The 72,089-nt window shown below is 40.3% G+C and overlaps 1 protein-coding gene across 1 annotated transcript; it reads right to left on the reverse strand.

Annotated features, from left to right (window-relative positions):
* Window positions 1-14,618: 14,618 nt before the first annotated feature.
* LOC145075971 (protein FAR1-RELATED SEQUENCE 5-like) lies at window positions 14,619-39,482 on the reverse strand. The gene is made up of 5 exons (XM_079022018.1): window positions 39,326-39,482; window positions 15,692-16,490; window positions 15,561-15,612; window positions 14,934-15,107; window positions 14,619-14,849 (listed from the first exon to the last, which is right to left on the reverse strand). The coding sequence occupies exons 1-5, from the start codon at window positions 39,480-39,482 to the stop codon at window positions 14,619-14,621; spliced, it is 1,413 nt and encodes a 470-aa protein (XP_078878144.1).
* Between the last annotated feature and the right edge of the window lie 32,607 nt (window positions 39,483-72,089).

Consider the following 72,089-nt stretch of genomic DNA (forward strand, 5'->3'; position numbering starts at 1 on the left):
CTCCTCAAAAATGGGGATTTAACACCTTAAATCATGTTAGAATGCCTTGAAACTCAACAAATAGCTTTGTGGTAAATCCTAAATCCATCTAAAAATAGTTTAAGGGTTTGTAACACATCAAAAATGCCACATATAGGAGTTTATGGCCTAGGAGCATACCCTTGGCCGTAAACTCATGAAACTTGGTCAAAGATGCATCAAATTCACTCTAATGGCTTGCATAAATTTCTAGAATCACATGTGATTGTTTTAAGTGTCAAAAACTAAATTTTCATGAGCAAAGGAGAGTTTACGGCCATAGAACATGCTTCTAGGCCGTAAACTCCTAAAAAGGTGTTAAATGGTGATCTAAATTCATAACAAGGCTTGGAAAATTAACTAGAATCACATGTGACTGTTCTTTGTACCTAAAATGAATTGTTTTTTTACCATAATAGAGTTTATGGCCATAAACTCCATGTTTAAGGCCGTAAACTCCCTTTTTAAATGTTATATAACCAAACAAATTAATCCAAGGCATTTTAGTAAGTCATTCCAACAATCCCCATGTCCATTCAAGCCATTAAACCCTCAAAATCACACCAACATGAGTTTACGGCCGTAAACTCATGTGTGTGTGTGTTTTGTGGCTGTAAACTCCCTTATATGTTTACTTTTGGAGAGTAAACTCAAGTCCCAAGTCCCTAGTGCCATATTACGTCCGAATATGTCACCCGGGTCGCTCCAAACGTTCGTATTGAGGTGTTTAACCTCGTTGGAGTGTAATGTTCCATATAATTAGTAATTGTAAATCTAATTAGTATTATATGGACATTATTACATTTTACATAGGGACATCGCGAGTAAAAAATCCCCGAACCAACGTCTAGTATCCAAAACCGACGCATTTCCGAGTCCGGTGAGTTCATACCCCTACCCTTTTTCACTGTTTTCAGGGGGGAACACAAGCAAAGTACAAGGGTTTTCTTGTACTCAAAACTTATTTTCGTGTGTGTATGTTTCACATTTCATATGTTTTTAATAGTGATATACACAACTGATAACCAGTAGAACATGCAGATCACATAAACATTTATTTGTGAAATGGGTTTTATAAACTGTTATGTTTTATATATTTCACAAATGGTTTTCCACATTTTTATCAATTAAAAGCATGACATTAGAACACATGAACAGTATAATTTGTACAATGTCTTGTCCTCGGTAACATTCCACATAGATACGCGAATGGAGGATTATCATATTATTACTAGTAAATTTGTTATTCATGTATGATTGGAGACACGTCCTCGGCGAACACTCCACAGAGATACGCGAGTGGAGGACTACACCCGTAACCAGAATCTCTGGGATTTAGAGAGTGTGACTTGAGTGTATAGATCTATACGGGGCTGACTACCCCACACCTGGCTGCTAGCTACAGCCGAACCGAAATGGTTCAAGGGTGACGAAAGTCATAAGGTTGTGGACTACTTATTGCCACAGGTTCAGTCTTTAGTATGGTTATGGAACTTGCAAATAGGATAACAGAGATTTAATTATAGTAATAATGAATAACTTTATACATCTTTCACATTGATAACCAACATTCAGGAAGGTATGGGACCTTCCTGGGAAATCTTGTACATAACCAGGTTTAACAGAATACAACTTTACATTAAAAACCAACATTCAGGAAAGCATGGGGCCTTCCTGGGGATCATATACTTAACTAGAAAAGTGTAACAAACTAGATAACATTACATCTTTTACAAATGATAACTCCCAATCAGGAGAGTATGGGACTTTCCTGGGGATACATTGGAACTCAAACAGAACAGTTAACAAACCGGATAATCAAACTATACATTTTTCACCTGAGTAACGTGTTTTCAGTGTACAAACCTACTATACTTTGTAATTGTGAAACAACAATCAACTTTTAAGAAAATGTGGGATTTTCTTGGCATGTGTTACATTTTCAGAAACAGAAAGGAAGCATGAACATTTTCACAAAACAAAACTACTTATGAACTCACCAGCGTTATGCTGATTTTCAAAACCGCTTGTGTTCTCAGGTCAACGTTAGAACAGGTACTTGAAGATCCTTTTGCCAGAAGACGGAGTTTTCAGAAGACCCGTTTCATTTCGTTCATATATATATATATATATATATATATATATATATATATATATATATATATATATATATATTATGTATCACAATTGTACAAACTTTACTTTTGAATCAACTGTAAAACTTTTCTTATGTAATGTAATGGTTGTTTTACTTTACTTACTATGTGCATTGGATTTGATACTCAACATGGAGTCAACCCCGGAAATGTTTCTGCCTTCGGTTTTCGGGGTGTGACAGATTGCATGAAAACGCATTCGGTAACTCGGTGCTATAAAACGTGTCTTTGTGTATGATTCAATAAGTAGTTGAACAAGCCATATGAGTCGAAGTTTATCCATTCCTTTTATCTTCGGGATAAAAGCGATATCTGTGGGCCCCTCGATGATTTGATGATGACAAATGGAAGTGCTCGGCCGGGCCAGGACTGATTTGATTTGTTCAATTAGTCAGTCGTCATAAATCGGAAATCAGGAAACAACAAATGGACAGAGAGAATGATTATAATCCATGTCTCAGTCCATATGATATCTAGAATAGAGGAATATGTGATCCCTTATCTAATGGACAAGTCATTGTCAAAGGTCAGAGTTCATCTACAAGGTCAGAGTTCGACAGAAGCTTTTGAGAGCTACGATTGCCAGTCGGTTCCTGTAGTCATACGCAATAATAGTTTTAGACTTATCCAAGTGGGAGACTGTTGGATTAATGTCTAAGTCCATAACTATAATTGGTAAGACTTGACCCGACCCGGCATGGTCCATTTGGGTTGCATGGCATCATGCACTTGGATAGACTATAATGAGAGAAATAAGACACTTATGGTTATTAACATATTATAAGTTCTAGTATATTAATAATAAGAATAATAAGATTATTTAATTAGTATTGATCAAGAATTAATCTAGGATTAATTAAGTGATCAAAAGAAGACTAATTAAATATATGGGTTGATTGTGTAAATCATCCATACTTGTATAGTGGGCTAATGCTCCATGGATAATCAAGTTGGGCTAAAACCCATAGGATGGTCCATGGATGCTCCATGGTGTATTTGAACCCATGGATCCAAGGAAATGGAAAGTCATGACAATTAGGGTTTACCCTAATTGTAACACTATATAAAGATCTTATTCTTGACAAAATTGGCCACTAGTATCATTCTAGAGAGGGCTAGCCGATTTTCATGAAGTGTAGATTTTTCTCAAGTTATTCCAAGTGTATTTGGTGTTGTGTGAACCATTTGAGGTGTCACACTTGGGGCACTAGGCACTCAAGCTTCATGAAGACTTTCTACATCAAAGAGGTATGTATTCTATCTTGTTACATTCATTGTTTTGTATGCTAGATTAGGGTAATACCTTGGATGTTCATATTTGCATGTATAATAGAGAAAACATAGATCCAAGGTATTTAGGGTTGCATGTACACTTAGGAGTGTTAGAATGCTCATAACCCAACAGAGGGTTCATCGGGGTTGTGTTGTATAGATGTTCAACAAGCAGTATCTGATTGATTTGGTTCCTATTCCTTTACGCAGGAACAAGGTTATTGTAGGGATGAACTGGTTGAGCCCCAATGGGATAGTGATTATTTTGAGCATCCGATGGTATGTATTCAGACCCCAAGTGAGGAGAGTTAGTGGTTCAAGGAGAGAGTGCTTAGTGTGGGCCGATGCTATGCTTATCAGATATGGCCAGACGTTATCTTCAGCACGGTTGTTCCAGATATGTTTCCTATGTTATGTATACCCAGGAAAAGTGTAAGGACACTGTGGATGATGTGCCTATTGTTTAGGAATACCCAAATGTGTTCCCGGAGGACTTTCCTGGAGTGCCTCTGGAGAGGCAGGTGGATTTTAGGATTGACTTAGTTAATAGTGTGGCTTCGATACCCAAAGCACCGTATTGGTTAGCTCCTCCAAAGATGTAGGAGTTGTCTACACAACTACAAGAGCTATTAAACAAGGGGATCATTCGACCGAGCAGTTCACCATGAGGAACATCGATCATGTTTGTGAAGAAGAAGGATGAGTCCATCTTATGTATATTAGCTACCGAGAGATGAATAAGCTAACAGTGAAGAACCATTATCTACTTCTGAGGATTGAAGATTTGTTTGACCAGCTTCACGGTGCATCTTAGTTTTCCAAGATTGATCTACATTCAGTTTTTCATCAGATGAGGGTTAGAGAGGACGATGTGAAGAAGATGGCCTTTCGGACTCGTTATGTTCATCACAAGTTCGTGGTGATGCTTTTTGGGCTCACTAATGCTCCAGACACGTTCATGAACCTCATGAACCGTGTATGCATGATGATGTTGGATTGGTCTGTTATTGTATTCATTAATGACATCCTAATCTATTCCAAGACCCAGGAGTATTTAAGGGAGGTATGTGACTCTGAGGAGGAGAGATTGTATGCGAAATTCTCCAAGTGTGAGTTCTGCTTGCACGGGATGCAGTTTTTGGGGCACCTTGTCAACCAGAATGGTATTCAGGTTGATCCGCCCGAGGTCGAGGCTATGATGAGATGGGATGTTCCAAGGTCTCCATCTGAGATTCAGAGTTTTCCTTGGGTTGGCAGGTTACTACCGGAGATTCATTTATAATTTCACCAAGATAGCGGTTCCTCTGATTCGATTAACAAAGAAGATTGTCACTTTTCTCTAGGGGGCGGAGCAGCAGGAAACTTTTGAGACCCTGAGACAGAGACTGTGTGAGGCGTCGATTCTGACCCTGAAGGAGGGTGTTGAGGATTTTGTAGTTTACTATGATGCGTCAAGCATGGTTTGGGTACAGTTCTGATGTAGAGGGGTCGCGTTATTGCTTATGCTCCGAGGCAGCTGAAGCCTAATGAGGCGAATTACCCTACATATGATTTGAAGCTAGGGGTTGTGGTATTTTCTCTCAAGATTTGGCGACATTACCTCTATGGGGCCCATTGTACTATTTATATGGATCACAAGAGCCTGAGGTATTTGATGGATCAGCCGAATCTAAACATGAGGTAGGTATGTGGTTGGATGTGGTAAAGGATTATGATTGTGAGATCCTTTACCATCAGGCGGTCGTAGATCCAATCATCGATATTTGTATGAGGATGACAGTGACTACTCCATTCTTGAAGCGGATTCGAGAGGCTCGTATTGAGGCTATGAAGGAAGAGCACCAGAAGAGTGAGCGCATAGTGGGTCGGGTGGCTTCCTTCATTTATGATAGCCGAGGGTTATTGACTCTCCATCGGAGGGTGTGTGTTCCATACTGGAGTGGTGTGCAGCAGGTTTTGATAGAGGAGGCACACAAGTTGAGATTCTCTATTCATCCTGGGGAGACAAAGATTTATAGGGATCTGCGTCCTAGTTATTTGTGGTCCTGTATGAAGCAAGATCTAGCTTGGTATGTGGAGAGGTGCGTAACTTGTGGGAAGGTCAAGTCCAAACATCAACGAACTCATGGCAAGAGGCAGCCATTAGACATTCCCGTTTGGAAATGGGAAGATATTACCATGGATTTCATTATGAAGTTTCCTCGGACAGAGTGCGGAGTGGATTCGATTTTGGTCATCATTGACCGATTGACTAAGAATGCGCATTACATTCCGATTCAGGGAGAGTATCTCTGTCGAGAAGTTGGCTGACATTTATACCAAGGAGGTTGTGGCACGGCATGGGGGTGCCGATTTCAATGGTTTCAGACAAGGATGTTTAGTTTACTTCCAGTTTTTGGTAGAGGTTCCATGAGGATTTGGGTACTCCTTTGCACTTCAGCATGACTTTCCACCCATAGAATGACATACAGAGTGAGCGGACTATCCAACCTTAGAGGATATGCTTTAGGCATGTGTATTGGATTTTGGTGGGAGTTGGGATACGTATCTCCCTTTGGCAGATTTTTCGTATAACAACAATTATCACACCAACATCGATCGACCTCCTTTTGAGATGCTCTATGGGAGGAAATGTTGGACCCTGATATGTTAAGGTGAGATCGTTCAGCGAGTCACAGGTGGTACCAAAGTCGTACTCAAGACTACTGAGTTGATTCAGTTGGTTCCGAGTAGACTTTAGACAGCACAAAGTCGGCAGAAGGGCTATGCCAACAAGCTCCGATCAGACCTAGAGTTCAAGGTTGGGGATATGGTTCTCCTGAGGCATCGCTTTGGAAATGTGTCATCTAATTCAAGAAGAGGGGCAAGTTGGGCACCGGGTACATCAGTCATTTTAGGGTTTTATCCTGGTTGGTTCAGGTTGCCTATTGCTTGGATCTTCCCGAGGAGCTTAGTCTGATCCATAGCACGTTTCATATCTCTAGGTTGCGGAAATGTTCGGTTGATGATTCTGCAGTGGTTCCACTGGAAGATAATCAGTTGGATGATCGCTTGAACTATATCGAGAGACCGGTGGTGATTCTTGATATAAAGACAAAAACCTTGAGGAACAAGGTTGTTGAGTTGGTGCATGTGCAGTAGTAGCACCATAAGGGTTCATAATGGACGTGGGAGCCCAAGGACGAGTTGAGGGAACATTACCCAAAGTTATTTGCAGCAGTGGACTTCGAAGACAAAGTTTGATTTGAGTGGGGGAGAATTGTAACACTGCATTTCAGGTTTTTCCCTTTAATCCCTTCGTTTTAGAAATCTTTGGAATTTGGTCCCTAGTCGAGTACGTTGGGCGTTCTCTTTGAGTACGTTGGGCGTACTGGCTCGAGGGTTTGATGCGGAGGCACCCACGTACTGTAGCACCCGAGTCGCCAGGTATGAGGTAATGATTCATTCTATTTAAATTCAAATAAAAAGGTGGTGGGGACTCGTGAGTATGTTGGCCATACATTTGGTATGCACAATGTACTCCTTGCATGCACTTCATCGGGTGATCCCCGTTGTACGTTGGGAGTACCCATATGTACATTGGGCGTAATCAAGTCGAGGGAAAACCCTAATTCTTATGGTTTGCACCCTATTTATAGACCTTAATTTCCTCAAGTCCTTTACCCTCTCAGCCTCCACTGCCCCTTTAGTGACAATCTCGAACCCTAGCCTTCTTGAGTGCATCTTTGAACTTACCTTGAGTGTTTTGGTGTTCTTTGGTGGTTTTGAAGAAGAAGGGGGTTTGGGAAGAAGCAAAGGAGAAGAATGAGCCTATAGATCCAAAACCATAAGTTTGCAACTTTATGGCTTGAGACAATATTTTGAGCTTGGATCTAAGTTTTGGACATAGAGGCTGAATGGCTTAAGACTTGGTAATGAAAATGGGTTGAATGGCAAGTATGTTGGGCATACTCTAGAATACGTCGTGGATTTTGGGTCCGTGTCCCATCTCCGAATTGTCATCAGTGCACGTTGGGCGTACGATCCATGTACTCCGCGCATACGCCATCTGCGGGCTTGCAAGGTTTTCGGGCTCTTATGTTAATTTGGCTTTGGACTTGTTTAACTTGGGCCTTAATCCCACCTACTATAGCAGGTCATTTTTGGGCTTAAGGCCATGTTGGGGGTTCTTGTGCAATATTAGGACTTATAGGCCTTGTAGTTGGGCTTGGACGCCTTTTTAGGTTTTTATGGATTTGGGCATTAGGGGAGGGAGGCCCATTAAGGCAAGGGTAAATGAGCCCTTTTTTTCCTTAAGTAAAGAATTAGGGTTTGGATCTTCGAGTTAGAATGTGGCATGATTTCTAATTAGGGTTTTGTGTTTGTGCGTTAGAAAGAGGATTTCGCGAGTCATCTGCCGAGTGCGATTTGATATCTTTGGTCTGAGGTGATTCTTACTTCGCAATATTCGTGGGCCGAAGGCACCAATGTCGGCCCACTAGTTGATGATGTAGTGTGATGATTGTCTTTGTGACAATTGTCAGTTATGCCTATATTTGCTTGATGACTCTGTGATTCCTGTTATGATATTATGTGGTAATAGTAGGGGTGAAATAGACCAGGTATCCAGTTGAAATAGACCGAAGGGGTTTGCAAGCACCCAGATATGCTTGATAGTATCCGATTGAAATAGGACGAAGGGGTAGGTAAGCACCCAGGATATGCTTGATAGTATTTGGTTCAAATAGACCGAATGGGTAGGGAAGCACCCATATATACTTGGCATTATGTTTGGTACGAGGTATTTTAGGGGAACTCACTAAGCTTTGTGCTTACAGTTTTCAGTTTATGTTTTAGATACTTCCACTTTGAAGGGGAAGGGCCCGACCTGATCGCACCCCATCACCCTATGATTTCCACATTTAGATATTTTGAAAATTTGTGCTCTGATAACACATTACTATGTGTTGGGTTTTTATTCAACAATCTGGTTTCACAACAGGTAAAAATGACAACAAAAGCTTTAAAAATGTTTAATAACACTAAACTACTTTACCAACCAAGGATCATTTTGCAAGAGTTAGAAAGATTAAAACAACCATAGAGGGAAAGCATAACAACCTTTGAAGACTTTGATCCACATGGGAGGCTGGAAATTGATGAAGTGTCGCATGAAACTCTAAAGAAAGAGTTCTCTAAAAAGCATGCTAGTATTTATTTGTAATTTTTTGTTCATAAGCTTTTGAAATATATACCAAATATATGTTCAAAGGTGAAGCAACAAAGGGACTTTGTCTAGCATCAAAATGCAAGACAATGGAGAAGAAGAAGAGCCTTCAAATTCCGAAATTTGGCAATCCTCTGGAGAGCATGAAGCTCTCTAATTTGGCTTGAAGAAGAGGAAGAAGATGACTTGCAAGATGTGTATCAAAAACCCTTCCATGCTCTCTCTCTCTCTCTCTCTCTCTCTCTTATATAATGGTCAAAAAGTGAAACGAGACCATAAAGTAAAAGGAAAGACACCTTTGTCCCAAGCATGGCAAAAGAATACCATGCTTGGTCTCCTCCGTTAATTTCGAGAAAATCATGTCCAAAACAAGACAAAAGTTGTCTCATGGCTAGTTGATATACACATACATGTTATATGTATAAAAATCAATCATTTTTATAAAGAATTCCCAACACACACACACACACACACACACACACACATATATATATATATATATATATATATATATATAGTCATATATAAACATCTTATTTTATATAAAACTATCTTTTATATAAATTGTAACTAGATTATTAAGATATGAATATATAAATACATTATTTTATATAAAACTACCTTTTATATAAATTGAACTAGTTTATTAAGATATATATATATATATATATATATACACACACACACACATATATATAACTTATAAATAATCATACTTTATGATATATTTCATAAGTTGTTATTTCTCCAATAAATATTATTTCCAAAAATAATAAATTCCCAACCAGTCAGATATTATTTCCATGAAATAATATTTTTCCAATTAAATAAAAGTGTTGATATATTTATTAATAATCAAATTATACTAATAAATAATCAATTGACGGTAACTTGTTATATGGTGTAACCCTATAGGATCATATAATATTAGCAATATCATTCTATAATGACTCTTATGCATACTAGATCTTTTAATCTCCCACTTGCACAAAACTCATCATACATTGATATAGACAGTGGTGAACGTCTAGCAACATGTCACTGCCCCCAATAACATATGACGAAGAATGTCATTCATCAACATCCAATTCCCAAAAGCTCTAAGCTTCAATTGATGTATTAAGGTAAGTTTATCAATTATCCCATCTTGACTACATAAGTCTCTTACATATTTCACACCATACCCGAATATGATTTTTATAACTACCCGATCAACGAACAACATTTGTTCATATCAAAGCACAACACTCCCTACACTTAAATCCCATAATGTATCTCAGGTGTTAAGGATACAAAGATAGTAACTTTTAATCAAGTGTTTGCCCGACTTTGGATGATATGATATTCACGGCGTGGGAGCTAGATATTGATATGGAGCAGATAGGGAGGAGGAAGGCAGTGCCTGGGCAGACAGTTGGGGTTTCAGCAAAGAAACCCAAGGGTCTCGACTCTAGGTCAAAGGGCTAGCAGGGTCGGAGCCGCTGTGGCAAATACGGCAGGTCGCATAATGGGTTTTGCAAATCGGGTGGTTCGGGATGCTACAAGGGCGACAAGACACGGTACTTTAGCAAGGATTGTATTGATACTATTACCACTAGATTTGATTTGCTTTTATTGCAATCAGAGGGGCCATAAGAAGTGATTTACTTTTAGGCTGAATTTCCTTACCCTCTTCGTTAATACATTTGTGGAATCAACTTTGAGTGGTACAAATCAAATAAATGTTGTTAATAAGTTGGTGTTGGTAAAAGACTTCTCGAAGATTGATTGGTGTACGTATATTCTAGATTGTTTGGTTAGCAGAAAACAGCTGTGGAGAAGGGATGATAAGACATGCTATTACAGTGGACTTATACTCGTTCTGACGGTAATCTTGTTGTCTTAAGTAGATTTATACTTTAATGTATATTGAATTATATATATTGAGTTAATAATTACACATTTTTTGTGATGTAGGAAGTGTATGTGTATAACATGATGTTCTCAACCGTGAAGTTAATGAAAAGGGTACTGTTTGTCCGACATATTATGGTTGATGTTATTGAAAAAATAGAGAAGTTGGAGATTATTATGGGAGGTTTTGGAAGGCAACTATAGGAGTACTTTGAAGATGTTTTTGTTGATGATGAAATGATAGATGAAGATGAAATGTTGGATGGTCTTAAGCGAGATTATGGAGATGAGGAGGTAAGACATAAAGTTATAATAAAAAAATATGTTACATTTATAAACATTAAAGTAGATGTGTACTTTTGAGGTAAAAGTTTAAAATAATGGGAACAATTATTATGTTGACAACTAATTCTATTAGAATTTTGGTATTCATAATTTGGTATTAAATTTTCAGGCTTACGTGGCTGTTATCGAGCATAGCTATGGAATAGATTTTTCCAAAAAGAAGACTATGGAAATGGCTTTGAAAGACAGACTGGAAAAATTCCCAGATAGCATGTTGTTTAAGTAGTGGTACGAAAAAACAATGAATTATTCAATGAAGTCAAGAATGAAGGAAGTGGAGGAATGAAAGATAAAGAACATGGTTTGGATGATGATGGTAACAAAGGAGCGGACGATGGTGGTAATGAAGGTGGAATCTCTCCGGTTAGAGGTTTGGTAGTTTATGGGGATAAAAAGGATGATAGTGGAAGTTTTAATACTCTTAATATGGAAAAGGTTGATAGTACAGGCCATCTAACTTGTTCACAATTCTTGGAGCACCGTGAAGTGTTGGCAAAAGCCATAGAAATGACAGATGAGGTTGTGTTGAACAGTTATGGAAGAGAAAAGAAAAAAGGAAACGAAATCTTGGAAACCATGGAAGTAGGTATGGAAGATGATGACAATGGAAAAGGGGGTAAAAGAGGACAAAAGTTATTTGTATATGGAAAGTCACTGTTTGTTGAAAGAATTGTTAGAATGGGTTACAAGGTGAAGAAGGATGAGATGACATTATACAATTCATTTTTTGCATCAAAAAGAGAATATGGGTAGTTGAGAAAATATATTATAGTGATTTTCTTATAAAACAAAATTGTATAATGGATTTGATTAAAATTATTGAGCAGGGACGAGATATGGAACATTGGGAGCGGTCACGTATTGCATCAAGGATTTGCATATAATTTTAAAAGCAACACGTTTATACATGCTATAATCATTGACATTTGGACAACATTACTCAACAAAATGTAGGAACTAAGGGATGTAGCATCGGTTCCCAGAGTTATCTTTGATAGAAACTTTTTGGTATGTATTAAATTTAAGTTTATTTTTAGATAATAATTTGGGTTTTATGGTGAATAATTGATTGTTTTATTTATGTATACAGGCAAATGAGATAATTGATGCATCGGTTGCATAAGATACAATGCAATCATTATTTGATTTGATGATGAAACTCCACATTAGAAGTCTACCTATTAAACAAAGTCTTAAAGATGTTGGTCTGGTAATTTTATTAATAATTGTGTTATATGTTATAATATTTATTATACAAATATAGTTTATTGTTATAATTTATGCTGTATACCAAGTTATCTTTCCAGTAGTTAAGGGAAGTAAATATTATTTAATATGCTTTGATCTAAGGGTACCCACCTACTACATTATAGACCATGTCAACCGAACAGACACTTTTGAGGATATATATGGAAGGAAACCAATTCTTGTGGTAAGATTAAGAATTACATATAAGAATTTTCATCTGACCTGTTTTTTTGTATTGTTACAAATGATGTATAATAAATGTATTGTATTGTATCACATAAAAATTGATTGGCAGCTACTTAAAAACAAAGAATTACAAAAAATCAACTGCTTAAAACAAAATTAAACCTCATGTAATGAAATTCACATGGAAAGTAGCAAAAGAAGGATCAGAATGTGGAGTGTATCTTATGAGGCATATCAAATCGTATATGGGGGAAAGTGAAGGGCATTGGGATTGCAGTTTTACAGGTAAAAAACAAAGTGATGTAATTGATTTAAATAATTTAAGAATCAAATACATGGCAAGGCTTATTATGAAATCCAACTACAACAAGTATTAAAAGTATGTTGGAGAGAGATGCAGAAGCGTATGACAGGCATGGCCCATTGGAGAAAATGGTTCTGATGAATGAAGTGAAGGAAGCTAGGGAGAAGCACAAACGTGGGAGGCGTCGTTTTTAGGATGGATAGGTTGTTTTGATTAATTAATTATGGTATAATGGTTTATGTTGGGAGACTTATGGTAGCATGTTTTATTTTGGTGTAGTTGTGTTTTTTTGGAAAATATTAGAAAGTGACTGATGTTGGAATGTTTTATTGGATATGAAAATTATGAAAGTAATTTATGTTTTGAAGTTAAATTTTTAAAGGTCATGTTCTTTAATGTTCAAGCAAAGTTTATAATTTCAAATTATTATAATGAACATATATTAATATTATGTTTGTGTGTTCTGTTATATTGTTTTATAGGGTTTTAAAAATATAAAAAAAAAACAAAAAGATATGTCATTGTTTTGAAAGAATGAAAATAATTAGAATACAATTAAATTTTGCTTATGAATTGTTTATGTTGTTATTTATAAAAATTATTAGTATCCATATTGCATTGTTATAAAAGAATGTAAAAATCATAATTTGATCCGACAAATAATAAAATAAAAAGTATCATCAATTGAAAGAATTAACTTGAGTATAAAATTATAGTCATTACGTTCTGTGATTAACTTTACTATTATGTGGATATGAGTGTGTTTACATATGGTTTTGCTATACATTTGAAAAAAACAAAACATTGTTTAATTTTGAATTTTAGCAAATATGTAGTTATAAGAAAATTGTAAACGTATGAAGTAATTATTGGTTGGAGTATATAGTTCTGTTGGAATATGTTATTGTGTTGTTGTTGACTCAATGTTTGGGAAATAGTATGTTGTTTGTCTTACAAAATACTTGTGAAAAATAATGGTTATAAATGATTGTAATGTTGGTGTAACATCCTTGGATAATGAATGATAACAAAGTCTGCAATAGTGCATAACCATATTTAATAATTTTATAAAACACTTGCAAAATTGAAATCAATGTCACTAGTGAAACAAAATTGTTATTGTAATTTAATAATTTAAAAACCTATATAAAAATTAAACTACTTCGACACGTTTTTTAGAGGACAGTTTCATTTATCATGGGAAGCCATCTCTTTACATGAAGCACACTTTCTCTTAGGCTTCAAACTTCCTTTTTCCAGAATTTATTTTTTTGATTTTAATCTCTTACCACGACTACAAATTCCTTATTACGAATATGAGATGGATTCTCAATGTCAGGCACATCATTAGTTAACTCCACACCTATAATTTGGTTGTAAAATGATTCCCTTGATGGCATCTAGGGGGCTGGACAATCACATACAATTTTTTTTTCAACTTATTCAGCTCTTCAAGGTATGACTTTAACTTAGCAGAATCATGGCTCAAAAATGAAACGCAACGGGCTACATTTGAAAAAATTTCAATAGCCATCATGTCAGAATTTGAATCAACAAAAGAATTAGAGAAACGCCTCTTAAGTAATTCTATTAGAATAACATCCCAACGCTAATGTCTCATAATGTATTCTTTAGGAATCTGTTCAATACTGTAAAACTTAAACAAAAAGAATATGTGCCTACACAAAAGACCGACATGTTCAAAATGCATGCAGGTACACTTGAATGAACCCTCTATAGTTGAGTGGGTAACCTGGAATATGTATGATAGTATATGAATATACATTAGAAAGTCTTATTATGTGATTAAAAAGAAATGATTATATAATGAAGTAAGAACATACCATGTATTGGGTATCCTTTGTAAGATAATCGTAATGGTATTCCTCAAGTTTGTCATCAACAACAGGACTTCTTGGTTGCATTGTGCTTATGTTCTTTTGCTTCTCCAAAACAATAATAGTGTCAACACCATTGCAAGAAGTAAAACTCATTTGGAACAAGTATTTTCAGAATCTGAAATCTCTTTCTGAACCTGATAAAATATATTACGAGTGTAGACCTTTAAAGCATGTGGTTCGTTTGGACTAGATGTGATGAATCTAGGAACTCTTGTAGCAATGTTAAAGTCATTGACAATTTGGTTACATCTTTGACGTTCCATTACACCCTCAAATGTAATCATAGACATTAAAAGATAAGAACCAGTAAGGTTGTTGTTCTAAAATGACCAATTTTGGCCATCAGACAATGATGTAGTTCTCTTAAGACCAAAGATTGGTATGTCCTTGAAAAATGTAGGTACCCAACGTCTCCGCAACCCATACATCTCTTTCATCCACTTGGTATTTGAAATTTTAAACTCATCTAAACAAGATTGCCATGCTTTATCAAAATCATGTAGCTCCAGCTTAGAATTCCAAATTATTGAGTGAAAACGCTTCAAAAAATCTGAATTTGTGGCTAGTTGGGATGTTATCTGAATAAAAATACATATAAGCCATTATAGTAAAAAATAAATTGTTGGTGTAAGTCGTATAAGGCAGAAAAATATGATATCACATGTACTATGTTACAATTATGGTTTAATGATTCTATAAGAATTGTATTATAAAAAACTTGTCATAATACTGGTAGTTCTTATTCTAGCATAATTATATTCTGAAAGAACGATATGTATTAAAAAAAATAAACCTATTAACAGTATTTTGGTAAAAAAAATCACCTTGTTTGGCAGTTTTTTGTAATATGCCACATACAAAACCTATGTGATGACATTGGAAAAACTTCATTTACATCTTTGTTCAAAGTTGGATCTTGATCTATGAGAACAAGTGTAGGTTGTTTTTTTGAATGCTTTCAAGAATGCTCTAAGCAGCCAAGAGTAATAGCTACCATCTTCTTTACTCAAAAGTCCAGCACCAAAAGTTACATATTTCTTATGGTTATCTATCCCGGTGAACAGTACGAAAACCATATCATATCTATTTTAAAAAAATAAAATAATTAATATTATTAGAAGTAATACAAAAATTGTGATAAGATTACAAATGTAAAATATACTTATTCATGTTGAATGTGGCATCAAGGGATACAATGTCTCCAAAAGCATTGTAGTTATACTTTGGGGTTTCGTCAACCCAAAAAAACACATTCAATTTTTTCTGCACGACTTTAAACTCGAAAGAAAAAGTTGGGATATTTTTTTTCCTTTCCAGCATCTTGACTATAAGAAATTTTGCATCCTTGGAACCTATGTAAGTGTTGAGATTTCTCGTATTGTTCTTGAAATCGAAAACCAAACCACCTCGAATGTCAGACCTATCCTGAAGTTTGGTATGCAATCTATGTGCTCTTGAGGCACCAATATTTTTCTTTGACAAGTTGTGAATAAACATCTCCTGAGAATAATCAATTTTCCTCCTTGTACGAGACAAAAACATGTTTTCCTTACCAAACAACTCATGAGTATGATGTTCGACAAAATCATCAACAATATATTTATTACTACCATGTAGTAAAATAAAAACAATTTTTGCTTTGCATTCGCACTTAAATGAGTCTTTCCTTCTTTGAATCTTATGATGTTGATGGTCTAGAGTATCCACTTTAGCGGTTCTGGGTTTACCTTGTTGATTACATAGCAAATGTCGTTGTGTGACAATCTTGGATTCCGTTGTTCTAATTGTTCCAAGTCTGACATCAAAACCTATTTCTGATGCATAATTTTTATACATTGATAATTCTGCACCATATGAGTCAACTGTTGAGTTGATTTTAGGTTTGATGTGGTCTGAAACAACATGAATCCAATAAGGTGAGCCACCAGGAGAAACATAATCATGTGTAACATGTGATTGTTCTGCATCAAAAAAAACATTAAATTATATTCCATAGAATACATATAGAGTGAAATAAATGAATGCCATCGATGTGCAAATTGCAAACAATCGCAACAAATTAACCTAGTTTTCTAAAATATTTTGTTATTGGTGTACTAACCTTTCTGTAAATCAATATTATCATCAGCTATAATTGATGGGTTTTGGTCATAAGACATCCTATGTGCTCATACAAACCCTAATGCTTTGATCTAGGTTTCTCTATTGTACATGCAAGTTATCCAAGACTATAAACCCTAATTCTAGCATTCAAATAATCATATTAACATGAGAATAAGTTTATAATGTTACCTTGATTGTTATGTAGCAATAACAATCCCAATTCCTCCTTGAATCAACTTTGGAAGGCTTAGAGTCACAAGTGTCACTCCTCTAATGGTTCACAAACACCATAAGCAAGAGGATGAAGAGGAGAGAGGATGGAGGCTACCAAAAACGTCTATAAACCCTAGAGCAAGTCTTAGCCTCGTTTTTGGTCCTTAAGGGATCTATATATAGTTAGGCTATTAGGGTTATCTAACAATGAAACCCTAATTTGGTTACTTAAGCCCTAAGCAACCCATGGACTCCTTTAATCAAGCCCTTGGACGATTTCCTTATGGGTTTCCCATTAGAATTCGTCCACCCCTTGATTTAAGACAATCCATGGCCCAAATTGCAATTATCTTATAACTACAATTCCAGTCCCTTAAGTTTAATTAATCTCTTTTAGTCACAAAACTAATTACTAATTAATTCTTGACCAATATTAATTAAGCAATATGATTTCTCCTTTAAAATATTATTCCCATAATAATAATATATTAATAAATCATATTTAATCCTTTCTCTCCATAATTCATCCTATCAAGTTGCTTTGGTGAAGGCAACCCAAAAGGACCATGCACAATCGGGTCAAGTACATACCAAAATAGTTATGGACTTAGACACTAATCTAACAGTCTCCCACTTGGATTGTAACAGCCCGGAATTTCAGGTATTTTTTTATAATATTGTTTTTGGGGTGTTTTAGGAGGGGACTCGGCGAGTTGGAGCCAGACTCGCCGAGTAGGACCACAGACTGGGTCGCGGGTTTGCGACTGGACTCGACGAGTCCATTATGGACTCGGCGAGTCTACGCAGTTCAGCGGAAACCCTAGCCGTTTGGTTTTGGAACGTATATAATGCACTTATAGGCCGTCATTGTTCGTCTTTAGTTGACTGAGAAGAACCCTAAACGGCTGTGGGCATCTAGAGCAAGATTAAAGGATATTAGGGCCTTGAAGAAATTGATTTGCAAGGAGGAGAAGAGTTTTGGCTAAAGGAACAGCAAGGGATTCGAGTTCTGCGGTTTGGGGACACAGAGAGTGCGTTATTCAGGTAATATTTCGGATCTTTTCTGTTATGTTGATGTGTGCATGGATTTAGGGTTATGGAACCCATTTGGGGATTAGATGGATTAGTACCTTGTTACCCAAACAACTATAACCTTGTATTAGGACCTTTAGAGGTCCAGAAGGTCCCATGCTTGTGTATTTCGGGACAATACGTATCTCAGGAAGCAGTTTGATCGACTGCATGGCAGGGACTCGCCGAGTCCGACGAACAGACTCGGCGAGTAGCTTGGAGATTGAATGGAACTCGTCGAGCTGTTCTTCAGACTCGGCGAGTGGAGTCGGGGTGGCCCCGCGATTCTTCCACGAGGATCTCGTCGAGCCAAGAGGGATACTCGACGAGTAGAAAGGGAACATCAGGGAAAGTTGGGGAGGACGTCTAGACTCGCCGAGTCGCCTTGCACTCGCCGAGTCCGGTCAAGTTGACCGTTGACCGTTGACCAGAGTTGACCTACATGTAATTTCTTAGGGTCAGTTGTCTTGAAAGATAAAAGTATTAATAAGGGATATATGATATTATAGGGAGTCTGTAGCTCGGCGGATCGAGTGCGAGTGATTTCAGGAGTCGCTAGCTTTCATTACCTGCGAGGTGAGTCTTCTGACTATACTGTACCCGGAAGGGTTTGACTGTGTGACCGGAAGGTCAGATATGATGTGTGATATGTATGCTATATGTGGTAAGTTATTTGGTATATGTGCTATGTATGTTATGCGGGCCGGAAGGCAATATGTTATGGGCCGGAAGACGATTATGCTATGGGCCGGAAGGCGTTGTGTTGAGGACCGGAAGGTCAGGACCTGGAAAGGCGTATGTGCGTAAGTTGTATATTGGGGAACTCACTAAGCATTTATGCTTACAGTTGTCATGTATGTGTTTCAGGTACTAGCGAGGACCGTGGGAAGGCGCCGGCATGATGTGTACACACTGTTGATGTTTTGAGATCTTGGGGATTTTATGATTGTATTTTGATATGAAATTTGGAATAATTATATTTGGTTGAAATAATTCACTTTATTTTAAATGAAAATTTTGTTTGAAAATTTGCGTTGTTACAATTGGTATCAGAGCCTTGGTTTGAGGGATTCGGGTGCACCTTCGGGGGTAACTGAACTCAAACCGAGGATTTGAGGGAACTTTTTAAATAAAGGCATAAACTTTTGTAAATGGTTTTGTGATAAGCAAGAAAGAAGCAGTGTGTACGATCAGTCAGCGCCTGAACGGTAAAGATCCCCAAAATACCTTACAATATTATATGATATGAATTGATATGCATGCTAGAAGACTAGGTATTCATGATAGGACTAGAGTGGCCTGATTTGTGATGCCTTAGTCTAGGAAAGTTTGTCGATATGAGATGCTTTGCTAGTGTGCGAGTAGATAGTGCATAACAGAAGTAGAGTACTCACTATCCGGGGTTTGGGGAGGAAGATTTGGGATGAATGCTGATGCGGTGTGGTCGGTAGTATTGGGCCCGTACTACCGAAGACGCCGGGTCAGTGGGAGACCCAAGTAAGAATCCTTGGATATCGGAGACTGAGTAGGGTTGTGTTAGCGAATATGACTATACTCGATGGAGTCTCTGATAGTTTTATGTTGTATTTCAGAGACATCATGGTTAGACCACGCCACAGAGCGAGTTCGAGCGGTGTGAGTGACGAGGAGATTCGTCAGATGATTCACGAGGAGGTAGCTGCGGCGATCCGGGCTGAGATCCTGGAGATGTTTGGGTCTATTAAGACCACCCTGATGGAGACGTTTGAGGAGCGGTACGCCGCATTGACTGAAGCTGCAGCCGCTGCAGCTACCGCAGCTGTGGCCGCTGCCAGGCCACAGGGGGGTGACTCGTTGTTGTTCCGGGAGTTCAGCAACACGAAGCCACCTGAGTTCGATGGGACGCAGGATCCGATTGCTGCGATGAGGTGGATCGCGGATATAGAGGGGTGCTTCTACACTTGTTCATGCCCGGAGCACCTGAGGGTACGGTTCGCTTTGAACCAGCTCCGTCTGGGAGCGAAGGACTGGTGGAAGTTCGTGACGGCGAACTTCACTTTGGCAGAGATTACAGCAGTGACATGGGAAGGGTTTACTGCCATGTTCAGGGATGAGTACGTTCCCCCGGTGGAGAGGGAACGATTGGTTCAGGAGTTCTTAACCCTCAAGCAGGGTACTGATTCGGTTGCGGCAATCACGCAGAAGTTTCATGAGAGGGCGATGTTCTGCCCCGAGCTGGTGTCCACAGAGCAGGCTCGGATGAGCCGGTACTTGGGAGTTTTGAGGAGGGATATCAGGGAGTTTGTGTCGAACTCCACCTATCATACTTTTACTGAGCTTCAGGCGAATGCCAGGAAGCGTGAGATCGAGTTGGAGACCCAGGCCAGGGAGGAGGCCGAGTCTCAGCAGGTGGACCGGCGGCCGGCTCAGTCTCAGCCGGCAGCCAAGCAGACCAAGTCCGCCGATTCGAGGACGGGAGGTCCGAAGGGCCGCACTTGCGGAAAGTGCGGCAAGGGTCACGATGGGGCATGTCGAGCTGGTGCCTTCTACAAGTGCGGCAAGGAGGGGCACATTGCTAGGGAGTGTCCCAAGGGGTTTATGGTTTGCTTTCATTGCAGCCAGACCGGCCACCGGAAGGCCGAGTGCCCTCAGCTTCGTCAGGGATCTGCACCTACTGCCAGGACTACTGAGACTCGACCGGTGAAGGTCGAGGCCCCGAGGGCTCATGGGAGAGCCTTTCAGCTGACTGCGGAGGAGGTCCGCGCTGCGCCCGATGTGGTGGCAGGTATGCTGTAATTCATGTATTTATTTTAATGTCGAGATGTTATGCTTATGTTATTATATGCGTAGGTACTTTCCTTGTGAACTCTGTGCCTGCTTTAGTGTTATTTGACTCGGGTGCGAGTAGGTCCTTTGTATCTTTAGCCTTTAGGCAGCATATCAGCGTTAGTCGCGAGTCGTTGAGTCGACCTCTGAGAGTTTCTATAGCTGACGAGAGAGTGATTTGTGCCACGGAGGTTCTCCGGGGATGCGTGTTAGAGATTTTCGGGGTCGAATTCCCGATTGACCTGATTCCTATTGCGATGGGTGATGTCTGTGTCATCGTGGGCATGGACTGGTTGAGCCGATTCGGCGCTTTCATCGACTGTGAGCGTCAGTTGGTGACTATACGAGACCATAGTGGGGGAGTCCTTTCGGTGTACGGCGAGGGTACCCGTTCGGGATCAGCTTTTTGTTCGGCCGCTAGGGCGAGGCAGTGTCTACAGCAGGGCTGTAAGGGTTTTGTGGCGTATGTGATGGATACGCGGGAGGTTTTCGAGAGACCGAAGTCAGTTGAGGAGGTCCCTGTGGTGCGTGAGTTTCCAGATGTTTTCCCCGAGGAGCTGCCGGGAGTACCTCCTGTGAGGCAAGTAGAGTTTGGTATCGATCTGGTTCCGGGGGCCGCGCCTATTGCTAAGGTACCTTATCGTCTTGCACCTCCAGAGATGCAAGAGTTGTCCTCGCAGCTCCAGGAGTTGCTGGGGAAGGGATTCATTCGGCCGAGCAGCTCGCCGTGGGGAGCACCTATTCTGTTCGTTAAGAAGAAGGATGGTTCACACCGGATGTGCATTGATTACCGGGAGTTGAACAAGTTGACGGTCAAGAACCGTTACCCGTTACCGAGGATCGATGACTTATTCGATCAGTTGCAGGGAGCATCTTGGTTTTCCAAGATCGATCTGAGGTCGGGGTACCATCAGGTGAGAGTGCGGGACGAGGATGTCCAGAAGACAACGTTTAGAACGCGATATGGGCATTATGAGTTTGTGGTGATGCCTTTCGGGCTCACCAATGCCCCGGCTGTGTTCATGGATCTCATGAACAGGGTATGTAGGCCGATGTTGGATCGGTCAGTGATTGTATTTATCGACGACATTCTGGTGTATTCGAGATCTAGAGAGCAGCATGAGGAGCACTTGAGGGAAGTCCTTGAAGTATTGAGGTTGGAGAAGCTTTATGCAAAGTTCTCCAAATGTGACTTCTGGTTGCGGGAGGTCCAATTTCTAGGACATGTTGTTAATCAGAAAGGGATATTGGTCGATCCGGCCAAGGTTGAGGCGGTGATGAGTTGGGAGGTGCCGAAGTCACCCTCTGAGATCAGGAGCTTCCTTGGGTTGGTAGGGTATTATCGGAGATTCATTAAGGATTTCTCCAAGATCGCAGTGCCGCTCACCAGATTGACCCGGAAGGGTGTTGCATTCTCATGGGGGCCCGAGCAGCAGACCTCCTTTGATACACTTCGCCAGAGGTTGTGCGAAGCCCCAGTGTTAGCTCTCCCGGAAGGGATGGAAGATTTTGTAGTATATTGCGACGCATCGATTTCGGGACTGGGTGCAGTGTTGATGCAGAGGGGTCATGTGATAGCGTATGCGTCGAGGCAGCTGAAGCCTCATGAGGCGAGATATCCCACGCATGATTTAGAGTTGGGGGCAGTAGTGTTCGCTCTCAAGATTTGGCGTCACTACTTGTATGGGGTTCGATGTACGATATACACGGACCATAAGAGTTTGAAGTATTTGATGGATCAGCCCAACCTAAATATGCGTCAGAGGAGGTGGTTGGATGTGGTCAAGGATTATGATTGTGAGATCCTGTACCACCCAGGCAAGGCTAATGTGGTAGCCGATGCATTGAGCCGTAGGGCGGAGAGCACTCCATTGCGAGATGTATGCTTGAGACTGACTGTGATGACTCCAGTATTGGATGCTATTCGTGGGGCACAGGCCGAGGCTGTGCTACCAGAGATGCAGAAGAAAGAGCGGGTTGTGGGGCTAATTTCAGAGTTCGTTAAGGATGGATGAGGGCTTATGACGTTTCAGGGTCGGATTTGGGTACCGTTCGTGGGCGGTACGTGTATTACTTTGATGGAAGAGGCTCATAGATCGAAATTCTCGATCCATCCCGGTGCTACGAAGATGTATTTGGATTTGAGGAAAGAGTATTGGTGGCCCTGTATGAAGAGGGACGTGGCATGGTTCGTTGAGAGGTGCTTGACCTGCCGTAGGGTTAAGGCCAAGCACCAGAGACCGCATGGCAAGTTACAGCCATTGGAGATCCCCGAGTGGAAGTGGGAACAGATCACTATGGATTTCATCACGAAATTGTCGAGGACTGCTAGGGGAGTTGACGCAATTTGGGTGATTGTGGATAGGTTGACGAAGAGTGCACACTTCCTTGCCATCAGCGAGAGTTCTTCAGCGGAGAAGTTGGCGGATATATATGTGAGAGAAGTGGTATCTCGGCATGGAGTGCCGATCTCGATTGTTTCAGACCGTGATGTGCGCTTCACTTCCAGGTTCTGGAAGAAATTCCATGAGGAGCTGGGTACTAAATTGCATTTTAGTACCGCATACCATCCCCAGACAGACGGTCAGAGCGAGCGGACGATTCAGACGCTGGAGGACATGCTTCGAGCGTGTGTGTTAGACTTCGGGGGTAGCTGGGATGCATATCTACCCTTAGCAGAATTTTCCTACAACAACAGCCATCATTCGAGCATTGGTATGCCACCTTTTGAGCTGTTGTATGGTAGGAGGTGTCGGACCCCCATTTGCTGGGGAGAGGTGGGACAGAGAGTGATGGGCAGCACAGAGATCGTGCTTTAGACGACAGAGCAGATTCAGCAAGTTAGACAGAGGTTATTGACCGCCCAGAGCCGACACAAGAGTTATGCAGACAGGCGCCGATCCGAGCTTGAATTTCAGGTCGGCGACTTCGTTCTCCTGAAGGTCTCTCCTTGGAAAGGAGTGATTCAATTCAGGAAGAGGGGCAAGTTGGGACCCCGGTATATTGGGCCATTTCGTGTGATTGCAAGGATAGGCCGGGTAGCCTATCGGTTGGAGTTGCCAGCGGAGTTGGGACAGATCCACGACATTTTTCATGTGTCGCAATTGAGGAAGTGCATAGCCGATGAGTCGGCAGTGGTTCCATTGGAGGATATTCAGGTGGATGCGAGCCTGAATTATGCCGAGAGACCAGTGGCCATCAGGGATCGGAAGATCAAGGTTCTGAGGAACAAGGAGGTACCTCTGGTGTTGGTGCAGTGGCAACACCGGAAAGGATCGGAGATGACTTGGGAGCCGGAGCGTGAGATGCGGGAGCAACATCCGGAGTTATTTGCAGAGTGAGACTTCGAGGGCGAAGTCTAGTCCTAGTGGGGGAGAGTTGTAACAGCCCGGAATTTCAGGTATTTTTTTATAATATTGTTTTTGGGGTGTTTTAGGAGGGGACTCGGCGAGTTGGAGCCAGACTCGCCGAGTAGGACCACAGACTGGGTCGCGGGTTTGCGACTGGACTCGACGAGTCCATTATGGACTCGGCGAGTCTACGCTGTTCAGCGGAAACCCTAGCCGTTTGGTTTTGGAACGTATATAATGCACTTATAGGCCGTCATTGTTCGTCTTTAGTCGACTGAGAAGAACCCTAAACGGCTGTGGGCATCTAGAGCAAGATTAAAGGATATTAGGGCCTTGAAGAAATTGTTGTGCAAGGAGGAGAAGAGTTTTGGCTAAAGGAACAGCAAGGGATTCGAGTTCTGCGGTTTGGGGACACAGAGAGTGCGTTATTCAGGTAATATTTCGGATCTTTTCTGTTATGTTGATGTGTGCATGGATTTAGGGTTATGGAACCCATTTGGGGATTAGATGGATTAGTACCTTGTTACCCAAACAACTATAACCTTGTATTAGGACCTTTAGAGGTCCAGAAGGTCCCATGCTTGTGTATTTCGGGACAATACGTATCTCAGGAAGCAGTTTGATCGACTGCATGGCAGGGACTCGCCGAGTCCGACGAACAGACTCGGCGAGTAGCTTGGAGATTGAATGGAACTCGTCGAGCTGTTCTTCAGACTCGGCGAGTGGAGTCGGGGTGGCCCCGCGATTCTTCCACGAGGATCTCGTCGAGCCAAGAGGGATACTCGACGAGTAGAAAGGGAACATCAGGGAAAGTTGGGGAGGACGTCTAGACTCGCCGAGTCGCCTTGCACTCGCCGAGTCCGGTCAAGTTGACCGTTGACCGTTGACCAGAGTTGACCTACATGTAATTTCTTAGGGTCAGTTGTCTTGAAAGATAAAAGTATTAATAAGGGATATATGATATTATAGGGAGTCTGTAGCTCGGCGGATCGAGTGCGAGTGATTTCAGGAGTCGCTAGCTTTCATTACCTGCGAGGTGAGTCTTCTGACTATACTGTACCCGGAAGGGTTTGACTGTGTGACCGGAAGGTCAGATATGATGTGTGATATGTATGCTATATGTGGTAAGTTATTTGGTATATGTGCTATGTATGTTATGCGGGCCGGAAGGCAATATGTTATGGGCCGGAAGACGATTATGCTATGGGCCGGAAGGCGTTGTGTTGAGGACCGGAAGGTCAGGACCTGGAAAGGCGTATGTGCGTAAGTTGTATATTGGGGAACTCACTAAGCATTTATGCTTACAGTTGTCATGTATGTGTTTCAGGTACTAGCGAGGACCGTGGGAAGGCGCCGGCATGATGTGTACACACTGTTGATGTTTTGAGATCTTGGGGATTTTATGATTGTATTTTGATATGAAATTTGGAATAATTATATTTGGTTGAAATAATTCACTTTATTTTAAATGAAAATTTTGTTTGAAAATTTGCGTTGTTACAATTGGTATCAGAGCCTTGGTTTGAGGGATTCGGGTGCACCTTCGGGGGTAACTGAACTCAAACCGAGGATTTGAGGGAACTTTTTAAATAAAGGCATAAACTTTTGTAAATGGTTTTGTGATAAGCAAGAAAGAAGCAGTGTGTACGATCAGTCAGCGCCTGAACGGTAAAGATCCCCAAAATACCTTACAATATTATATGATATGAATTGATATGCATGCTAGAAGACTAGGTATTCATGATAGGACTAGAGTGGCCTGATTTGTGATGCCTTAGTCTAGGAAAGTTTGTCGAGATGAGATGCTTTGCTAGTGTGCGAGTAGATAGTGCATAACAGAAGTAGAGTACTCACTATCCGGGGTTTGGGGAGGAAGATTTGGGATGAATGCTGATGCGGTGTGGTCGGTAGTATTGGGCCCGTACTACCGAAGACGCCGGGTCAGTGGGAGACCCAAGTAAGAATCCTTGGATATCGGAGACTGAGTAGGGTTGTGTTAGCGAATATGACTATACTCGATGGAGTCTCTGATAGTTTTATGTTGTATTTCAGAGACATCATGGTTAGACCACGCCACAGAGCGAGTTCGAGCGGTGTGAGTGACGAGGAGATTCGTCAGATGATTCACGAGGAGGTAGCTGCGGCGATCCGGGCTGAGATCCTGGAGATGTTTGGGTCTATTAAGACCACCCTGATGGAGACGTTTGAGGAGCGGTACGCCGCATTGACTGAAGCTGCAGCCGCTGCAGCTACCGCAGCTGTGGCCGCTGCCAGGCCACAGGGGGGTGACTCGTTGTTGTTCCGGGAGTTCAGCAACACGAAGCCACCTGAGTTCGATGGGACGCAGGATCCGATTGCTGCGATGAGGTGGATCGCGGATATAGAGGGGTGCTTCTACACTTGTTCATGCCCGGAGCACCTGAGGGTACGGTTCGCTTTGAACCAGCTCCGTCTGGGAGCGAAGGACTGGTGGAAGTTCGTGACGGCGAACTTCACTTTGGCAGAGATTACAGCAGTGACATGGGAAGGGTTTACTGCCATGTTCAGGGATGAGTACGTTCCCCCGGTGGAGAGGGAACGATTGGTTCAGGAGTTCTTAACCCTCAAGCAGGGTACTGATTCGGTTGCGGCAATCACGCAGAAGTTTCATGAGAGGGCGATGTTCTGCCCCGAGCTGGTGTCCACAGAGCAGGCTCGGATGAGCCGGTACTTGGGAGTTTTGAGGAGGGATATCAGGGAGTTTGTGTCGAACTCCACCTATCATACTTTTACTGAGCTTCAGGCGAATGCCAGGAAGCGTGAGATCGAGTTGGAGACCCAGGCCAGGGAGGAGGCCGAGTCTCAGCAGGTGGACCGGCGGCCGGCTCAGTCTCAGCCGGCAGCCAAGCAGACCAAGTCCGCCGATTCGAGGACGGGAGGTCCGAAGGGCCGCACTTGCGGAAAGTGCGGCAAGGGTCACGATGGGGCATGTCGAGCTGGTGCCTTCTACAAGTGCGGCAAGGAGGGGCACATTGCTAGGGAGTGTCCCAAGGGGTTTATGGTTTGCTTTCATTGCAGCCAGACCGGCCACCGGAAGGCCGAGTGCCCTCAGCTTCGTCAGGGATCTGCACCTACTGCCAGGACTACTGAGACTCGACCGGTGAAGGTCGAGGCCCCGAGGGCTCATGGGAGAGCCTTTCAGCTGACTGCGGAGGAGGTCCGCGCTGCGCCCGATGTGGTGGCAGGTATGCTGTAATTCATGTATTTATTTTAATGTCGAGATGTTATGCTTATGTTATTATATGCGTAGGTACTTTCCTTGTGAACTCTGTGCCTGCTTTAGTGTTATTTGACTCGGGTGCGAGTAGGTCCTTTGTATCTTTAGCCTTTAGGCAGCATATCAGCGTTAGTCGCGAGTCGTTGAGTCGACCTCTGAGAGTTTCTATAGCTGACGAGAGAGTGATTTGTGCCACGGAGGTTCTCCGGGGATGCGTGTTAGAGATTTTCGGGGTCGAATTCCCGATTGACCTGATTCCTATTGCGATGGGTGATGTCTGTGTCATCGTGGGCATGGACTGGTTGAGCCGATTCGGCGCTTTCATCGACTGTGAGCGTCAGTTGGTGACTATACGAGACCATAGTGGGGGAGTCCTTTCGGTGTACGGCGAGGGTACCCGTTCGGGATCAGCTTTTTGTTCGGCCGCTAGGGCGAGGCAGTGTCTACAGCAGGGCTGTAAGGGTTTTGTGGCGTATGTGATGGATACGCGGGAGGTTTTCGAGAGACCGAAGTCAGTTGAGGAGGTCCCTGTGGTGCGTGAGTTTCCAGATGTTTTCCCCGAGGAGCTGCCGGGAGTACCTCCTGTGAGGCAAGTAGAGTTTGGTATCGATCTGGTTCCGGGGGCCGCGCCTATTGCTAAGGTACCTTATCGTCTTGCACCTCCAGAGATGCAAGAGTTGTCCTCGCAGCTCCAGGAGTTGCTGGGGAAGGGATTCATTCGGCCGAGCAGCTCGCCGTGGGGAGCACCTATTCTGTTCGTTAAGAAGAAGGATGGTTCACACCGGATGTGCATTGATTACCGGGAGTTGAACAAGTTGACGGTCAAGAACCGTTACCCGTTACCGAGGATCGATGACTTATTCGATCAGTTGCAGGGAGCATCTTGGTTTTCCAAGATCGATCTGAGGTCGGGGTACCATCAGGTGAGAGTGCGGGACGAGGATGTCCAGAAGACAACGTTTAGAACGCGATATGGGCATTATGAGTTTGTGGTGATGCCTTTCGGGCTCACCAATGCCCCGGCTGTGTTCATGGATCTCATGAACAGGGTATGTAGGCCGATGTTGGATCGGTCAGTGATTGTATTTATCGACGACATTCTGGTGTATTCGAGATCTAGAGAGCAGCATGAGGAGCACTTGAGGGAAGTCCTTGAAGTATTGAGGTTGGAGAAGCTTTATGCAAAGTTCTCCAAATGTGACTTCTGGTTGCGGGAGGTCCAATTTCTAGGACATGTTGTTAATCAGAAAGGGATATTGGTCGATCCGGCCAAGGTTGAGGCGGTGATGAGTTGGGAGGTGCCGAAGTCACCCTCTGAGATCAGGAGCTTCCTTGGGTTGGTAGGGTATTATCGGAGATTCATTAAGGATTTCTCCAAGATCGCAGTGCCGCTCACCAGATTGACCCGGAAGGGTGTTGCATTCTCATGGGGGCCCGAGCAGCAGACCTCCTTTGATACACTTCGCCAGAGGTTGTGCGAAGCCCCAGTGTTAGCTCTCCCGGAAGGGATGGAAGATTTTGTAGTATATTGCGACGCATCGATTTCGGGACTGGGTGCAGTGTTGATGCAGAGGGGTCATGTGATAGCGTATGCGTCGAGGCAGCTGAAGCCTCATGAGGCGAGATATCCCACGCATGATTTAGAGTTGGGGGCAGTAGTGTTCGCTCTCAAGATTTGGCGTCACTACTTGTATGGGGTTCGATGTACGATATACACGGACCATAAGAGTTTGAAGTATTTGATGGATCAGCCCAACCTAAATATGCGTCAGAGGAGGTGGTTGGATGTGGTCAAGGATTATGATTGTGAGATCCTGTACCACCCAGGCAAGGCTAATGTGGTAGCCGATGCATTGAGCCGTAGGGCGGAGAGCACTCCATTGCGAGATGTATGCTTGAGACTGACTGTGATGACTCCAGTATTGGATGCTATTCGTGGGGCACAGGCCGAGGCTGTGCTACCAGAGATGCAGAAGAAAGAGCGGGTTGTGGGGCTAATTTCAGAGTTCGTTAAGGATGGATGAGGGCTTATGACGTTTCAGGGTCGGATTTGGGTACCGTTCGTGGGCGGTACGTGTATTACTTTGATGGAAGAGGCTCATAGATCGAAATTCTCGATCCATCCCGGTGCTACGAAGATGTATTTGGATTTGAGGAAAGAGTATTGGTGGCCCTGTATGAAGAGGGACGTGGCATGGTTCGTTGAGAGGTGCTTGACCTGCCGTAGGGTTAAGGCCAAGCACCAGAGACCGCATGGCAAGTTACAGCCATTGGAGATCCCCGAGTGGAAGTGGGAACAGATCACTATGGATTTCATCACGAAATTGTCGAGGACTGCTAGGGGAGTTGACGCAATTTGGGTGATTGTGGATAGGTTGACGAAGAGTGCACACTTCCTTGCCATCAGCGAGAGTTCTTCAGCGGAGAAGTTGGCGGATATATATGTGAGAGAAGTGGTATCTCGGCATGGAGTGCCGATCTCGATTGTTTCAGACCGTGATGTGCGCTTCACTTCCAGGTTCTGGAAGAAATTCCATGAGGAGCTGGGTACTAAATTGCATTTTAGTACCGCATACCATCCCCAGACAGACGGTCAGAGCGAGCGGACGATTCAGACGCTGGAGGACATGCTTCGAGCGTGTGTGTTAGACTTCGGGGGTAGCTGGGATGCATATCTACCCTTAGCAGAATTTTCCTACAACAACAGCCATCATTCGAGCATTGGTATGCCACCTTTTGAGCTGTTGTATGGTAGGAGGTGTCGGACCCCCATTTGCTGGGGAGAGGTGGGACAGAGAGTGATGGGCAGCACAGAGATCGTGCTTTAGACGACAGAGCAGATTCAGCAAGTTAGACAGAGGTTATTGACCGCCCAGAGCCGACACAAGAGTTATGCAGACAGGCGCCGATCCGAGCTTGAATTTCAGGTCGGCGACTTCGTTCTCCTGAAGGTCTCTCCTTGGAAAGGAGTGATTCAATTCAGGAAGAGGGGCAAGTTGGGACCCCGGTATATTGGGCCATTTCGTGTGATTGCAAGGATAGGCCGGGTAGCCTATCGGTTGGAGTTGCCAGCGGAGTTGGGACAGATCCACGACATTTTTCATGTGTCGCAATTGAGGAAGTGCATAGCCGATGAGTCGGCAGTGGTTCCATTGGAGGATATTCAGGTGGATGCGAGCCTGAATTATGCCGAGAGACCAGTGGCCATCAGGGATCGGAAGATCAAGGTTCTGAGGAACAAGGAGGTACCTCTGGTGTTGGTGCAGTGGCAACACCGGAAAGGATCGGAGATGACTTGGGAGCCGGAGCGTGAGATGCGGGAGCAACATCCGGAGTTATTTGCAGAGTGAGACTTCGAGGGCGAAGTCTAGTCCTAGTGGGGGAGAGTTGTAACAGCCCGGAATTTCAGGTATTTTTTTATAATATTGTTTTTGGGGTGTTTTAGGAGGGGACTCGGCGAGTTGGAGCCAGACTCGCCGAGTAGGACCACAGACTGGGTCGCGGGTTTGCGACTGGACTCGACGAGTCCATTATGGACTCGGCGAGTCTACGCTGTTCAGCGGAAACCCTAGCCGTTTGGTTTTGGAACGTATATAATGCACTTATAGGCCGTCATTGTTCGTCTTTAGTCGACTGAGAAGAACCCTAAACGGCTGTGGGCATCTAGAGCAAGATTAAAGGATATTAGGGCCTTGAAGAAATTGTTGTGCAAGGAGGAGAAGAGTTTTGGCTAAAGGAACAGCAAGGGATTCGAGTTCTGCGGTTTGGGGACACAGAGAGTGCGTTATTCAGGTAATATTTCGGATCTTTTCTGTTATGTTGATGTGTGCATGGATTTAGGGTTATGGAACCCATTTGGGGATTAGATGGATTAGTACCTTGTTACCCAAACAACTATAACCTTGTATTAGGACCTTTAGAGGTCCAGAAGGTCCCATGCTTGTGTATTTCGGGACAATACGTATCTCAGGAAGCAGTTTGATCGACTGCATGGCAGGGACTCGCCGAGTCCGACGAACAGACTCGGCGAGTAGCTTGGAGATTGAATGGAACTCGTCGAGCTGTTCTTCAGACTCGGCGAGTGGAGTCGGGGTGGCCCCGCGATTCTTCCACGAGGATCTCGTCGAGCCAAGAGGGATACTCGACGAGTAGAAAGGGAACATCAGGGAAAGTTGGGGAGGACGTCTAGACTCGCCGAGTCGCCTTGCACTCGCCGAGTCCGGTCAAGTTGACCGTTGACCGTTGACCAGAGTTGACCTACATGTAATTTCTTAGGGTCAGTTGTCTTGAAAGATAAAAGTATTAATAAGGGATATATGATATTATAGGGAGTCTGTAGCTCGGCGGATCGAGTGCGAGTGATTTCAGGAGTCGCTAGCTTTCATTACCTGCGAGGTGAGTCTTCTGACTATACTGTACCCGGAAGGGTTTGACTGTGTGACCGGAAGGTCAGATATGATGTGTGATATGTATGCTATATGTGGTAAGTTATTTGGTATATGTGCTATGTATGTTATGCGGGCCGGAAGGCAATATGTTATGGGCCGGAAGACGATTATGCTATGGGCCGGAAGGCGTTGTGTTGAGGACCGGAAGGTCAGGACCTGGAAAGGCGTATGTGCGTAAGTTGTATATTGGGGAACTCACTAAGCATTTATGCTTACAGTTGTCATGTATGTGTTTCAGGTACTAGCGAGGACCGTGGGAAGGCGCCGGCATGATGTGTACACACTGTTGATGTTTTGAGATCTTGGGGATTTTATGATTGTATTTTGATATGAAATTTGGAATAATTATATTTGGTTGAAATAATTCACTTTATTTTAAATGAAAATTTTGTTTGAAAATTTGCGTTGTTACATGGATAAGTCTAACAACTATTCTACGTATGACTTTAGATCCTGATCTGCAATCGTAACTTTCCAAAGCCGTTGTCAACTCTGATCCTATCATATACGCGTGTCCTCTAGATAAGGGATCATATATTCCTCCATTCTAGATATCATATGAGATATGATTTCAAATCATTCTCTTTGTACTATATATCGATTCCTGATTTATGACGACTGACTAACTGAACAAATAAAATTAGCCCTAGCCCGGCCGAGCATTTACGTTTGTCATCACTAAATCATCGAGGGGCCCAAAGATATCGCTTTTATCCTACTTTGGATAAAAGGAACGGATAAAATTTGATACAATGCTTGCCTGCACTCACTCACCGAATCACACACAACAATATATTTTATAACACCAAGTTACTAGTGCGTTTACATATTATCAATGTGCAACCGATTTGCAAGATACAACTCACACATCTCGGTTTCAAGAATATAAGATGTTATCGTCTCACCAATCACTCGTGATACAATTCATGGAGTGATCCAAGTGAGCGTGGGATTAATCCAATGCTCAAATCATATTCATAAGCACTCATGAACGTTGCAGCAAACATTTGCTTATGTCTAATACCTTATAGACAATCCACACACAAATTCATGATAGTCTTCATTCTTAATAAACTCAATTATTCTGGAAGTCAAAACATGCAAAGTGAAACACAAGAATAATACTAATCCCATATGGCCTCAAACCTTTGAGTATAAATAAAACCCCTTTTATTTATCACCATATCGATTACTCATTATTTGTCGTTTCGGGTAATCAACTTCTTACTTGAATTATTACACTTGTTCCATGCTCCTAGCATGCACACAATGTTTACCTATGGTTCTCACTTTGTGAAATAGATCAAATTGAACACATTTCCAATCATTCTCATTTCACAACTCCAAATCCATTTTTCATAAGTTAAATAATATCAAATTCTTGCTACTTATAGAATATGCTAGATTCTAACATTCTATGCAACTATCCTTTCGTAATGTCACTGCACCAAAGTCACAAAGACTATTGCCAATGATATTACAAAGGCCTCTATCGGAGATTGTTACAAGACAATTCCTTAGATATGATGTCTCTCACTCAAAGTACATTCCTTTGAACATCCTTTTGCATAAAGGTTTCTAATCTAGTCATAGTTTTTTCAATATTCAATTTCCAATATGGACACGCTTCCATATTTTCCATATGACAACTCATTCTTAATAGAATCTTATCTATTCATAATAATGTCAATATGGTCCATCCAATATGGAAACATTTCCATATTTTCCAATACTATACTTCCAACTACTCACAAGCGACCAATCCTCGTCGAACTTTGGATTGTCCTTTGATAGTTGTTTAATTATTTTAGTCAAAACCGATTCTAGTCCTTTTTCCCTTTAAATGCGCTAGACATTTGGAAAATTTTAGAATGGTCAAATATTATAGCATTTGCAATCGATCCTATACCCAAAGCGTATGGGACACGATGCATAATGTCTTACATAAAGATTTGATACTATATCAATCCTCTGCCATAATATTTTATTTGCCATGTTCTCAAAATTCGAATTGTGAAGAGGAATGCCGTAATCATAATCGAAATTTTAAGAACACACTATGTTCCTTTGACTAAATTTATTAACATTTCTCAACCTAATCCTTTAGATTTGAAATAAAGCATAATATTCTCTCCCTTAATTATAGCAAAACAACTTTATAACCCTTACTACTTTGCAAGGTATAAATCTTGTTTACTATAATTAATATTGCCAACTTGCAATACGTGCCTTAATAATCATACAATCATAACATTTATGCTCCCACTATCATGATGATTATTATAAAACATAACACTTATGCTCCCACTAGCTTCGACATGTATTCATAAACATCTTAACTTTCTGAAAAACAATACTTATTGAATTTCTTAAGTTCATGTTTCTAATACTTAGTGCTTTGATAATCTTTTATCAAGGCTTCTTATACACTTTTGCCTTAGATAGTTCATATGTGTGTCTAAACAATTAAGACTAATTGCCAAACCTTACAATCCAAATTATGGAAAGGGATACCGTAACCATAATCGAATTCGAGAATGCAATTTCACAATCACTATCTTCTTAAAATTTTTCTTAGTGAAAGCATTTCCTCACAATCATTTTCATGAAGGAGGAAATCTTATGACACTTAGATTTAAACGGTGTATGTGTTCCTATCCATGTGAATTTGTTAAAACCAAAGTTTACGACAAATTCAAACTCATATGGACCGAACTTTCTTAATCTTGATTTCTTGCCTTATGGTAGCACAGCTGCCCAACATGTCTTCTAAGTAGTTAAGCAGCTCACCCTTTCCTATCAATGAACCTTTCATTGATTAAGGTGCTTTGCCTTTTATGCGTTCAAAATGAGAACTCATAGAACTCACATGCATAATTAACTCGATTGGATTGGCACAGAAACAAAATAATGTCATCACGATAGGTTGTAAACCTCAACTCGTGTGCTAGTGATGATCGATAAGGTTTATTTGATTTGTTCTTGAAACCTTTCAAGACCATTAAGACTCCCACTGACTCCTTGACATATAAGATTCTCTTATCAATAACCATTTCTTGACAAACAAATATTCAAGAGTTAGTGTAGCTTTTATCAAAACACTTCATAAATTGGTCCTAGTTGGCCTTTGTCTTATCCAAGACATCACAACTTTCCACATTTAATGAATGTTATAAACCTTCTTTATACTTATCACTCAATGTCACAATCTTAACTCTGAGACTTGTTTTGGAACAAAGTATGATTGACTTCTGGATTTAACCATTTCTTTAATTCTTGATCCCTCTTCATACGATTTTACTAAGACTCACTTAGAGGATCAATTGAGATATGGTTCTTAATCATTAAGACCTATCATAAAGCATAAAAGGTACTCTCCCTTCTTCTTAGAATGGAGAAACTTTTATCTTTCTGCCTACTTGATTCTTCTTATTCGTTCTGCTATTGATTTAAACCTTTTTCAATCAATTCAGAATTACACTTAATCTTGTAAGTATAATCATATTTACTAAACCTTTAGTAAATCATGATGAATGTCTTTGTTACTCTTATGGTGGACTTGATCAACATGCAACTTTGTGTATTCGATCTCCAAGTCCTTCACTTGACACTTTATCAATGAATTAGTCTAATTTCCAAATATGAAATTTCTCATTCATCGTGCAACCAAGTTGCATGATTCCAAGTTTCTTTCCAATTGAAACTTGGACGATGAGAAACTCTCCCTATTTGGTAAACTCTCGACTTTCCATAAATAACATGATAAGAACCAAATCCAATATTGCTAATAATAGAAACATTCTAACATCAATTTTCATATATGCCATTGCAAGGATAAATAAATAATATAAAAATCAAAATTTATTTTATTACGGAAAAATTTTGTCCTTACAATGCAATTAATTGAAAAACTATATTAATACATATTTCTAATTCTAACTCTAAGTAGTAGCTCAAAATCTAATCTTCAAGTAATGCGATCGAAATCCATTTCTTAACGGTTAGATTCTGCTTACTTCTTCCCTTAAGCTTCCTCTCTTTTCTTTGATTCTACAAACATCAATTGTAATCTTATCACATTATGTATTAAGAATCTAGAATAGGAGCTTAAAAGAGTTAGTCAATGGATTTTACCTGAAGCAGAGCCATACGTTTTGACTCTCCCATCTCTTAGATCTCTTAGGTAAATAGGGCAACTTCGTCTCCAATGCCCCTTCTCTTGGAAATAAAAGCAAATTGACTCTTTTGGAACATGACAAGGAACTACTTCAGACATTGCCTTTCACTTATGATCAAACTTTTCGATCATAGCATGTCTTTTGTTGCCATTGTCTATATCCATAGAGGTCTTGAAGGTAGATTCACCAATCAACTTTGCTTTTCTATTGCGCCAAACCATTGCTGATTCAGCAGCAATAAGCATATATGTGAGATCTATAAGGGTCACGTCGCGGTTCATGATATAGTACTCTCTTACGAACTTACTATATGAGTTAGGAAGTGACTGAAGAACCCAATCAACATCCATTTCCTCACAGACAACGGATCCCAACATTCTTAACCTATGAATGTGTGACTTCATCCCTAGGACGTGTGCACACACCGACATTCCTTCTTTATGTTTACTTGCCAAAAGGGCTTGAGTGATCTTGAACTTTTCAAGCCTTTGAACTTGTGGGTTAGGGAGAATAATTTGAGGAGGAGGAGGAAGTGAAGCATGATCTCTTGTTCCTCGATCGAATTGTGGAATATCATCTTCATGTGGAAGGCTTGTTCCACGGGATTTGGGAAAACCATAGTTACTTTGACATCTATAAAATGGGAGAAAACGAATTCAAGTTAGTTGATAGATTGAGTCCTTAGTAAATCACCCAAATGAGATACTAAGGCTAGGACCCAACACAATATTCCACAACTCGGGAGAGGGATGCCGTAACCCTAATTGCAGAATATTTGAAGGTAAGTGAATGACGATTCACTAATTTCCACCATGAAAAACGAAAAAGAAATTTAAGTTTTAAATCTATGAAAACTCCTAGATCCTATGAGATTCATTGAACATTTCAATGGCATGTTTAAATCTCGATATGCCCCTCTTGTTTGTGACTGGGATGTCGAGGATCACAAAGCGGGTGTGAATAACCATGCAAACTTACATGGTGCCCTCACATGTTACAGTCACCTATTCGATGTGCCGGTAAACCACACACGCTCCACCGAACTATGACAAACATTGAGTCACCCTTTGCTACCTTTGCTTAGAACCATTTAGTGTGCCAGTAAGCCACACACACTCCACTAACGTCTTCGCAAGGGCACAAAGTGTAATTTCATGGAATTGCATCAATTCACTTTTGCCTAAGTAACTAAGATTGGGAATTTTATGAAAACATTTAGTTACATTTATACTTCATTATACTTATAATGGAAGGTTTCGTCCTATCCTACCCGTTTGGCTAACGACCCTCCACTAGTCAAGAGTGCGGTGGGTAAGAGTGGATACCCATTCAATCGCCATTTTATAGGCAATTTCCTTAAACACCCCTTATAGACCAGCTTCGTGAATGAGGCCTACTAACGGTAAGCCTGACTTTTACTCATAGATATATATAATGTTAGACTTTTAATGTTATATATAGTATAGGGTGTATTTTATACTTTCAAAATACTAGGTGGTCTAATTTAACAATTATACTTTTAATTTAATTAAATTGTAAACCTAAACTTTTATGGATTTATTAAACCTCTTTTAATTATACACCTTAATTAATTAATAAAACCATAAGGGTGTGATTTGAACCTTTTCAAAACAATACTAGGGTTTTAGAATTTAACATTCCTAATTAAACTTTTAATCAACTTTTAAATTCCAAAACTTGAGGGCAAGTTTTGAAACATTTCTAAACATTAGGGTTTCAACTATTTAAATTTCAAAACAACAAAACTTTTGGGTTCAAATTTAAACTATAAAACCTAAGGGGAAAATATGAAACATTTCATAACATAAGGATCAAATAACAAATAATCTAAATTAACAATTAATCACATAATTATCCATATTTGATTTATTTAATGATTTCTTGCAAAACAATTTACCAATTTAATCAAAATAATTAATCAATTATCACATAAGGAAACAAATATTTTATTAATTGATAAATATCTTCAATTAGATCAAGAATATACTCATATATATAAAAAAACGGATTTATATTGATCTAATGTGATAAGGCAATTTTCGATAAGCAAAAACAGCAAGAAATCGCGAAGATATCCCCATCTGACGAGTTGACTCGTCGAGTCAAGCATGGACTCGTCGAGTCTGCATGGACTCGGCGAGTTCAGCTATGGACTCGGCGAGTCCAGCCTCCAGAAACCAAAAATTCGAATTTTTCAAACATATCAAGCATCAATACAATAGAAACCAGTCTAGGCTCTGATACCACTGATGGGTTTTGGTCATAAGATATCCTATGTGCTCATACAAACCCTAATGCTTGGATCTAGGTTTCTCTATTGTACATGCAAGTTATCCAAGACTATAAACCCTAATTCTAGCATTCAAATAATCATATTAACATGAGAATAAGCTTATAATGTTACCTTGATTGTTATGTAGCAATAACAATCCCAATTCCTCCTTGAATTGACTTTGGAAGGCTTAGAGTCACAAGTGTCACTCCTCTAATGGTTCACAAACACCATAAGCAAGAGGATGAAGAGGAGAGAGGATGGAGGCTACCAAAAATGTCTATAAACCCTAGAGCAAGTCTTAGCCACGTTTTTGGTCCTTAAGGGATCTATATATATTTAGGCTATTAGGGTTATCTAACAAGGAAACCCTAATTTGGTTACTTAAGCCCTAAGCAACCCATGGACTCCTTTAATCAAGACCTTGGACGATTTCCTTATGGGTTTCCCATTAGAATTCGTCCACCCCTTGATTAAAGACAATCCATGGCCCAAATTGCAATTATCTTATAATTACAATTCCAGTCCCGTAAGTTTAATTAATCTCTTTTAGTCACAAAACTAATTACTAATTAATTCTTGACCAATATTAATTAAACAATATGATTTCTCCTTTAATATATTATTCCCATAATATATTAATAAATCATATTTAATCCTTTCTCTCCATAATTCATCCTATCAAGTTGCTTTGGTGAAGGCAACCCAAAAGGACCATGCACCATCGGGTCAAGTATATACCAAAATAGTTATGGACTTAGACACTAATCCAACAATAATATCATCTGCCTCATCATCAATGAACTCGTTTTTGTTTTTTGCATCTTTTAAATAGAATCAGTGTAATGGATAGTTACATATATAAAAAACAAATAAATAATTACAATACATCACCTTGGTTATGATTACTACTTTCACCGAAATGATAGTCGGAATTGACATCAATATTATTTTGAATGTGTTCTAATGGATCCTCAAATTTGTAAGTTGAAGTTTCCCATAATGCAAAGAACAATATACAAGTTCAACATTATTGTTATAAAAATTGACAAGAAAATAAACTTATAAAGATAAATCACCTAGATTTAGATTGCTATCCTCGCCTATTTCAAAATCGATATTATGTAGAGAATCATGATCGGCTAACCCGAAATCTTCATCATCGTCTGCATAATCAATAGGATATTCATGTTGATCATGAATATGATCATCACTAGCTGATAGTGTATCATCCATAAGATAATTTACAGCATGATTTAACACCAGAGGATTGGAGAAAGCAGTGTAAATAGAATCTTCTAAACTTTGAGCCAATTAAGTATATATTAAAAAAGGGGAAATCGTATGACTGATATGTAACTAAAAAGGCTTGATATCTGCAGTCATTGTTATTAATGATTTAATTTTTTTAATTTTTGGAAACATTGAAAAGATAAGAATCGACTCCAAATCCTATTATTGATATTCATGATATTGTTATTATTAGACAAATTCATATTCCAAAGATAATACTTTCCATAGATAAGACTTTACAATAGATCATCTTCCGTCGATAAGACTTTTCAATGATTTATTCAACAATTTTTAAATTATTTCGTATGGATTTATATATGATTACTGATTAATTATGGCATAAATGCAGATATTAAGAAGACAACGAAGATACAACTCTCCTATTCTGCCAGAATAAGTGAAACAAGAATAACATTAAGTGATATCTTTCAAGGATGGGTTTGCATAGAAACATAAAAGTTTGTTTAGTTTAATGGTTTATTAAATTGTATATTTGTTTTTTCTGCATATTCTACTACACACTAGCATTCTGCAAATTTTAATAAGAACAATTATAAAAGCATCTTTGCATAAACAATACGTATAACACAATTATGCTATAAGAATAGAAAAACAAAATACATTTAAAACAAAAATTCTATCAGCCGATTATAAATAACAAATTGTATCAAAATAAATCAACATCAAAATTGTTTCACTTGTATATGATCATCCAGTAAGACAACTGTAAAAGATAAACTCATATACAAACTACATGATAGTTACTCAATTGATTATAAAAATAACTAATGAATATGCTATTGAGCAAACAGGACAATAACATATATCAAAACATGATATATTGTTAATATTTATTGAATGAAAACATAAAGTTACGAGGAAAAATCCCTAAAATTCATGAATCCATATTATTATTATACTGAAATAAAACTCCAAAAAAGTTGATATGCCTAAATTGAAAACATTATTGAGCTTCTAATCTCTCTTAACCAATTGAACTTCTATTCTCTCTTGACTAATGCATGACGACAGTTCCTCCTATCTTGACCAAAATCAAAACGAATCCCACATATTCTTTTTTTCTTCAAATCTTGATTCACTTTGGAATCCCTTGTTGTTGTTATCAACATTATCTGTGTTCTGAAAATCAAAACAAATAGAATTAAAACAATGAATTTCGTCAACAACATCCATGAAAAGAAAAATAAATAAAGAAATAATATATGAAGAAGATAAAGATGAAGAAAAAAAATACCTCCATTAACGCAAGCTCAGAAGAAGAAATATGATATAAAGATGATGAAAGATTAATCTGCAATAGAAGAAAACGAATATGATGTATATATATAATATTATGCATGATAATATTCATAATTACTAGCCTGATATTTAGGAAATTGATTGAAATACTTAACATTTTTAATTAATCCGGCTAAAGGACAGTAATTATTGGGTCGAGGTTGTAATTAAGATTTAATATAAGAACGATGGCTTATAGTTGTATGCCTCGGCCTAATCTCCCATCTTTCGCACTGCCCGACGTTTCCGCCACCGATCGGGGTGTGAGAAGTGTCCACGTGTTTAAAAAAATTAAAATGTTTTTCCTTTTCTAATAGAAAATTTATAGATTATGCCCCCTCCCCGCGCAAAGTGTACATTAGAATGTATGAGTTTCGTAAAGGCAATTGGAAATTACCAATGCGTCCCCCGCAAAGCGTTGAGGGGCAATTTCTAATCAGGAAATAAAATCTACATATGAACCTTATCAAGAAATATATATAAACAATGGTCAATTACTTATGTTTTATTTAACTCTAAAATTCCATGATTTGAACAATTTTTTTTGCATTCACTTTCTGGGATCTTTGTTCTATGCAGACTGTCTTCTTCGACTTGGTGGCTTCTACTGTATTTGCTTACTGGAACTGAAATCGGTAAGTCTTTTTTACTCTCACTTTCAAGTACTGCAACAACTATGCTCTATTATTAAATTAAATATTGTCATCAGTTAATTAGTATTACTATATTAGAAAGTGGTATATAAGTAGTACAATGAGAACATCATCTAATTTGGTATAAGTAGAGTGACAAGTTTTTCTTAGTTCTTTTTCCATGTTCTGCTTTCCAAAATAACTTTTGGAAGAGAAGATGTTATGTTAGTTTCAAATAAAACCATTCCACTTTATGTTTTTTAATCAGTGACTAAATATACAGTTCTGAATTAGTAGGGTTCTATTATTTGCTAAATGTAAAAGTATGATGTTTATTATGTGCAAAAGAGAGAAGTAGGATGTTATTAAGGTTAACAAATAAAAGTGCGATGTAATTTATTGTTAAAAAACAAAAGTACGTATGTGTTAAAAATAAGTGTATGGTGTTATTATCTACAAAATAGATAAGTAGGATATTATTAAGGTTAAAAATAAAAGTACGATGCTATTTCATTATTTCAATTATCTATTCATATCATTCTTCTTTATTTTTAATCATACGTTGTCATGTTCATAGCATTCTACAATGTCATTTCATGAAAAGGTCAAATTTTTTATTTTCTTTTGATGTGTTTGTTGTAATGTCATTTTATTTTATAACAATGTATTATTACGTATACATACACACATTCGCATATGTTATTTTCTTTTATATCAATGTAACTTAATCCAATAACGATGTACTTTTTTGAAAAGTATATTGGTATTAATTTGTCTCATTTTTCTATGTATGTGTCTTAATTTAAGTGTGATGATATATAAGAATGAAATTATTGATAATGAATTGCTATTTAGAAGTGTAAATAATAACACGTGTCAGACTTTATATAGAGAAAATATGAGAAATCAACTACATACCTTTAAAGTTGAATTGTTTGAAGAATCAATTATCATCCATTATAAATTATAATACATAAAACTTACTAATGTTCCAAAATATATAAAAAGAATTTGCCTTGAAATTTCAAAGTACATTGCTATAACTGAAAGGCATATGCCATGTTACGATATACCATAAATTAAACCTTTAATATCACAGAAACCTTATACAAATAAAATTAAGTTTTGATAAATAATATATTGCAATTAGATTATAAATTATTAACATTATGTCTTTAAAGGGAAAAAAAATACCAAAAGGTGATACAAATTTGTTATATATTGTAGTGTATGAATCACTTAAATGTTATATATTGTACTGTATGACTCACTTAAAACAACTTAAAATTTTACATAACAAATGATGGTGTTTAATAAAATTGATGTATATGTTTCACTGCTTTGTTATATTAAAGTTTTTAATATATTAATGTTTAAACCGTTGTCGTACACGATTTAAACAAATAATATTTTCACTGTTTTGTTGCATTAAAGGATAGCACTGGGAAGCAGAGTCGAATCCTCATGGACACAACATAATGATCAATGTATCTTTATGTAAAACACATACTAGTCAAAACATAAAATACAAAAAGGGGGATTTTTTGATTTAAAACTAAAATTAAAAATTGTCGTGAATAAACTAAATGAAATCAATAATAAAAACGAATTCAGCTCTGCTGCAACTCTCCTGATCATGCAATCAACTTAGATCTGATTATTCAAAATGTGTTTTATCTAAGTTGGTATTGAGAGAAACTAGTAGGCTCTAGTATAATCTCTTTTACTTAGTTAAATTAACAAAAACAAACTCTTCAGTTAACCCTAACTTTTTACTGTCTAATTAAACAAGTTCTTAATTAAGATCAGAAAAGTTGCATTAAGATTTGTGTAAAATTGTCAGTAATACCCAATACGTCTCTCAAGCTCGGAAGAGTAAATATATGAAATTTCAGTTTATATCAGAGTTCAATCCCAACACGGAACTAATGTGAAACTTGTTACTTATTACCAAATGAAAAGAATAATTATGGATTCTACTAACTGATTAACTTGAATGATTAAACCCTAGTTAGGTGATCAGAGTAACAAGAATTAAAAATCAAACATTCATTAAGCTCAAAACTAAAACAACTAGAGAGAAGCACACAATGAAAATCAAATCTTATAACTGATCACATGAAAAGTACTAGTCTTTTGTAGAAATACGGACTAGGGTTTTAGCTAGACATGGCTAAAATCTTATTAGAACCAGTAAAAAGATATACTAATTGATTAATCTGTAATATCCCCATTTTTACAACCAGAAAAGACTGATTTGTCTATGCTTATAAAATCAGGGTATTCTTTTAACATATTAATTATGTGAAATTTGTCCCGAAAACATGATAATGATATTATCAAAGCATTTTTGAAGAAATATGTTCTGTTTATATTTTTAAAATTGGGGATTTCATAACTTATATAAAAAATAAGCAAAAACGGAGACTTACAATGTCTCAATATACTAACGATCTACATCTCCTTGAATCTCTCGTTGTGCATGTACCTTTGTATCCTTGTGATACAAAGAAGCTAAGTGGGTCAGGTTGCGAAACCTGGTGAGTACATAGGGTTTTCAACTTAAAATAATATAATTTATCTCTTTTAAAAATGTATAATTAACACCAAATAGTTAACCCGATTATCCATTCTCGTTACTCCTTTTCTCTTTCTATCTCCCTATTATTCGATAGGCTTTACCTCAATGGTTCTAACTTAAGGATTACTTTAAGCAACGAGTATAAAAGTATTGCTTAAGGAATTTTCCTAGCATTACGTGTCAGTAAGGTAACCATATGAAAATAGAATACTCAAATAAACCAACAATCCATACTCTCGGTGTGTGTGATTCATTAACACCTACATATTGGAAGTTTACTAGTGTTCCACTGCACTATCTGGAATAATCTGTGATTGTCATTAATACTCTACTTGATGACTGGTCTCGCTTGAGCCTGATCTCTTGCCCTATCTCTGGCATGGTCTCTCGCCACTATTCTATCTATGGTATGGTTTCTCATCATTATTCTATCTTTGGTATGGTTTCTCACTGATATTATATCCATGGTATGGTTTCTCACCATTATCTCTTTTTGTAACGCCTTGTTCTGAATCGTTTCCTAATGCAGGGCGGTGACCCAAAGATCGGGTATCATAAGGCTTATGGCCTTTGGAAAAGAGAAATTTAGAACCATTTGGGTGAGTAATGTAATTTAGGTGATCCGGGAGTTCAGTTAGTGTTTTGGAGCCAAGGGTATATCGGTAAACTGTCAGTTCGGGCTTTTATGAATATTAGATTTTTGTCGGGAAGCTTTAAGTTAAGGATGGGTTGATAGAAGCGTAGAGCTTCTCGTTAACTTTTTGTGGATATAAGGATCGTCAGAATCGGACTTATAACGGAGAAGTTATGACTTTCAGAAGTTTGGTGGTTATAGGGTTAAACCTAGTACACGGGGCGTACATAAGTGTACATTGGGCGTACTAGTGTTAAGTCCAATATGTGGGGCATACGTAGGTATACGATGGGGGTACTAAGAAGACGCATCGCGGGTGTTCTTTGGAGTACTCTGGGCGTACCAGAATTACACATGGCGTACTCCCGTCAGACCTAAACCCTAAATTAGGGTCTTGGACACTATTTAAGCTCCTTAACTCACCACCAAACCTATTATCTTCAGCCTCCATCCTTTTAAACACTAGAAACGAAACCTTATCCCCTATTTGAGTGGTTTTTGAGCTTTGGTGGTATTTCATGCTTTTTGGTGTTCATATAAGAAGAAAGAACTTCGTGGAGAATTGTGGGATTGCTTGAAGCCTTTGGATCCAGGCTTATTGCATCTTGATCTACCTTTTTGAGGTATAAAGTTTCTATATTGATGAATCTATGTGTTAGATCTAGTTTAAGGAGTATTTTGGGTTCATTTTGGTCCTTAGAGTCAGCTTTGTGAGTATGAGCTACTCCAAGAGCTTAGAATGTTGGATCTTGGCCAATGGGAGGTCCCTTGTTCATAAAAATGTCATATTGATGAATTATTTTGGACCATTTATGAATTTGGGTGTTTTTTAAGAATTTTATTAAGGTTTTGGTCTCATTAAGCCATGCAAAGGAGTAAAGTTGCCAACTTTACGTGTGAAGACATCTCATTAGGGTTATATATTAGTTTAGAAATCATTGTCTTAACCATTAAGAGCTTAATATCGATTTTTGGTCTTTGACGGGTACACTGGGCGTACGTAGGACTATGCTCAGTGTAATGGGTGTTTCGTGCATCAATCGTTTGTACCTTGTGCTTCGTTGCTGAGTATGCAGGGCGTACATCTATGGTACGCAGTTCGTAGTCCACAGAATGGTTATTTTGGGCCTTTTAAGGTTTGGGCCTTGTTGGGCCATTGGACTTCTGGTTTTGGTTCATAGTTTGGCTATGGGCCTTCCAAAAATTGGTCCCATGATAGTTTTTGGGCCCAATTAGTAAGTTGGTCCATAATGGGCTTTCGGCTTACCATTTTGGGGTTTTTGTGCAATTGGGATGGGCCTTGGTTTTGGGCCAAGTAAGAAAAGGGTAAAATGGTCTTTTACCCTTTAGGAAGTTCATCTATGGTGTGGGCCTCAGTTTTTGGGTTTCGGGATAATTGTTGATTGATTTTTGTTTTTTTTTTAGTTGGCGTGAGGATATCCGTTTCAGAAACTCGAGTAGTCATTTGATTATTAGCGGATTGAGGTGAGTTTCCTCACTAAGTTTAGCGGGTCGAAGGCACCAATGCCGACCCATGGTCTATTATGTTAGGATGTTAGATGTCTGCGTGACTCTTGCATGTGTTATGTTATGGTATGTTTACTGAGCAAAGCCCGATGCTAGGCGGGGCCAAATGAGTATATCGTATGCTAGTTATCAGTATGTATTTTTATGCTTACTGGGCAAGGCCCAATGTCGGGCGGGGATCGATGACTGTATTGTATGCTATTATCTTTGTGATCATCGCATGTTTTGTATGTTTATATGTGTATTGGGCGGGGCCCGATGCCAGGTGGGGCCTGATGACTGACAAATCTGTATATCGAGCGGTGATCAATGCCAGGCGGAGCCCGATGACGTGTGGGGCCCATTATGTGTTTATTATGTATGGAAGGGTCCGCCTTAGTTTGAGGGATTCAGGCACACTCTAGGGTATGTCTGAACTCAAACTGTGGAATTGATAATCTTTTGAAAGAAAATGAGTTTCTAAAACAATTTTGAAAAAGGGAATAAATTTCAAAAAGGATTTTGTAAAGACAAAGTAGGTGTTATATGTGTATTTTTATACATACTTTTATACATTATATCTTAATATTCTAGCATTTATTATTCTTATTTAGAACTAAAAGGTACTCTTAATACTTTGAATTGTAATTTACAGCTAATATATGTTGTTGGAGCGGATATGGAGAAAAGCAATGGAAAAACGGAGTTGGACTACAAATGAGAAGAAAATGGGCTGAAGGTGGGCCGAACACCCTATGTTCCCAGGAAGAACGCGTTGCAATCGTGTCTTGGGGATTACGGGATCGCTTAAAGAAATGCTCTGCATTCCTTGGACCTATGTGTCGCGTTCGTTTAGCAGTGTAAACTTACTATATATTGACATTTAATTCGTTCTTAGAGGGGATTCTGACTTCTAACCCAATTCAATCGACAATTAACTTCTGTTAAGCCGTTTTGAGGGTCTAGGAGGCGGTCGGGAGGCCGTTAAGCTGACATGAGCGAAGATCTAAGGGATTGGAGAGCGGATTCATGTCAGTAATCATGTGGTTTGTTATCGTGACCATGTTTGCATTCCATTGTGATGCCATTATGTATTTACTTTCTGAATGAATGAATCTTCGAATTATTGGTTAAATTGCTATTTGGACTATTTATTCTTATTTAATTTATTTTGTCAAGTTTGATTGAAGATCCATATGTGTTAAAGATTGTTGTTTTGTTTCCTATTGCTGAATTAATAAAGTTTAGATGACCATCTAGCTATGTTAGTTTGAATCATAGTTTTCCAATGACCATTGGTGATTATGACTAGAGTTTTGACCAAAACCTAGGGTTAGGAAATAAAGTAATGAACTTTAATGTGTGTGCATGAGTAGAATGACCATTCGCTGCATGATTTAACTTCTAAGACTATTAGAGTTAAATAAGATCAAATCTTGCTTAATACGAACCAAATACTGATTTGCATGATTGTTTGTTCACTTGATCAATGATTTAATAATTGTGTTGAAATCAAAGGATTAGCAGTCGTGACCATGATACTAATCATATTAGGAATCGGTGAATAATGAATAATTATCCATTGTATCAGTAGTTAACCATTAATTTAAGAAGTAATTTATCTAAATCAAAGTACCTAAAGAAATTTGTATTCCTGTCAGTTTATCAAGAATTGCTATTAGTTATTCGTTTGAGATTTAATAAACATTTCTTTATTCCTTTGTATGCTTTGTAACCTATAATCAAATATTTTAAATTAATTCACTACTGTTCCCCTTATGTTCGACACCCTTGCTTATCAAAGCTATACTATACTCGATTGGGTTCACTGCCTGTAAGGTGTGGTTTAGATGCGATAAATTAGGAATTATAAATAAAAAACTAGTGCATTAAAAATACACATCAAGGTGTGATGCGTGCAATCGGCCAAGCTCAAGTAAGTGATTCCTAGAATACCTATACATGTTTGTTAAGATTATATGTTTTGAGAATTGCATGCTAGGATGAGGCTACGGATACTTTCAGCAATTGCATGATAGATTGGCCTAATATGTAATGCCTTGTAGCCTAGGAAGCATTGGATGATATGCTAGATTAGGAATATCTATTGGTATCAATAATTGCTTAGTGTACACTTTAAAGGTTGTATACAATTAGTATCATATTGCCCTAGAATGATTGATTTGGCCTTATTTCTTGCTCCTCATTTGGTTGTGGTCCTAGGGTAGAGTCTTTTATTCAACGTTGTATTTGATCCTATATTGTGTATAATTTGCATGCATAAGGCAGCCGACAGTGAGAGTGGAAGTTCCTAGCAAGAGTGTAGTATGTGAGTTTGAATGTTCTTTGGTTATTCTATGGATTGGAGCGCTACTACATGAATGTTTCTTGCTTTTTGCTTTGTGAAACTTTTAAGTGATGTGAATTAGCTATTAAGAGAATATGTTAAGTAACATGTGACAAAGTTTGAATAATCTTAGAGTGATGGATTTAACCTTATTATGTAGCTCTCGTTTGAGTCTAACCGTTACAGGGATGCCTATTTTACTTGAAGGATTATCTAAGCTTTGTTGCATATGCTTGTATTCATGATGTCGTTAACTAACATTATAGGGAGTTCTTCAGCAGTTGATGGCAGGATGAGGTCGGAAACCAAGGTAAGCCTAGGAAGTGCTTCAATGGGTTTAGTCCTGCTATTTTAGTGAGTGCTTAGAGTATCAGTATTCGAAGGTGACTTGGATGATTCGGGATGATTCTTGAGGAAAGTATGGATAGGTGTGAAAGGTAGTATTGGGCCTGTACTACTGAAAGCACCGGATCCATACTCAAATCAGGGAGAGTATTATAGAATCTAGGAAGCCTGCGGGATTAGGATTCATGGGTATATTCAGATCATTTGCATATTTGTTTTTCAGTATGGTGATGAGCACTCAGTAAGGGGGTTCAGGTTCTGGCTCTGGCTCAGGTGTAGGTACTGAGGCGATCGATGAGCGGATGCGGGAGTTCATCTCGTCGGAGATTACCCGCGGTATTTTGGAGCAGACTCCTATTATCTTTGGTACGGCCAAGGAGGAGATTTTGGATGAGTGTTTGGGTGCATTCCTTACTGAGGTTATGGCTATTGTTGGAGCTTGCACTCTTTCTTTTCATGAGTTCTATGCTTGTGGAGATCCCGAGTTCTTTGGGGAGAAAGACCTCATTGCCAGTAGGAGATGGTTAGCAGATATGGCTAACGCTTTCAGGATGATTTTGTGCCTCGATCGGTCGAGGGTCAGATTTGCTTCCAGTATTCTGAAAGACAGAGACTGAGATTGGTGGGATGAGGTAGACTTCGATTTGGAGAGGCGAAGCCTTGGAGATGATGAATTTGGATGAGTTTGTGACACGGTTTAGGGCCGATTTTGCACCAGCTATTAAGGTGCAGTGGTTGGCAAGGGAGTTTCAGGACCTTCGCTAGACGACTGAGACTATAGCAGAGATCACTGCCAAGTTCCAGTAGAGAGCTCACTACCAAGTTCCAGGAGAGAGCTTTTTTTTGGTTCCATAGTATTCTGGTGACGAGGAAATGAAGGTAAGGTAAGGTATCATAACACTACTAGAAAACAGCCCTTTAAACATAACTTCCTCTACTAGAGTTAGATTTGGTCATTCTCTGTATGCATGCTTAATGAATACTGTGACTTTCGTTTAGATCACTAATGCTAAAAATTATTTTATCAAAAATTAACTTTTTACGATACGCATAGTCGTGTTGGTTTAATCGCGAAATCTCAAACACTACTAGAAAACAGGCCTTTAATGACGCGCAAACAATGACACACTCTGATAGAGGACACGCATTTGTGTGTGCCTAAAAAATAATGTCAGTTTTGCAAAATATGAAGGACAGAGGACACGCATTTGTGCGTGCCCCTAAATTAGTGTCAGAAAACAAAAAAATGGAAATGCAGAGCGCGCCTTTCATAAAATGTGTGTCATCTAAGTGTGTCACTTTATAATTATTTAGCAGAATTGCTCTTGCTTTCGTGATCAAAAGCCTCGTGACGACGATGAGATAGTGTGAGATCTATGAGAGATCCAATCTAGAGCATGCCTGTGATTGTGTGGCCATCCTCGGTCAACTCACACACTTTGAAACCCTAATCTCTTATCATGTATGCCACCAGCAAGCCTCATTTACAAGTTGAAACCCTATTCACATATGGAAACAGAATCATCCTGATACCTCGTCCTCAAGCTCTTTGTAACACCGTAAATTTCCAAAAGCATTTTTCATTTAATATTCATATAACTCTCACAACGCATTTCACAAAATCTCATTTATTTAATTTACAAAACGCATTTCCATAATTCTTTGTTTAATAATCCAGGATCCTCAAAATATAACTCTTTCTCTAGTGTGTACAATCGAGCTGGTGCCTTCCTGCGATCCTGAGAAAACCTGAAACAAATAACACATAACACAGTAAGTACGAAGCTTAGTGAGTTCCCCAAAATACCACATACATCTTAGTAGCCTCTCATGGCTATACTCAAAAAAGACCCTCCGGTCAATGTGTCTTAGTGGGGTCTTCCAATCCCAGAACTCAGGTGGACCCTCCGGTCCAAACTCAACAAATTCATAATAACAATACTCAGCATAAATCACAGAGACATAATGCAGAATATCACAATACACAAATAAGCACATAAGACATCTTAATCACACAAAGATACCACTCATGGTAAGTATAGTGAGAAGACTCACCTCAGATGACGAACAACTCCTATAGACGTTGTTGCTACGTACCGGTCACTAACTCTGTGCCAAACCCACAATTATCCTAATTAGGAACTAAGTCCAAAACTCTCACTCATTAGGCCTAAAGGTAGTCCACTAACCAACCCAACAATGACCTATAACCTATTGGGCCCACCAAGGCCCAATAATAGATGGGCTCTCCCAAGGCCCAATTCTCAATCTAAATGGTAAGCCCAACTCAAGGGCCCAAAGTACAATATAATATTTATCTGCTCAAAGTCTCTAATACACAAGCCCAAAAATCCAGGCCCAATCCCTAAGGCCCATTAGAAGATCTAACCCAAAAGCCTACAGTAAGGTTACGTGGGTCGTACCTCCCTTGGTACGCTCAGCGTACACTAGCATGCACGAATCTGATCGGGGACCTCAACCCAGTATGCGGGGCGTACTGGAATTACGCTGGGCGTACGGCTAGTTATGCTTAATACATTCTCTTGGTCTTAACCCGTTAAGACCTTAGCTCATTTCTCAGATCTGGGCTCCCTAATGGGTCTTACTCCATACGGTCAGGGACTTTAAGCCTTTGTATGGCTGATAAAGTCACAAACACCCAAAACTCTCATTCTCTTGATTAAAAATACTCATATCTCATGCATGAGCTGGCTCCCATGTCCAAGACCTCATTTTTATGGATCCTCTTTACTAGAAACCCTTAAGGACAGATATTAGGCTCTGGAGTGCAACAAATGATAAAGCTTCAAGCTTTGGGACCAAAAACCCTAAAATGCACAATATTATTCACAAATCAAAAAGGATGAGAAAGCTCTAAGCTTTATACATTTAGATGATGCTCCATCCAGAGGAAAGCTAAGATCTAAAGCCTTGACTCCAACTCTATTCTCTTCCATGCTCCATCTTCACTCCAAAGATCCCATAAAACACTTATAAACTCATAATGGTCACACACAAGCTCAAGAACGAGGATTATGTTTTAGGGGGGTTTATTGAATGAGGATGGTGGCCAGGAATGAGGCCATATCATTCTTTATATAGGGACACTCCTCTTAATTAGGGTTTCCTTCTGTGCCTAGTATGCCCAGCGTACTAGGTGTCTCAGCTTAAATGTCACGCGCATAAGTATGCTAAGCATACACACACGTACGCCAAGCGTACTCTGCTGCCAACAATTTCAACTAAGGGACTTATCTTGCCAAATCATCAACTGGCATTTCTTCCTCGACATAACCTCAAATCCCACGAACCTCATACCCTCGGATTGGTGATGAGATTCCCTAAGCTCCCAGCAACTTCTCACAACCCCGAGACTCCCTCTTGCTCGGTTGCAGCCCAGGAACCCTAATCTCGGACGATCAGAAACAGGATGTTACAATTCTCCCCTACTTGAAATAGATTTCGCCCTCGAAATCGCTCCTTATCAACACATAGATCGAACCGATAACCTGAAAAGCACCACCTAAAGGACATCTTAACATACAAATATCTCTTCCAAAGACACCTGATTCCAACAGGAACTCCCGACCCCGAAGAAGAACAGGCCCATCTGCCATTGCGGTACTCGATCTGACTCTTTCCGAACTAGAAAACTTTAGTGGTCTGTCTCCTTGCCAGATCATCCTCACAAAATATCCTGTTAATCTCTCATTGATTAACATACTCTAAGAACACTATACTCACTTGGAAGTATCCTCTGACAGCCGTAGACATAAGCCCCAACTTCCTCTCAGATTTCCCTACATACTGAGCACCAGGTCAGCTCCCGACCCAAACAATGAACTTGAAAAGGTTACTCATAGCAAACCAAAACGTATCACCAACTTCCTTCTCACGATAACTATCTCGGCTCATTGCAACACACAAGTAACGAAGTTCGCTTTACCTCAAGCGAATGCTACAACTCATCTGAAATCGTCTCGCTTCTGACCTTTGTCATCTACCACCCACTGGTCCATGCATCTCGCGAGTATTCTCATACCCACGAATCTAACTCACTCCGGTCTAAGAAATCAGGTGATGATCAATATCCCTCAAAATGAAACCCATCTACAAAACCGAAACCTCATCTCGCCTACTCAACACACGAACCAATCCAGACTCAAGCTCAAGAGTTTGATTCAACAGCAGACTTGGAACCACTCAATTCTAATCTGGTACTCAACTCATGGCCCAAGATTCGCAAATTTAAGCACATACCTTCTCCCCAATTCCTTCTGATTATGATAATCCCCATTCACCTGGGATATATCAATTCCTAACTGACACGGAGACCCCCGTCTCGCCCCTGGTTTGGAAACTAGGCTCCCAAAGACTCGAACGATAAGGCTACCCAAGCCTAAGTGCTCCTCTGCGCCATACTCTGACTAGCGAATACTACTACACCCCCTGCGGTATCACGATACTCTCTCGCTGACTCACTGATGCTACGACTCCCCGATGTCTTACAATACTCTTTTTCTAATTCACAAACGTTACGGCTCCCTACAGTCACACGATACACTCCCTCTCTGACTAGTGAATAACATGGCTCCCCGCAGTATCACGCTACCCTCTCTCTGACTCACGTATGTTGTGGCTCTCCGCAGTCACACCATGCCCTTTCTCTCACTGACTCATGGATGCTACGGCTCCCCATAGTCTTACAACACCCTCTTACTCACTGACTTGCCATTGGCTATCTTCCTGGTTTTTCCCCAATAATCCCAAGTGATTACCCCCACTCGGATCCACCCGCTCTTGAATCACCTCATAATCTCATCATCAATTCAACACCACACTGAGTTCACTAACTCATGCTCTGTAACACAACATAGATAAGTGCACACACCCACTCAGTTTATGCACCACCACTTCCTGATGTAAGTTCTCGTAGGCAAGGCACTTTTCTTCGCACGGTTATACCCTTAGACAGTCCGAATCTGACGACAATTAACCGAGGGGTCCCTACTGGAACAAAAGTCACCCGGTACTCCGCTTGCCATCCCACAACTCGAGTCTCAACATGACTAGAAAAATTAGGGCATCATACATGGGTACCTCGGTACACCATCATTACATCTCACGATGTCTTGCCTCAACCACTGATCTTCCACTCACACAACTCGAAATCTCGAAATACCCCAATATCACAAATTAAAACACGGAGGAATTGCCCACGACTGAAAACACGTTGACAAAAATCCGAAGCTCCATTCTCTACTGATCACCACCCATACGAAACTACTCATACTAACTCTGAAATTAGTTGACAACTCAATTGCTGCCCCTCCTGGAGTATAGATCACAATCCATACAGATGCCCACAAATCTCAGCAATTTCCACCTAAACTCAGCGACGCAACCTCCTTGAACTCAAAATTTGCAAACCCAAAAATCCCTGGCTAAAATAAATTCTCTGACCATCGGCCACATGCCGTGGATTCACTCATCATTTCTTAAGAACATACACGTACATCATCCCACCTTGCACCTCACTTCATCCACCAATAACCCAGATTTCATGTGTCCGCACCGTAGATCTCCATAACCAGCTCTCTAACAGTACCTGCACAAATCTCTGATCCTCTTAATAAAATACTCAGTCCTCCCCCACTCAGGGTTCGACCCATCACAAATTGGCATTCCCACAGTCTACTCCACAAACAGCTTCCGGTTGCATCACACTTAACTTTTGGAATGTACCACGAAGTTGCATCAATGATCTTCCCGATGGAAGCCAAACAACTCCAAATATCTCATAACTCAGGCAAAAATCTCATAATCCTCTCGACGTGACTTCCTCTTGTCGTCTCGAAGCCTCAGACTGACACACCGTCGGGCACCCCAACTGTTCCAAAACAATCCTGACTCTCGGTCCGGAAATAATGCACTACCACACACCTCGTCTCCGACTCCTCGACCAACCTCCCAACACGGGAATCATCATTGAAGCACGATACCTCACTCCTACAGCCGATACATAGCATAACAATGATGGCCACCGCCCCAGTATACTCCTTTTGATCACTTGAAACTGCTGCTAAAAGCATGCCTGACTCGACTAAGGCATCTTTTTGTCCTCCTCTCAGTCTCCACTATTCGCTCTCTCGTGTTATAAGGAATACCTCGTAGCAAACATATTGCCCAAATACTCTGGTGAAAAGGTTGCAACCTTATGCTACCCCATGGGGTTTACCTCCATCTCTAAAACCGGAATCTCAACATCTCGTTTTTCTTCTCCCAGGAAACAGGAACAACGCAACTCTTGTCACAGAAAGTTACATCTCACCTATCAACCGATAGCTCAACTTAATCCGTAATTCTCCATAAAGTCTCATCTCTACTCATCCCTGTGTCTTGCGACTCCCACTGACATCTCACCAATAAATCTCTTAGAAACTAACTCGAATCCTTCTCCAGGTATGCTCCATTAAAACTCTCTCGACATGGCCCTCTAGCCCCACACTCTATCACAACTGATCTCAGCCTGATCAATCACAACGGAATAACTGGCGAACCAGAAACACTAACTGCCACGAATCATGGTACTCGAACCAAGAGGTCACCTCATAATCTACGATGAATCATGGTACCCGAACCATGTTATCTCCTCTCGATCTACTACGAATCATGGCGCTCGAACCATGTTCTCTCTTTTCTCAATCTACTACAATTCGTGGTACTCGAGCCATGTTACCTCTTCCCAATCTGCTACTTAGATACTATGGAATTCTCCATGTTTTGAGTATGGGTCCTCTGCTTTTAGTAGTACGGGCCCATACTACCTGCCACATCTACCCATACCTTCCACATGGATCATCCCAAATTTTCTAAGTAGTTGCTCAACCTTCTCAATCACCAATCTCGTCACATGTGTTCACTCTCCAGCAAGATACTCTCCTCTATCAGCATACTCATCTGGCTAAGGTCACCCTCCCTTAGGCTCTCCCTAGGTTCTCACACTTCTCCGCTATCAGCTGCTGAAGAAATCCTTATGATGCCAACCATCTACCTCCTAAATATCGTCATATTCACTTAGTAGCTGACTCCCATCATCAAGAGTTCCACAAAGCACGAAGCAAGCAGCATTCGGGCATCGAATAACCTCTACCAACATGTAAAACCACTCAAGGTTGTTACCTACTTGCTCTCCTCATACTCAAAGGATATCACCGAAATCAAGTAACTTTACCCCACGTGGGCATCTGACTACTCTCTCAATAGACTAATCGAATGTTCATCAAGATATCTCTCCTAGATTACTCCTCTACTCCAATCCCTCTCTACAAAGGATTCCTGCTGGATACGCTCACTCCGCACATACTCAAAAGAAAATCACAAATAGCAACAATTCCTAGGCTAAGGCATCACAAATCAGGCCACTCTAGTCCTAAATTATGAAATACCTAGCCTATCTCTAGCATGCATGATATCTCATAAAATATCTCTTAACACAAAAGTAAGGGTATTTTGGGAAATCAATGTTCGGGCTCTGGCTGATTGTACACATTGCTCCTTTTCTTTTTTTGTATTAGAAACTCTTGCTCGCTTTAGAAAATCATTTCTTTTGAAAATTTTCCTCAAATCCTCAGTTTGAGTCCAGATTTACCCGAAGGTGCATCCAATTCCCTCAAACCAAGGTTGTGATACCAACTTGTAACACCGTAAATTTCCAAAAGTATTTTTCATTTTAAATTCATATAACTCCCATAACGCATTTCATAAAATCTCATTTATTTAATTTACAAAACGCATCTCCATAATTGTTTGTTTAATAATCCAGGATCCTCAAAACATAACTCTTTCTCTGGTGTGTACAATCCAGCCGGTGCCTTCGCGCGATCTTGAGAAAACCTGAAACACATAACACATAACACATTAAGCACAAAGCTTAGTGAGTTCCCCATAATACCACACACATCTCAGTAGCCTCTCATGGCTATACTCAGAAAAGACCCTCTGGTCAATGTGTCTCAGTAGGGTCCTCCAGTCCTAGAACTCAAGTGGACCCTCCGGTCCTAACTCAACAAACTCATAATAACAATACTCAGCATAAATCACAGAGACATAATGCAGAATATCACAATACACAAATAAGCACATAAGACATCTTAGTCACACAAAGATACCACTCATGGTAAGTATAGTGAGAAGACTCACCTCGGATGACGAACAACTCCTATAGACGTTGCTGCTACGTACCGGCCACTAACTCTGTGCCAAACCCACAATTATCCTAATTAGGAACTAAGTCCAAAACTCTCACTCATTATGCCTAAAGGTAGTCCACTAACCAGCCCAACAATGACCTATAACCTATTGGGCCGACCAAGGCCCAATAATAGATGGGCTCTCCCAAGGCCCAATTCTCAATCTAAATGGGAAGCCCAACTCAAGGGCCCAAAGTACAATATAATATTTATCTGCTCAAAGTCACTGTTGGGTTGCAGATTCGTTTAGTATTGCGTCATTGGGCTCGGTTAATAGTCCAATTATTTTGTACTCTGGTTTGGGCCTGTCCAACCGTGAGCCTGTTAGGTTTACTATATAACAATATGCTTGCATGCATATTACGTTAACGATCTAGAATACAATAGAGAGAATTACAATAGCTTTGATCTGCTTTATCGTTCCTGTAAACCTTCTAACCCTCTACAGTTGATGTTCTTTGTCGAGCTCTTCTGAGGGTTGTTTTATAATCATTCGACACGTTTGATTCATTCTTGAGTTGTTTATTGTTTTCGTGTTCTTGCTGTTTAATCTTTATTTTACCTATTTAAGATCTAATCGATCTTCAAGATTAAGTTTTAATCTTATCAATTGGTATCAGAGCAGGAGGCTGTGTAATCGATACACTTCTTTTCTGTGAAAAAGGTTTCAATTAGGGTTTTCCGCAATTACTGATATTTATTGAGCCGTCATCTCATTATTGACGTATCTTGATATTTGTTGTTTTGCCCTAATCTGATTTATTACAAGTCTGATCTTTGAACAGGTTATTCGATCATTATGGACGAGTCGCAATCGAATCCCATCAATATTACAAACAAAATTGGATCAACAACGAAGATTCCCATCCTATACACCCACGATTATGAAGTCTGGGCGCATCACTTTGAAGATTATGTTATAGGATCTGAGGATAATGGATACCTCATCTGGGAAGCAATTGTTAATGGACCATTTTCTCACTCTGCAACTTCAAGGATTATTAAAACTCAAAAGGAGTATAATGATCTACTGAAGGATGTTAAAGATATTACGCAAGATGAAAAAGATAAATTTCAGTGTAATATCAAGGCGTTAAGGTTGATCAGATTCGCCCTCCAGTCCGACACTTTTAGGTTGGTAAGCTCATGCACGACGGCAAAGGAAATTTGGCATAGGCTACGTGAATTGTACTCTACAGACGAGGATCTTGAATACTCTATCCAAACCTTACTCTTGTCTGAGTTAGGAGAATTCAGGCAAGGAGCCGAAGAAACTGTGACCCAAACGTTCGACCGCTTCAATCATCTTCTCAGCAAGATGATCAAACATGACATCGAAAGGAAGCTTATTGAGCAGAAGGTTATGTTTTTAAATGGTCTAAGATCAGAGTGGAGAGCAGTGGTGTCTACAGTTAAAGCCCATGAGCAATTGAAATCATATTCCTTGGTGAAACTAGTGGGTATTCTCAAATCTTAGGAGAAGATTGTGTTGCAGGAAAAGAATGTGGTTTCAAGCCTAGGTTCGTTGGCTCTCCTGTCCAAAAGTAAAGCTGTAATCGAGGACGAAGACCTCAACTTGGAGGATTATGACCTCACGTCTGAAGATTATGCTATGATGGTGTCTAACCCCAAGAGGTTCATCAAGAAGAGATTCCCCAACAATAAAAACCGAAACTGGCAGGGGAGTTATAGCTCAGAAAAGGTTAAAGATGAACCGAAGGTTGAAGAGTCTAAGAAGGAACCGAAGGCAGAAGGTGATTCTGGAGTAAGCTGCTACTATTGTGGGGGAAAGAACCACTATGCAAAGGATTGTGTCCTCAAAAAGATGGCTGAAAAGGATGAGGAAGCTTTGTTGCAGAAAAAGCTTGATGAGATAAGGAAGAAGAAATCTACCGCTAACCCTTCTATGAATGCTCTAATTGTGTAGGGTTCGGTTGCTGATGACGAGTTCGGTGGTGTGGAGGTTTTGTCAACCGACTCTGAAGATGATGAAGTGAGGAAGCCGTCTCATGGAAAAGCTTGTGTGGCAAAAGAGGAAAGTAGTGGAGGAAGGTGCTTGATGGTGTCTGACGTATCTCAGATGAGGGGATACAATACTGATAGTGGGAGCAATGAACCGAAGGAGCAGTAGGATATGTGTTTTACAGCCAAACCGCTCAGCGTGCAATTCAACGAGCTCGATGAACTAATCAAGAAGGTACAATCGGTTTTTGTCTCGTTTAAAGTTCCACAATGCTCATATGAAAAAGAACTAAAAAGTGTTAATTCACGAATCTCTCATCTAGATAGTAGTTTAACTCAAACTCGAGTCACCAATTCTAACCTAACTGATCAATTAAGCAGGGTGTCTTCGAAGAGTGAGGAACGGCGCATGTGGATCGAATTGAAGGAGTCAGAATTAGTCAAAATAAAAGATGAAAACATTTATTTACAAAGAGACAATTTAAAGCTTTTAAAACAGCGAAATGTTTTTTGTTTGATTGCAAAACGTCTTTACACTAATATTACTCAGCTTCATTTGGATTGTGAAATAGGACAAAGGATTCATCGCATGATTTTGCCCTTCCTTGAGTTTAAGGAGGACGGAATTGATGCTGAAGCATATAATTGTGAAAGTGTGATATCATCTGAGGAAGTTAGTCCGACTTATATGTATGGACTGGACAAAATAGAATCTTTCATTAAATCCAAGGACCATAAGGACATGCTCAAAAACCTTTTGGATGAAAATGATAGACTGAAACTGAGAACCGAAACCATACAAAAATTTGACTCTTTAAACGCCAACTTAAGCTCAGAAAACAAAATTGATGTTGAAAATGCATCTGAGCTTAATGAGGATGACAATATGAGTGAAATTTCTGTAGAGGACACGGTTGACTGCTCAGAATTTGTGAAAAGCGAACCTGAAAACCACAAGAATCTAATTTCAGAAAATTCAGTGGAGTTCGCTCGATTGTCCCAACAAAAGTCCCCGATCTTAGCAGAGAAAGCCGTTGTATATCAAAAGGTTAGGACCACTCCAAATCAAGTGTACAAGGTCACAGGAGTAACCGAACATCAGACTGCTGAACTCACAGCAATTGTAAACGAAGACAATGCTGATGGATGCGATGAGTTCTTCTGGTCAGCTCCAATCGATAATGCTGATGAAACGGTAGGGTTATCAGAAAGGACCTCATGGAAAAGTAAAGGTAGATACGTACCAGAACCCTTGAACAAGCCAGATAATTTCGATGTGCCAAGTACCAGTGGTACGAAAGACATTCCTCAAGAAAATGGAAGTTCGGCAAAAGAAGACATTCCCTCTAGTTCCTCAGTTCAAAGTGAAACTTCCTCAGTTCAAGGTGAACCAGCCAAAGAAAAACCGAAACCAAAAGCCAACATCCATCATCAACCGAAGCAGATGAGGAATCAGAAACGTCAAAGGAATCAGAGATACAGGAAGAATCTCTTTGAAAGGAAACAATTCTGGCAATCCCAGAATGCTTATTTTTCACATCAAGACAAGAACCTGAAGTATGAGAAAAATCCTGTTGAAATGCAAGAGAACGAAACCAACCGAAAGCAAAGGCTCGGTTCAGAGAACGAAACCAACCGAAAGCAAAGGTTCGGTTCTGAGAATAACTTCAACCGAAAGCAAAGGTTCGGTTTCGGTTCTGAAATCAAAAGAGATCAAAACTCTAAGGTCAGTCCTCCTTACGATCAAAAGCAAAAGGGACACCTAGAGTCTCCAGCCAAGAAGTCATCTCAATCTAAGCTCTCTCATTCTCACTCATCTAATTCTTCTAATTCTTCCAATTCATCTCCATCTCGCTCTAAATTCCATTCTGTTCATTCTCAAAAATCTCATTCTTCAGCTGAACGAAAAGGCAAATAGAAGGTTTCAGCATCCAAACCAGAATCTAAACCGAACGCACCTAATCCTAATAAAATCAAAGTTTTTACCATCAAAAAGAAAGATGAAACAACACTAATAAAACGAACATACCTTGTTGACATCTCTCTTACTATTCATGTTCCTGTGAAAGGCTCACGTGGACCCAAGAAACTTTGGGTTCCTAAATCTGCTTAATTTTTGTAGGTTATTAGTGACGAGCAGTTTGACGAAGAATGGTACATCGATAGTGGCTGCTCGCGTCACATGACAAGGAGGAAAGAAGAGCTCAGGGAATACAGGTTTCTTTCAAATGGTGGCAACGTCAAGTTTGGAAACAACTCCTTCGGCACCATAAAGGGATACGGAATGATTACTAATGGTGATTTCACGATAAGAAAGGTTGCATACGTGGAAGGACTACAACACAACCTCATCAGTGTATCTCAGCTTGTTGGAGGTACCGGTCTCAAAGTCTCATTTGACGATGAGGGTTCTGAAATTATTGAGAAGAAGACAAAGAAAGTTATTCTCAAATCGGAGCGTAAGGGTGAAATGTTTCCTCTAAACCTCAAACCCATCAAAGGAAACCCAACTATATGCCTGTTATCAAAAGCACAATCTGACGAAAGCTGGTTGTGGCACCGAAGGCTTTCACATCTCAACTTTAAAGATATCAACACACTTGTCACTGGAGGTCATGTTCGAGGTCTTCCATTGCTCAAGTATGATAGAGATCATTTGTGTGCTGCATGTGAAATGGGGAAGCAGAGTCGTCAAAGTCATCCATCTATAATAAACACTAAAGTTGTTGAACCACTTGAATTACTTCATATTGATTTGTGTGGTCCATCATCTATTGAAAGCATCGGTGGTAGCAAGTATATTCTTGTTATTGTTGATGACTTTTCGCGGTTTACATGGGTGTTCTTTCTAAAGCTTAAATCTGAAGCGACTCATAAGCTGAAAGTGTTCATCAAGCAGATTGAAGTACAGCTGAAGAAGGTCGTTCGCAACATCAGGAGCGACAATGGTCTGGAATTCAAAAATAGAGAATTTGAAGAATTCCTGGCAGAAAAGGGAATAAGTCACAACTTCTCAGCTCCCTACACACCTCAACAGAACGGAATTGTCGAAAGACGAAACCGATCTTTATGTGAAGCTGCCCGAACCATGCTAAGTTTCGCTTCCTTACCTCTTTATTTTTGGGCTGACGCTATTTCTGCTGCTTGTTTTACACAGAACATGTCTTATCTCAACAAGCGATTCACGCTCACACCTTATGAGATTCTCAACAATAGGAAGCCCAATGTAAAATTTTTCCATGTGTTCGGCTCACGGTGTTTCGTCTTTAACTCTAAAGAACACCGCAACAAGTTCGATGTCAAAGCCGACGAGGGAATCTTTATGGGCTACTCTCTCACTTCCAAAGCATACAGAGTATTAAACAAGCGTTCGAGGAAAATCGAAGAGACTTATTACGTGACTTTCGATGATAGCTATGTCAAAAAGCTACAGGCCAAAGAAGACACAGCTGGGGAAATCTTTCCTCAAATTGGCCAAGTCACAGTCTCGATCGCTAATCTATTCGAGAAGTTTATGGAGCTATTTGACGAACCAGAGAAAGCCACTCTCTCAGAAGCAGGCGCAGCAGACAACAAGGTAGACCATATGAAGCAAATTGTCGAAGAAGCTTCCAGGAGAATGAATGAAGGAGGATCGAATTCTGACGAACCTCCATCAAACGATGCTTCAGTCGAGGGGGAGGATCAACCGTCATCAAATCAGCCGACCTCACATGTTGAGGGGGAGCCAAGGTCTCCAACTGCTTCCGAAAGCACTTCACCAACCGAAAGTGCCTCACCATCCGAAGGTGCATCAACGCCTGAAAGCCTAGCACCACAAGAAACCTCTGAACCTCAAGTTTCTCAAAGCATTCCAGAAAGCTCATCTATCGAGGGGGAGCAAGCTGATATGTCATTCGACTACGAAAGCCAATCCGAGACAGAAGAAATGATCAATGCTGAACTGGATCCAACCTTTGATCCAAACTACCCTCCCCTCACCAAATGGACCAGAGATCATCCTATCTCTCAAGTTGTTGGTGATGTTTCTGAAAAGGTTCTAACCCGATCACAACTCAAGGCAAAACAGACATCCTTATTTTCCAAAGTTGAATTTTGCATGTTTAACTCATTCGTATCAAAAGTTGAATCGAAGACAGTTAACACTGCTCTCGATCACTCCGATTGGGTTCAAGCGATGCAAGATGAACTGAACGAATTCGAGAGGAACAAAGTCTGGCGCCTCATTCCAACTCCTCCAGATGCCTCGGTTGTTGGTCTCAAATGGGTCTTTAGGAATAAAATGGACAAGGAAGGAAACGTTATAAGGAACAAAGCTCGTCTGCTTGTAAAAGGATATTGTCAGGAGGAAGGGATTGATTATGAAGAGACTTTCTCTCCTGTAGCTAGGCTGGAATCTGTAAGAATATTTCTTGCTTATGCTGCCCACAAAAACTTTGAAGTTTTCCAAATGGACGTCAAGTGTGCATTTCTTAATGGAGAACTCGAAGAAACAGTGTACGTGGAGCAACCTCCTGGTTTCATGAACGAAAAGTATCCTAATCATTGCTACATTCTGGATAAAGCTGTATACGGATTGAAACAAGCTCCGAGAGCCTGGTATGAAACGCTAACTAAATTCTTAAAGATGTCCAAATTCAAACAAGGTTCGGTTGACCCAACCTTCTTTCGCAAAAAGGAAGGTAACCACCTTATGATCGTTCAAATTTATGTCGATGATATCATCTTTGGCTCAACGAATCCTAGCCTAACAGCTGAATTCAGAAAGCTGATGGAGACTAAATTTGAAATGAGCTCAATGGGTCCTATTAACTTTTTCCTTGGTTTAAATATTAGACAGGGACTCGAAGGCATCTTTATCAATCAGGAAGCTTACACGAAGATTCTCTTAGCAAAATTTGGCATGATGGGAGATTCCAAAGTCAAAGTCCCAATTGCATTCGACACCAAGCTAACTCCATCCCTGGACAAACCGGCTGTTGATATCACGCTCTATCGTCAAATGATAGGCTCACTGATGTATCTTACTGCTAGCAGGCCTGACATCATGTTTTCTGTGTGTTACTGTGCTAGATTTCAAGCAAACCCACGCGAACCTCACATGCTTGCAGTGAAGAACATTCTACGATATCTCAAGCGAACTGCATCCTTAGGTCTATGGTATCCATCCAACTCAGGCTTCTTCGTTCAAGCCTACTCAGATGCAGACCTTGGAGGATGTGGACTTGACAGAAAAAGCACCACTGGCGGCTGTCAATTCCTTGACGGGAAGTTGGTTAGCTGGCAATCAAAGAAACAAACGTGCGTGTCGTTGTCTACTGCCGAAGCTGAATACATAGCCGCTGCATCCTGCACCTCTCAAGTGATTTGGATCCAGAGTCAACTTCGAGACTATGGACTCAATATGAAGAAGATCCCACTATATTGTGACTCTGAAAGTGCAATTAGGATCTGTCATAACCCAGTGCAACACTCCAAAACCAAACACATAGCACTCAGGTATCACTTCATCAAAGATCATGTGGAAGATGGAAACGTTGAAGTACACTTTGTTCGAACCACTGATCAACTGGCTGACGTCTTTACCAAAGCTCTTCCTGAAGCATCATTCAATAGAATTTTACAAGGGCTAGGTATGATGGAATCAGAGTCAGTACCTCAAACTACCTCTCAACCTCAAACATAAGAAGCGAAATTGACCGAACGTTCAGGTTCGGTTAAATCATCTGACTCGCTCATCACCACAAAGGTAGTTTTCTTGGTTGTAAATTCCTTGTACAAAGTTGTTTATCTTATTGTCAAACGTATTTTCTTATTGCAAGCCTAAATTACTTGGTTTTCTAAAAAAATTTCAAAACCGAAACCTACCGAAGGTTCGGGTTCGGTTTTTTAAAATTTTCCAAAACCGAAACCAACCGAAGGTTCGGGTTCGGTTTTTCAAAATTTTCCAAAACCGAAACCAACCGAACGCTCGGGTTCGGTTTTTCAAAATTTTTCAAAAACCGAAACCAACCGAACGCTCGGGTTCGGTTTTTCAAAATTTTTCAAAACCGAAACCAACCGAACGCTCGGGTTCAGTTTTTCAAAATTTTCCAAAACCGAAACCAACCGAACGCTCGGGTTCGGTTTTTCAAAATTTTTCTCAACCGAAACCTACCGAACGTTCGGGTTCGGTTACCAAATTTTTCCAAAGTTTTTTTTTACTCTTTCTAAGTCTTATTTTTTTTTGTTGCTTATTTCTTTATTTTCTTTTATTTTTTTTAATATATATCAAAAACTCCAAAAATATTTTCTTATTTTATTTGTGTGTTTGTTTGTTTATGGGGATATAATTGTTGGATTAGTTACGTGTCCGTAGAAGCATGCTGCTGTATGTGTCCCAAGCCTCATAAGATTCTGAATAATAGCCTTAACGACTTGGTATAAACAAACATTGTCTTCCCAATTAGGCTATCACATTTATTCCAATCGTGAGCTACCTCACTCTCTTCTCACATGAGATAAGAGTTTTTCTGCTTGGTCCTTATTTTCGCAGTAGAGGTACTTTAATTTCTTACACCATCTCCATTACATTTCTCCATTACATTCGCTTCATCAACGTAACCCTTGAGAATCTCAGAAATTACCACTGAGGTTTATGGTTACAAAATAACTGTGTTTATGATCTTAGTTTCGTGCCACTACGAGCTGAGTGAAACCCAAAATTCAAAACCAAATCTGAATTGACGGTGAACAATTAATTTGCTTAAGTTTTCACCAAAGAATTGACGGATGTATCATGATGAAATCTCAAATTTTTATTTTGTGTGATTCCTATGAAATTGTTAAACACCATAACATTTCTTCCCTTGGGATCCAGTTTTTAATTTTTTTTTTGAGATTGTATATTTTCCAAGCCAATTTAAAATTAATTCCTACCTACTTGTTCAACAGACTACACCGGTGTCGCAATTACTTTGTTCACTTTCTTTATTATTTCAAGATTAGAATTGTTGCATCAAAGCGAAAGCCACCCTTAAGTAGCTTAATTAAAAGAAGCCTTTCAACATTTATTAATAAGTGTTTGATCGTCATTCAACGGGAAACCACATCAACACTTTAAGGTCTCTCTTGATCTTGAAGGAAGAGATTCGTGCCCGGGATCATTTGTTTCGTGTCATTATTGACATCACATTTATTCCTAAACAGAGTTGCTTTATTTCTTTTCTTTTTACACTCTTAGCACGAAAATCTTTGATTTTCCAAAATTCTGGTACTAATAATTACAGGCTGTTTTATTGCATTGGTGGTTAATTATCAAGTTGTGGTCAAAAATCATCCACGTGGGAGTATCCTTCAAAAGATGCCGTTACAAGGATAAGATGAAAGGGTTGCTGACTCAGGCGGGAGTTAAATGGATTGAATTTCAAACGGCGGTAAAAAACGGACGCATGCGAATTTGAAACGCCCATTCCATAACTGACGTCGTGGACACGTGGGAGAATATTAAGCGGTTCCTCTCTGGCACTAAACAGGCGCATGTGGATTTGAAACGGTTTCTTCTGAAACGGCGCTTGTTGGGCGGCGTGTTCCAAGGAATCCGACACTCTCTCTCTCTTACGTGATCATCGCATGCCTTAACTGTCACGCATCTGTCATTCCGGAAAACCTTTTCGTATTTCCATAGAAGATTTGAACAGATTTTTCTCTCTCCTTTCACCCACTATAAAAGGCAGTCTCCTCTCCTATTTACCTCTTTACTGCATCCGATTTTCCAAGAGAGCAAAAACTCCCTAACGCCTTTACTGTTCATCTTCTTCTTCCTAACTTCAACAATGGCAGAATCATCCTCCGTCCATGCCACCTCACACATCCTTCCCATTCGCCCTCAACAGTGTTTGGTGATTGACCTAACCCATCAGGTGTATGACTCCTACATGTTTCCGGTCATCGAGTGCCTGAAGTACTCACCAATCGCTCATGCACTTTCTAGGGTTGAGTCTGTGCCCATGGAGCTCCTATCGCAGGTGTATGCAACTGCACATTACGATAAAGCAGTCGATAGGGTTTTCTTCGAGGTCTCCGATCACAAGACCTCCATTTCAAGGCAACGATTTGGCGCATTGCTAGGGTTTGCTGCTGACCCTTCAAGGATTAATACGGAGACGATTCCGATTGGCTATCTTTACAACATGTTTTACAATATGGGGTACACGGAGGCGCTCACCTCCGTAGCGAAGTTTAAAAAATCCTGCTTGCCGCCACAGTGGAACGACATGTTCACAGTCCTCTTCAAGGGCTTATCTGAACGGAGCTCAGGATCCGACGACTCTAGTCGACTCTTCTTGTCGATTATGTATGGCGTCTACAACGGTGTCAATCTTGACTATGGGTTTGTTCTCTGGCAACAACTCATCCAGAGCCTCTCTTCTTCTTCACGACATTCTGAGGTGTCGTATGCACGGTTCTGGACTCTCATCACCAAGTGGGCGATGGATAAGTTCGATGTCCCCACTGCTGCCGGTGCATCGATGTCTTCGATCGGTACTTTTCATACCACGAAGATTATCGTCTCAGATGCATCCAAGTTCTCTTTCATTGGCTCAATTCCGGAGACCATGTACGACGATGTTCCATCTGACAGCAGGATCATCAGGACTATTAAGGAGTTCAAGGCGTCTGGACCGAGGGAACTCACACAGGAAATGCTCAAGTCCATCCATGACACTAATAAGCCTGTTAATAGGGGAAAAACGGCAGATAAAGGGAAGCAAGTGACCAAAGGGGCTAAAGGTCCTTCTCCCAGGAAAAGGAAACCAACCAAAGCTGCACAATCCCCGCAGCCGAAGAGGCGAAAGACTCAACCGAAGCGAAAGCTTATAATCGCTTCCTCTTCGAGTGATTCAGAAGGTGAGATTTCAGATTCGAACGGCTCTCAAAGAGGCGAAACCCCTCCAAGAGGCAACACCCCACCCCAATCACCTACCCCAGACATGGAAATCCATGTCTCACCAATTCCCTCTCCCACTCAAACTGTCCCTACTTCCATTCCCACCATAAACCCCTCTACCACCATTCCTCAAACCTCTTTCCCTATACCACCACCCATTTTCACTGATACCACAACAACAACAACTGCAAAGGTTACAACCAACGTATCTGATACGGGGGTTCATACCGATGCAACCGAACCACCACCTGCAACCGAACCCCAACATACAACCGAACCTATCCTCACTCAACCACCACCCGAAACTACCCCCACCAACACTCAACCTGAACCTACACATACCACAACACCCCCAGCTTCACCACCCCCAACATCTCCAGATCATGCCTCTGATGGAGATAACCCTTTCCTTGGCGGGGAAAATATGACCTTCGATTCGGTCTACTTTAGTCCGTTTCAGGTCCAAAGCGACGATGATGAGGAAGCTACAGTAACAAAGAAGCATCTTAAGGAGCTGCATGACAAAGTTGACCTGCTTATTGCTTCATCCTCCAACACTCAGTCCTCTCTCTCTGAAGCCGCTCTTCAGAAGATTGTTGATGCCTTCTCCAGGGCTCAGCATGATTCTGTCGCCTCTGCCACTGCAGCAATTGACGCCTCCACAAAAGCTTGTGAGGCAGCGACCGCAAAAGTCGATAAACTATTCTCTGAAGCCTCTTCCCTGTTAAAGTCCTTACAGGAGAGCGCAGATGCAACAAAGACAATGTTGGAACCAATCGTTCAACAATTGGCCACGTTCGTCTCAATGGAGTTAAAGTCGTTCGCTACCCTTCGCCAATCCATTAGCGACGACAACTCGGCCCTTCGTGCCTCCATTGACGAGCGCCTCTCTAAACTTCAAGAGGATCTCGCTGCCGAAAACTCGTTAATGGACGTTCTTGCTAGTAAAAACACCGCCCTCAAGGTCAAGAGCGCTCAACTTTCCAACTCTCAGCAACAAATTGACGCTTTTCGATCCGAACGGGAGGTTATCAAAACATGTGTTTCAGATGTACACTCTGCCCTATCCAACATCCTGGAAGCACACGATCCGATTCTCAATCATTCGGTAAGGCGAACCCTTGCTGAAAAACTTGCTCCTGTCCTGGACCTTCTCAGCAAAATTGAAGGGTTACCTAGCTTTGTGTCCACTCCGAAACAAGGGGGAGAAGTGAAGTCCGGATCGAAACCACCTCCTTCCTCAAAAGCTGCTCACACAACCGAACCTCCTCCTACTAGTCAAACTTCGGGTTCGGGTGTGAAGGATAAAGGAAAGTAAATAGCTGAGGAAGAAGATGAAGATGATAAAGAAACCATTGCTGACTTGCTGAAACGCAAAAATAGTCGCAATGTTGAAAATGACAACATTCGTGTGGCGCGAGAAGCTGAAGAAGCCGAACGCAAGAAGAAAGAAGCCCACGATCTCCTCGAGAGCAGGAAGACTGTTTTCCCTGCTTGGACTCGAGAGAGAATGATAAAGGAGGCTATCGATACTCCGAGCATCCTTTGGCTCGAACCGGTGATCTCCTTCGACTGCTACAATTCTGTAGATTCGCAGTTTGATATGCCCTTGACCCGAAATGCGTTTATCTTCCACGCCTTCTCCAACATTTTTGAAGTTCCTCATCCTAATCCTGAGGTTGATCGAGAGTTAATCGAATTCTATCTGAAGGCTGCTCAACCACAGTACCAAACATGGAGCGCTCAGAAGATCGTTAATGTTCGGGTTTTGAAGCCATATACCGAAGGGAGATTCATCAACGTTCGGTTCAGGGTGATCAGAGGGTCTGCAAGAACCGAACATCTCATATCCTTAGCAGATCTACCGAACCTCAACCCCCATGATTGGATCGTTCTGCATAACATCCTCTTGACGAATGAAGCTGAATATGGTCCGATTATAGACCATCTCAAAAGGATGATAGTTTGTTACATCATGGAGGTCGCCTTGATGGATCAGGAGATAGCCACAGTCTTCAAGAAGAAACCGAAGATCTCTCCTGTTGGCTCAGCCAGTGATCTCAATCAGATGAAGATGGGAAAGATTGACCCGAGGCGTAATTCGGTCATGTTCACTAAGGCTGAAGGACAGAAATGTCTCTTTGCCTTAGCGGATAAATATCTTTATACCACTGCTTGTCTAGAGCATGTGCTGTCGATCATCCATCGGTGTAAAGAGAATGCAGCGGATGATATCAAATACTTCAATGATATGATTCAATGGTACATCAGATTCAGACAAACGATACTTGCTCTTATCTCTCGTCTGTTTCAGACTATAAAGAAGAAGGTACCTGCCGCTGCTGCTGGCCCAAGTAAGAAGTGAAGATCTCGCTCCAATTGACGCAAAGGGGGAGATTGTTGGGTTGCAGATTTGTTTAGTATTGCGTCATTGGGCTCGGTTAATAGTCCAATTATTTTGTACTCCGGTTTGGGCCTGTCCAACCGTGAGCCTGTTAGGTTTACTATATAACAATATGCTTGCATGCATATTAGGTTAACGATCTAGAATACAATAGAGAGAATTACAATAGCTTTGATCTACTTTATCGTTCCTGTAAACCTTCTAACCCTCTACAGTTGATGTTCTTTTTCGAGCTCTTCTGAGGGTTGTTTTATAATCATTCGACACGTTTGATTCATTCTTGAGTTGTTTATTGTTTTCGTGTTCTTGCTGTTTAATCTTTATTTTACCTGTTTAAGATCTAATCGATCATTAAGATTAAGTTTTAATCTTATCAGTCTCTAATACACAAGCCCAAAAATCCAGGCCCAATCCCTAAGGCCCATTAGAAGATCTAACCCAAAAGCCCACAGTAAGGTTACGTGGGGGCGTACCTCCCTTGGTACGCTCAGCGTACACTAGCATGCACGAATCTGATCGGGGACCTCAACCCAGTACGCGGGGCATACTGGAATTATGTTGGGTGTACGCCCAGATATGCTTAATCCATTCTCTTGGTCTTAACCCGTTAAGACCATAGCTCATTTCTCAGATTTGGGCTCCATAATGGCTCTTACTCCATAAAGTCAGGGACTTTAAGCCTTTGCATGGCTGATAAAGTCACAAACACCCAAAACTCTCATTCTCTTGATTAAAAATACTCATATCTCATGCATGAGGTGGCTCCCATGTCCAAGACCTCATTTTTATGGATCCTCTTTACTAGAAACCCTTAAGGACATATATTAGGCTCTGGAGTGCAACAACTCATAAAGCTTCAAGCTTTGGGACCAAAAACCCTAAAATGGACAATATTATTCACAAATCAAAAAGGATGAGAAAGCTCTAAGCTTTATACCTTCAGATGATGCTCCATCCACAGGAAATCTCAGATCTAAAGCCTTGACTCCAACTCTATTCTCTTCCATGCTCCATCTTCACTCCAAAGATCCCATAAAACACTTGTAAACTCATAATGGTCACACACAAGCTCAAGAACGAGGATTATGGTTTAGGGGGGTTTATTGAATGAGGATGGTGGCCAGGAATGAGGGCATATCATTCTTTATATAGGGAAACTCCTCTTAATTAGGGTTTCCTTCTGTGCCTAGTATGCCCAGCATACTAAGTGGCTTAGCTTAAATGTCACGTGCATGGATGAGTACGCTAAGCGTACACACACGTACGCCCAGCGTACTTTGTTGCCAACAATTTCAACTAAGGGACTTATCTTGCCAAATCATCAACTGTCATTGCTTCCTCGACATAACCTCAAATCCTACGAACCTCATACCCTCGGAATGATGATGAGATGCCCTAAGCTTCTAGCAACTTGTCACAACCCCGAGACTCCCTCTTGCTCAGTTGCAGCCCAGGAACCCAAATCTCGGACGATCAGAAAGTGGATGTTACACTCTTTTAACTCCTTCATTCTTCTTCCAGTGGAGTTATTTTCCAAACCAGTAGCTCCCATCGCTACACCACCACCAACCCGAAAATCTTCGTCGCCATCCATATCTATTCCATCCCCGAGTTTTATATCTACACCAATTGCTTTATCACATGCACCTTTCGGGTGAA

This window comes from Lactuca serriola, chromosome 9, assembly GCF_051521515.1.
Source record: "Lactuca serriola cultivar US96UC23 chromosome 9, Lser_US96UC23_V15, whole genome shotgun sequence".
Taxonomy (NCBI): domain Eukaryota; kingdom Viridiplantae; phylum Streptophyta; class Magnoliopsida; order Asterales; family Asteraceae; genus Lactuca; species Lactuca serriola.

Excerpts from the sequence above, each read along its gene's own strand:
- LOC145075971 (XM_079022018.1), bottom strand. The coding sequence starts at position 39,482 with ATGGATGATACACTATCAGCTAGTGATGATCATATTCATGATCAACAT. Across the intron at positions 15,613-15,691 it reads GCCACATTCAACATGAATAA|ATATGATATGGTTTTCGTAC; the intron begins GTATATTTTACA and ends TTTTTAAAATAG. Across the intron at positions 15,108-15,560 it reads TAGATAACCATAAGAAATAT|ATAACATCCCAACTAGCCAC; the intron begins GTAACTTTTGGT and ends ATTTTTATTCAG.